General features: G+C 32.8%; 5 protein-coding genes and 1 long non-coding RNA gene across 6 annotated transcripts in view; 2 read left to right on the forward strand and 4 right to left on the reverse strand.

Moving 5' to 3' along the window:
* Positions 1–2,196: 2,196 nt before the first annotated feature.
* Positions 2,197–3,139, reverse strand: LOC116765495 (coiled-coil domain-containing protein 28A). The gene has a single exon (XM_032654953.2). The coding sequence runs from the start codon at positions 2,995–2,997 to the stop codon at positions 2,413–2,415; it is 585 nt and encodes a 194-aa protein (XP_032510844.1). The 5' UTR covers positions 2,998–3,139; the 3' UTR covers positions 2,197–2,412.
* Positions 3,140–3,835: 696 nt separating this feature from the next.
* On the forward strand, positions 3,836–11,347 carry LOC116765431 (RNA-binding protein RO60-like). Its single transcript, XM_032654868.2, has 12 exons — positions 3,836–3,915; positions 4,160–4,459; positions 4,651–4,825; positions 4,924–5,082; positions 5,700–5,911; positions 6,136–6,341; positions 6,451–6,587; positions 7,182–7,313; positions 7,572–7,736; positions 7,811–7,944; positions 8,115–8,365; positions 8,735–11,347. Exons 2-12 carry the CDS (start codon positions 4,262–4,264, stop codon positions 8,868–8,870), a joined length of 1,905 nt encoding a protein of 634 aa, XP_032510759.1. The 5' UTR covers positions 3,836–3,915; positions 4,160–4,261; the 3' UTR covers positions 8,871–11,347.
* An 813-nt stretch (positions 11,348–12,160) lies between these two features.
* Positions 12,161–14,709, forward strand: LOC116768901 (serine/threonine-protein phosphatase 6 catalytic subunit). Its single transcript, XM_061527058.1, has 7 exons — positions 12,161–12,314; positions 12,550–12,746; positions 12,990–13,135; positions 13,480–13,621; positions 13,740–13,894; positions 14,046–14,158; positions 14,246–14,709. The coding sequence occupies exons 2-7, from the start codon at positions 12,579–12,581 to the stop codon at positions 14,434–14,436; spliced, it is 915 nt and encodes a 304-aa protein (XP_061383042.1). The 5' UTR covers positions 12,161–12,314; positions 12,550–12,578; the 3' UTR covers positions 14,437–14,709.
* On the reverse strand, positions 14,699–16,880 carry LOC116767697 (eukaryotic translation initiation factor 3 subunit I). The gene is made up of 5 exons (XM_032658151.2): positions 16,721–16,880; positions 16,387–16,613; positions 16,113–16,245; positions 15,392–15,559; positions 14,699–15,300 (listed from the first exon to the last, which is right to left on the reverse strand). Exons 1-5 carry the CDS (start codon positions 16,721–16,723, stop codon positions 14,842–14,844), a joined length of 990 nt encoding a protein of 329 aa, XP_032514042.1. The 5' UTR covers positions 16,724–16,880; the 3' UTR covers positions 14,699–14,841.
* Positions 16,881–17,598: 718 nt separating this feature from the next.
* LOC116768173 (hormone receptor 4) lies at positions 17,599–46,742 on the reverse strand. The gene is given in 10 exon segments (XM_032658848.2): positions 17,599–21,968; positions 22,070–22,185; positions 24,390–24,582; positions 25,247–25,642; positions 25,719–25,936; positions 26,013–27,008; positions 27,011–27,109; positions 31,226–31,330; positions 35,848–36,101; positions 46,588–46,742. Coding segments are annotated over 9 exon segments (2,220 nt in total). The 5' UTR covers positions 35,864–36,101; positions 46,588–46,742; the 3' UTR covers positions 17,599–21,887.
* Positions 46,743–70,595: 23,853 nt separating this feature from the next.
* Positions 70,596–72,089, reverse strand: part of LOC133320100 (uncharacterized) — a 2,969-nt gene continuing 1,475 nt past the window's right edge. The window contains exons 2-3 of the long non-coding RNA XR_009753555.1: positions 70,744–70,823; positions 70,596–70,677 (exon numbers count right to left, since the gene is read on the reverse strand). This is a non-coding gene — a long non-coding RNA (uncharacterized LOC133320100). The remainder of the gene's footprint in view (positions 70,678–70,743; positions 70,824–72,089) is intronic.

Genomic DNA, 72,089 nt, shown 5'->3' on the forward strand with positions numbered 1-72,089 from the left:
TCTGAAATTATTGATAAAATACGCTTTCATTATATAAAGATTGTATATGAATTTGAGATTAAATAAATGATTAACAGTGAAAACCTACCAAAAAGAAACTAATTCGAACTAGCGAATTAAGGAAGGGTTGCTTTTGTTAATTAGGCTAATGAGGCTCTGACAAGAGTTCGTGATTTAAATACACTACACATTTTAACTAGCTTAAGTGTCAAAATAAATTCGCTTCAACTAAGTTTCATTCCTCAACAATTAAACTGAACATCTGCAAAGTGGTTAAAAATTCTAAAAGTGTATGAGAAATAACTGTCATAAAAAACTAAGATAAATCAAGTATTACTTATTTTTTAGAACTACCGAAGAATATTATTCCTATAATTATAATCAAGTGACTGAAGTGATTAAGAATATATGTAATAAAGCTTTTTGAAATTGATAATATAGCCACAAAAGACTGAATATTTTCCAAAGAGATTTTTCCTAGCTCCCGTACTAAACTCGTAGATTTTAAGTTTTATTAGATAGTGAAAACATTCTTACAGCCTGTACTTATACAATTTCTGAGACAGCTACGATTAAATATCGTTGTTTTACCTACAGATAATTAATGATTGACTGGAGCAATAGGATTTTTTTGTCAGTAAATATCAGATATTAAATAAACACTAATTTGGCACCCATTTACAGATATAATAAGAAATTAAACTCCTCTCATACCACCTACGAACGAAAATAATTTTTTGTATTAAGAAATTCTAGATTCAGAAAGAGAATTTCTTGAGCCTATTTTTGATAAATCGGATTTTAAAGCATGCAGAACTAATTAGATTTTACCTTTGGTCTGAAGCAATTTCGGATTCCGAACAGACATTTCAGTATTTTTTTTTAAACATGAATTTGTAAAAAGAAACGTTACTGAATGAAACAAAGTTATACCGAGGATAAAGTTTGAATATTAGCTAACAACTTGGTTGATTCATTCATATAGAGCTTATATAAATTAAAAATTAAATCTTTGACCATTACAAATACGACTATTCAATTTAAACAAAAACAGTTTAAGCAATACTTTGTTCAAATATTTAATAATATCGTCTTGATATCGATTTAAAATGAAAGGAAAGTTTAAATATTTTAGAATCAAATCAAAATAAATATGAAAATGGTAAGGAGAAAAAATGAATAAACCATTTAATGTCTGAATCGTGGTATGCCGGACACTAATAAATTGTGTTGGAATCAAACTTCATCCAAAATGTTTGCTAAAATAATAACACAATAACATCAAAGTGCAAGATTCACACTTTCCAGCCAAATCCATTAATAATGTTAAGTAAAAAGTAGATCATTAATAAGAAACATCGAAATTTAAGGTCTGTTAAAAAAAAAGGTCAATATCAATGTTGTAGTTAGCTGACTAACTCTTGTACATGGTTTTCTTTCTACAACTCAATTTATGTAAAAGATTTGATAAGCATATTACAATTTACAGTGCAACCTTAATATAACTTACCTCAATATAAGCACTTCCTCAATTTAACAAATTCTTCGTCATCCCCTTGAATTGTCCATAAGACTCGATCCAATGAAATATACCTTTACATTGCGAACAACCTCTTAATAATGAATTTTCAACTATCAAGAAAGAGTATACATACCTCTAATTAACGAATTTTGACATGTCAACACACGCTTTTGTTCTTAAAACAATTATTGTTGTTTGATGGAAAGTAATGTAAACATTTCTGCTCGTCACTATTGTTAAAGATTTAAGTTAAAAAAAAATGAAACCATTTCTTTAACTCTTTATAACAAATTTAAGCCCAAACTAACCTCAACATAACAAACCTCGGTTCAACGAATTATACTTCAAATAACAAATATGTTCTTGTTTCCCTCCAATTTGTTATATCGAGGTTGCACTGTATTTATTTTATTTTCTACACAAAAAGGAATTTTTTTTGAAAAGGTTTTTATAACTTACATTCAATTTTAGAATTTCAAATATTTATTTTTAATTATTATATAATTTAAAGATGAAAATTCTGATATCATATATCTACTTTTTTAAAGGCAGACCCTCCTAGACCTACTAGATGTATATATAAATATGAGTCTCCCAGCTAGTCTTTATATATATTTATCTGTGCCCTGTTACAGGAATTTGTATAGGTATTATAAATTTACAAAAACCATTACTTTAGGTGAATTGCCCATAATCCAACATTTATTAAAAATAACATTTTCAAGAGTTTTACAAAAACAAAGAAGTTTGGTATACAATAAAATATCTGTTGCTGGAATTCTTCCAAATATCACACAATATATATATATCAAATTTAACATTTGTGTTCAAATCAACATAAATAATTAGAAACCATTTACATACACCATATAAAAAATATAAAAATAAATTTATTCTTTGCTACTACTTGAATTTCCTGCCCCATTAGATTGGAGTAGCTCAATGGATGCTGACAATTGCTCCAAACTTTGCACCAGTTGACCCATTTTATCATTAGAACTATTTTCAAAACTGTCTTCAGTAGGTTTCTCAGCATCACCATACAAACTGAAATGAAGCCGTGCCAAATTCTCTTGCTGGTCTCTTATATTGATCATCTGCTCCATGCTACACCCGGTACCAAAAGCACTCAGCTTCCCTGTATGAAAATCGTCAAGTAATTCTAGAAGAGCTTTCTCCATATGCTTCACATCTGGCGTTTCTTTTGGAATGTGTTTTGGTTTTGTATTTGTCCGCATAAAGTCGCGATGTAATCTCTTTTCGTTAACATAGGACAATTTTGTAGAATCATTTACGCTACTGTTGCCTGCACTAGTGATGTTTTGAGGGTTTTTCGATGTGAGACTCGCGGCTCCACTTGACATCTTATTACTTGTAACTGGTGAAGTTGAGGGTTGAACTTTTTGTTCTTCCTCTTCTCCTTCATTTTGCATCAGTTGTTGTGTTTCGTTAGCTTCTTCTAAATCTAAACTCATGTAGATCAGTTGACTAAGGTAGTAAAACTGTATTTATTTCATTTCTAACTACATACGATATTTTTATTTTCACTTCAATTAGATATTTATTATTTATATATATTTACCAATTCTATTATAGTATGTATCAAACTGTTTTGTCACTTGTCAGTGTCAAAGTTCAAATATGCTCAATCCTGCCTTGGTACCTAGATACATACCACCTAGCCATTAATCTTAAATGATTTGTTTCATGTAGCATAGAAAAATATCAGTGTTATAGGTGGCTGAAATTATTTTACTTATACTTGTAAATCATTCATTTAAAAACTCACTTAATCTAATGAAATAATGAACTAAATTATTTTTGAAATTAAATAATATTACACATTTTTGCTAATAATGTTGTGTTAACATAATAAAAAAGCTTTAGTTATTATTCAATGCACAAAGTTCTGAGAAAATTCTCTTCGAAATTACACAAATTTTTACATATTTCCTAAATAATACATTATATCTTAATCTGTCATTTAATTTTTATTCCTTATATTATATTTATTAAATTATATTAACTATATAAAGTAAAAAACTTAAATTGTTATCTCCCCAAAAATTCAAAGAAATCTTTTATAAAATTTTAAATTATTTTGTAAAAAGTTTCGTTTCATTTACGATTACTACATAAATAGGTAAGTCGTAAATAATAATGCTGCGGGTTGAAAAATTTATTTCGTGAGAATTGTTTAATTTATTTTTAAATGGTTAGCATTCGTTTATTATTTTGTAATAGTAAACTGTTTACTGAAACTACCCTTTACCCCTTCCTAACATTTGTATATCTTCTAAGTTTTATTTATTTATGGCAATTTGGTTCTCTCGGTTGTCAAGTGATAAATGAGAGTCGACGAAGTATTAATATATTATTTTTAAAGATTTTCTGTAAGTAATAATTATTGACCATTAAAATATTGCTTAAATAAGCTTAAAAAATCAATCAGTTTTATGAACATTTATTACTCCTGCAATATGAATTCTTTATTTCTTTGTGTGTCACTCTCCATTGTCCGTTTTTTTCTGGCCACATCCTCAATAATTGTGGCACATGTTTCGCTCGACTACCGACAAAAAAACATACTTCATTCGTCGATTACTTTTACCTCATGCAATCTACTTTTTTTTCTAGGTGAGCCACCTCGTAAAATTCTTCTTTCGTAGCCGACTTTTGGATGCAACGACTGTGCTGTTTGCATGTTAGCATTTCGTGTAAACAACTAGCTTAACTAAAATGACAGCATCGTCAAATCTTGATCCGCAACTCCGAAACCAAATAACAAGATATTTGCACACTGGAAATGAGCTCCCAAAGTATTATCCGGGATGTTGGACATCTCATAAATATTTTGAAGTTGATAAACTTAAAGCAATTGAAGAAGCCCTACAGACTTCGCCAAATAATGTAGAAGTCGTTAATTTAATTTTGAAGGTAAGTAAATATTAGAATAAGACTGTTTGTATAAGTGTTTATTGATGGCTATTGCAAAATGCTCTAAGAAGTGACTTGTAGAAGTTTTTGTTTGTTATTATATATAATCTTCATTACCCTGTAATGAATACTAGATAAATATAACTAAAACACACAATTATAATAGTTAAAGTAAATAAATATATATTTAGGCTTATAAAGATGGATGGTACACAAGATTTGAAACTATCGCCTTTGCTCTGACCAAATGTCTCCTTGTTGGATCTGCTACTGTAAAAGAAGCCACTTATAAAGCTGTAACTGAAATATGTAATACCCCTGAGGAAATGATGCTCTTCAACAAATATACGAGGCTTTTGCAAACAGGTATTTACAATCCACAATTTCACCCTAAGTTAAATTTAAATTATAGTATTCACTCAAAATAATATGTATATAAAACTCATAAATGTTATGTTTACAAGGAAATGGCCGAGGTTGGTGTAAGAGCGTGAAGGAGTGGTATATAAAGAAGGATCCAATGGAATTAGCAAAAGAAATAAGCAGAGTACGAGCGAGGCATGGCCGCTCCCATAAAACATTGCTTCGGAAGTCGCACATGAAGGTTCCAGAAAATGATGCTAGTAAGGAAAAATTTTGCCTTTTGCTTTAGTTTTACTATAAATTTTATAACCAAACACATTTATAAACAAATAATATTTGTAATATTAATTGCACTTCTACAAGTCATGTGTCATATAAACAGTCACAGTTGTAACATATAAATCTATCTTTGCAGTCAATATGACTTGAGCTTCATAACATTTGTCATATTATTCTTTAGTTGTTTTAATTACTAGAATTATTGCAATTTTTATTGGTAATCCAAATTGAATAACAGCCCTTTCCCTTTTTCCACCCTTTCCTTTTTCCCACACTCTCTTCTCCCTCTTCCCTAAATAAGGGTGGCAACGCATCTGCAAAATTTTTGGCAGATGTCCATGGGTGACAGTATTACCTACATTAGGTAGGCCGTATGCTCTTTTGCCCACTTTGACATAAAAAAAATTGAAGAACATAAAAATATTATCAAATAATAAGGCATGTTTAAAAAATAAATAACTTTGTAATCAGAGCTCAAATATCTGTATAAGACCATTGCAAAGGATGTATCAAAATTAATTGCTTTTGTACAAATGGTAGTGTCTTATAACCATTATAATGTGTTTTCTTTATAGTAAGTGCATAATTACTTTTTTAGTGAGAGATGCAGTCATAAAATATGCTATATTCGGTCTCAAACGAGCTAAGCAGCTGGTGGGTAATGTTGAAGAAACTAAACCAATATTTGAATACATACAAAAAGTTGAAAACATGCGTCACTGTGAGGATCCTGAAGCCGCAGCCACTATTGCTGCTGAGAATCAGTTTACCCTTGATCATGTGCCTGGCCACTTGCTAACTGCTCAGGAAGTAAGAAGTGTTACTGCTACTTATGTAATAAAACTAGACCTAAGGTCATTTCTTAACTATTTAATACAAAATATAATGGTTGGTACATTAAAAAATATATAAAAACCTGCCTCGAAACTGTGCTTAACGAAATTCCTAACCAAATTAATCATTTAAGACAGAAATTTGAAACCTAATGGTTAGCTATAAATACCGAGTTACGATAAACATGTTTTTTTTTTCAGGTTTGGAATGCTATACTGCCCCAATTCTCAATGCAAGAATTGCTGTACAATATCCAACGCATTCACAACATGGGTTTCCTTACAGCTCACTCGACTACCACGGTCATACTTATCTCACTCCTTAACAATCAGGATCTCATTAAAAAATCGAAAATTACTCCGATCGAAGTCTACATTACAATGTGCAACTATAAAAAAAAGACGAGGTCAAATAAATATACTTTTAATTATAATTAGATATTAATATCTGCTTAGTGTTTGATTGATTTCTGCGTAATGCTTTCTCGTAATGATGAGTTGTTATCATAATTACAGACCATTAAAATTTGAAAAAGCTAAAGTGGCACTCGAGAAGCAGACGCGTCGTAGGACCCGTCAAATATTCGACGCTCAGAATGAGTTGTGGGAGTGGACGGTGACTCGGCGACATCCTAAAGAAATCAAGCATTGGGGTCAGTTAACATACAATTTACTATTTAAGTTAAGGTCTGTCTGTGCAAACATATGTACATATATCAATTGTAAGAATTTTTAATTTAGGATGATTGTTATAACATAATTTAGAAATAATTAATAAGTCTTTCTTGAACCATTTTATTACAATTGAAAAAAGGACAAATTAAAAAAAATATATATATATTCTTGGCCTATCCCAATAAAAGGTAAGAAACTTGAAAGAAATGAGAAAGAAGACAGATTATATTAATTTATTCCTAAGTTTTGTTAACTGCTATACAAATATATAAACTCCATAAAAGAATGGCCTTTAATGGGATCATGTATTCATTGACTTGATTCTCATCACGGTCAGATAAAGACATGACAGCATTGGCCCTTGTTTTTTTTATAATAAATTATTTAAAATAAATGATCATGCAATGTGATACTTAAAGTTACATGCATTACCAAAGAAAAAAATGTTAATTTTACTAAAATGAGTGTTTCAGCTATAGCATAGAATATATAAAATATTTTCTTTTTTGTATATGACACTTGTAGTCACTTAAATATGGAGCCAGTATCTACATACTGATATGTTTGTTCAGGTATTGACCAGCCTCCTAACCAACTGGTGCTCGCTGCTCTCAACAAGCTGATAGATCAAACATGGCTCCTCACACCGCCCACCAACAAACGCTATCTGATTACTTTGGATATGAGACACCATATGTTCAAAGGTTGGTTCGATTTGACCAATATCAAAAATCATTAAAACATAAGATTGATTTTCCGTAAGACATATTTTTTTGTTTAAATAAAGTTATTTGTATATTTTTGTGTATATTATTACTATTTACATGTTTAAAAAATTTTATCAAAAAAGTTTTCACACAAAAAAATAACTTTGCTGCATGTTAATTCCTTATATTTTCTTTGCACATGGTGAAAACAGAAAATTTTAAAACATCGTATATTATAAGATTGTTATTTGACAGGTCGTCATTTCTGCAAGAACTACGTAGTCCCCCGAAAGGGTAAAAAGACAACAGTTAAAAGTACACCGGGGGCGAGCGGTGACGTAGACACTGAGAAACAGGAAAGCAAGAAACATTTATACGCCGAGTGTTTCTATAATAAACACGTAACCCCTGGTCATGTTGGTAAGACATATTTTTATTGTACATAATGTTCAAATTATACTCCAAGTAAATAAATCGTAATTAAAAATTTGCAGCTATAATTATGGCCCTACAACTTCTGAAACGTGAGAAGAACGCTAAGTTGGCCGTGTTCACTGAAGACGGAATACAATTAGTGTCCATAGAACGAAACTTCAGTAACATTGAAGAGGCTGAATTTGTTTTGAGGGTAACAATCATTATTGGAAACTTAATACTTAATTTAATATTTGTAGATATATTTGAATTGATGATATAGTTGAAACACCCTGTATTAAAGACTACCGATGTTGGTCTAAATTTTAACAAAATCATGAATCAGGAGGAATTATTTTACATTGATAATAATAATTCCAACAGAAAGCCAACCTGGGCCGTGTACAGTTAGACGCTCCAATGGAATGGGCCAACAAAACCAAACAGAATTTCGACGTTTTCATCAATATGGTGGATCGCACCACTCGCTACATGGAGCTGGAGTTGGCTGCGCGCGGTGGTCGCGGTCCCGGGGGACGGTATGGACCACCGCCCTCACCAACCAAAGAGATAGTCGACCATTGTCCCATACGAGCACTAGAGAGATACAGAGCTCAAAACGTACAAGAGGCCAAGTTAGTATAGTTTGCTTATATAGTCCCATTTAAGCCAGCTTTATCTGAATTTCAGGAATTATCAACAGAAAACTATGTTAAGTGATATGCGACAGAGCCAGGGAGTATAATTTCCCTTTAAGATGTTTATTTTGCAAAAAGTATTATCTGCACCTTATGATTTGTTTGAAACATTTATTATCTGGGTATAATCCTACATACTGTAGATTGTATTAAATTTAATTTTAAAGTTAAATAATCAGAGTAGATTCTTTATGAAGAAAACTGAATATTATATAAGCACTTAATTGCTACCACTGGCTTACTTCTAATATCTATTAGTCTACATTAAAATTATTTGTGAATCAATATAATTATTAATAATTACAGGTTAATTGTAATGTCTCTGGCTTCACACCGAGTGGCCACCACAGACGGCACTCACGAAGGCGTTTTGGACATCATAGGCATTGATGAACACGTGCCCAAAGTTATTGATGCTTTCACACTCGGACAATTTCTGTAAACAATTATCATGAAGTAACTAGATTTAATATGATGAAAAAATTATATCTCATCTGTATATCGGTATAATGACAGTTAAAACCTCTCTGAATTTATTTAGTACAGTGAAAGTACTTATAAGTGAAATTCAATTAACTAACACTAAAAGGTTACTGTTGGATCTAGTTACTGTATAGTTTTGACATAAGTTATTTAAAAATGGTTGTATTCGGAAAGCAATTGAATTTTCCTCATACCTCAGTATTCGGTCTGTCAATGAAACACCATAATGTGTTCTAGGTCCATCAAAAATTGTTTAATTGTAATAAGTGTCAAAGTGAAATGTTTTTTTTTTTTTTTCTATAATTGTGCTTTGCTTAAGAAAGCTTTTTTCTTTTTGGGCTTAAGCTACGAACACACTAAGTTGTTTTAAGGCATACTTTTAAAATAACTGGTAATGATTTTGATTTGGTGCCTAATTGGGTAGGATAAATTTAACACCTTATTTATATATTTATTAATTATGCTTCCAATACACCCAAACTCTAAAACTTACAAATATTGACAATTCAAATATTTAAATATGTGGTAAGATATTTTTTATTCCAACGTCGAACATTAGATCTCTCTCAACCCCGAGTAAGGGAAAAGTCTTTGTTAAGAATTATTTTAACTAGCTGTATTTTTAAGATAGCATTCAAAATATATATTTGCTTCATAGTCAAGATTAAGTGTAATAGAAATCTACATTCAAATCGATTCGATTCAATATTTTATAATGACATCGAACTGACTCCTTTAAATGTTTCTTTTTTATTATTATTTATATCTTTGTTTGCTTAATATAGTTTTCATTAAATTAAGATAGAAGGAATAACGTATTTCTAGGTATCTAATCAAATCCTAACCTTAGACAGGTAATTTTATGTTGTTTTTTAGTGTTTTATGATATTAACAACTAAGGTTGGGATAGCGTATTATATAGCTTGATTTTTATAACAGGGTCTTTTTGGTCATTCGTAAATTTTGGCACCCGATGCACACTGTAATCACAAACATGTGTTCAATATTACAATAACGAATGGAACATGTAACAATAGTCAAAATTGCTTTTATTTATTATTCTTAAAATTAAAAAAAAAAAACACTATTTTGTAAAACTATTGTTCGCCAGTACTTTATAGTAGTTATTGTGTTTAAAAAAATTATTTATTACTGTTTTAATATTAAAATACGGCTAGTGCGGTTGTGTTAAACTTTCCTAATTGCCAAAGTAAAATATGCATTTTTTAATATTAACAAAGAAAAGTACTGGCGTTCAAACATTTATTTGTTAGCAATTAGTAATAGCATATCTCTCGTTTGTAGATTAAATAGAAGGTGAAACATGCTCATTACAATCTGCATTAATGTAGTCAAAATCATTTTCCTCTCTACTTTCTACTGTATTTCCAAAAAAACTTCCTCATTTTCCTTATATTTCCTTATCGTTTGAGATCTGTCCAATAAAAGTGTTACCCAACATAAGAAATATGTAAGTCAAATCATACATAATGCATACATACAAAATGGGCATGTATCAATTTTCTTAATGTTGTAGTATAAGAGACTCCGTTTCGATACATTGGTTACTTTTGTACTGATACGAACGGAAATTTCAGAATCTGTGATCACTTGGTACTCTCTCGAGTTTAAGTATTTTTTATATCTGAATGTTAAAAAAAAAAATCTCGTAAATTAAAACTCGAAATTGCTAGGTTTACGGTTTTTTTTATTACATAATATGTTGTTTTGTTGTAAAATGTTTTTAAGACACCAATTGTTTAATTCAAGTGACCGATGTCCTATTTATTTGTACATTTGTACAATTATTGTTTTTATTTTTTTACACAATACCTTGATAGTGTTTTTGACTTAACATGTCACTTGAATTATTGACACATATTGGAAGATTGTGTTTCAATAATAGCACTCTGTGATGAAATGATGCCTTGGCAACTCCAATTTGGTGATATAAAATTAGGCTGGACTTCTTTTTACTAAATTTAGTATCAAAAGATAAAAGGCAAATTAGAGAATATAGTATAGATAAAACAAGAAAATAACTTATCCATTTGATTGTTTTAATGTGATTTTAACGCAATTTAATATATTGTTGCTTGGGTTATATAGAAACGCTTCAATTTTTATTTAATACAAACATTTTATTGTAATTTTTTAATTTAATTTTTTTTTTTAATTCCTAAACATTCATATCGAATAATTTTAAGATTCGTTTTTCATAAACGCATACTTTTTTTAACAAACCAAATCCGTCCCATTTGATAACATTTCAGTTTTTCGGAAGAGCATACTCCTAAGTTTAAAAGTATGATATTTTTGTTTAACCATTCACAGCGGCATATCAGTGGCACTTTTAATATAAGTATAACAAATGTAATAACATTTCGAAAATGTAAACTTGCATGTTTGTTCTCATATTAAATTGAAACTTCCTTACTGTGACATTTCATTTATGAGAAACCTTAATAAGTCATAAAAAGTGGATTGAATGTTATTTGATTCATAAATTTAGGAACTGCAGAAAAGTACTATTTTCCAACATGAAAGAGTTTGATACAAAAGATTTAAATGTGTTTTCATTTATTTTATTGTTGCTATTATAAGGTGTAATTATAGCAGGATTCATAAAATTAAAAAATATTTTTTTATATACCCTCAAAAAAATTATCTGCAAATATATAATATATTCTGTAACCAACACTCGATATCAACGTCATACCAAATTGTGTCTGTACACATTAACGTCCCAGTAACTTAAAAATGTTTGAAATTTGTTAGGACCATAATCAATTTATATGAGAAGCCACTTCTCTTTTTGTGTGGGATTTAACTAATGCCTTAAGACGTTTTCACTTCTGCCTAATTTAAGAGGGGATAGACAAAATTATTGAATTCAATAATAATTAATATTAACTTACAATCTCTATATTTTATGAAATAGTTCAATGTGGAATCAATTGCCCTACGTTATTTGATTAACATTTTTAAAACGACAATATTATTACTAAATACTCTTTTCCGTTGTTAATGAATATGAGTATTGAGTGGTATCCGATAAGGAGGAATTGAAAGTTACAATTCATAAGAATAGGTTAGCAAAGACATTTATACATATAACGTTGCATAGCATTTCTGTTTTAAATTTTCAAGATTTTTTGGCTCTATCAATCGTGTTTACTGATTTTATATTTACAGCTACCTAGGTACCTGCTTATTTCGTACAATTATGACACTTGTCACTTAATGACAGTGGCTTTTACTGTCTACTGACGTTATAGAGCTAGTTCGGTATGTTGTAGTAAAATCATAATTTGCCTTTTGTATAAATATATGAATGACTTATGATATTCTTCTACCGACAAGGTGAAGGGACATAAACACTGTGTATAATAATTTAAAATAGGTAAGTATATTGGCTGAATTTTAGAAGGTTTATAAGATTAAAGTTTCAATTTACTGTTTACATCATTTTGGGCGTATTATAATAATCCTTTTAATGTAATCACCATGCAACACAAAAATCTAATATCTATAATCACGTCGGCGAATTACGTTATTCGTTAAACTTTTTACATTTATTCATTATTTTGTTGTTGTTAGGAATGTACTGAAACATATAAAAAACGTCTTTATTACAGTTTTGATTAAACTTTCAAAGTTAGTAATTATGACGGGAGATGTTGATAAGTGGATAGATATAGCAAAGAGGTGTAAATACTTGCCGGAAGATGATCTGAGAGAACTCTGTAATATAGTATGTGATTTATTACTAGAAGAACCGAATGTTCAACCAGTCCAAACACCAGTTACTGTTTGTGGTGATATTCATGGTCAGGTAAAATAAAATAAAATAAATATTTCAGTGATTTGTAATTATAAGTTATAATGAATAAAATTTTAATTGAACATTTGATATTTATAATTTATTCAGTGTCATTTTCTATTTGTCTCATTAATAAATAACGTAATATGTAGTAATTGTACTAGTAAAGATACAATAATATTGTTTTAATTTCCAATTTCGGAAAGCAATTCAAATTCTATTGTAAGCCAAGTTTTAATTATAATTTTATTTCAGTTCTATGACTTAGAAGAGCTATTCCATATAGGAGGACAAGTTCCTAGCACTCAGTATATATTTATGGGAGATTATGTCGATCGAGGGTACTACAGTCTTGAAACGTTGACACTCTTAATGGCTCTTAAAGCCAGGTACCCTGACAGGTAATTAGATATTTGATTTCACTCGATATATTTATAAAATTTACTGCTTTTATATTCTTTCCAAATAAAGTGCTCTGATTTGCTATTACTGTCACATGTTTAGAACATATTAATTTAGTGAACAAACTTATATGAAAGAGTGAGAGGTTTATATGCATTCAAACATTTGTTACTACAATATTCCTTATTTCATATTTAGACTTCACTGTTTATTTATTTATAAGAGTTTTCTAATTATGTTGTTTGAGTAGACTTAATTTTATTCTGATCCATGTAACAGCTTCAGTTTGAAAGTGTAATAAAGACACAATATTTGTATTTATATGAAATAAACAATATTTCAGGATAGTATTACTAAGAGGGAACCATGAGACCTGTCAAATAACCAAAGTTTATGGTTTCTATGATGAGTGTCTGAATAAATATGGAAATGCAAATGCATGGAAGGATTGTTGCAGGGTGTTTGACCTACTTACTGTAGCCGCGGTAATTCTTATAGTCTATGTATTTTGGGTTTGTCAAGGACTCTATCACTTACCAGATCATTTTTGAATTTTTATGTATTTAATCATAGCAATTTTTACAAATATTCCATGTATTATAGTTAATAGATGAGACAATTTTGTGTGTCCATGGAGGTCTGTCACCTGATATAGCAATGCTGGATCAAATCCGTTGTATTAATAGAAACCAACAGATTCCTCACAAAGGTGCCTTTTGTGACTTACTCTGGTCCGACCCAGCGGATGTCAAAACATGGTAACTTATCATTTTCTTTAATAAATTTGCAGTTACATTGAAATAGTCAGTACAAAAATATAAACAAAAGTTTTTTACTTGGCAATTTTTTTTTTTTAAGTTTATTTAATATATTTTTTGTTTTGTATGACTTAAATATTTTTCATTTTAGGGCTTTAAGTCCCAGAGGGGCTGGATGGTTGTTTGGCAGTTACGTCACAGATTTATTTATGAATTATAACAATTTAGAACTAATATGCAGGGCCCACCAACTTGTTAATGAAGGTATGCAAAGCTCTGTATACCATTTCAATACATATATAAATATATGTAAAGGGTTTATAGAGCTATATATATCATTAATTATTTCAGGCTACAAATACATGTTTGATAGAAAGTTGGTGACAGTGTGGTCGGCACCTAACTATTGCTACCGTTGTGGCAATGTCGCTTCTATTTTGGAGTTCAAAAGCGTGAACCAACGTGATTTCAAAATCTTCAATGCTGTGCCCGATAGCGAAAGAAAAGTCCCACCTCAGCATACAACACCATATTTCCTTTAATACTTAATGTATTATTTTTCACATTCATTTTTATAATTAATTGTTATGTATTGATTCACAGTTCTATTTACGGTAATTGTTATTATTTAAAAAAATCATCTTTGAGCTTTGTCCGGCGCTCCATTCTTGGACCAAAATGTATGATCTTGTGTGAGGTGCTACCCAATTTACATCAAATTATTTTGTAGCAGTTACTTTACGCTTTATTAAAAATATGAAATGAAACCTATACATCTATGATACATACAAATAAAAAAGCTGATTTACTATAAAGTAATTTATTTCTTTCCTGAAAAAATGAAGTCCCATTCATAGAAGTCCCAATATTTTAACAACTATGGTTTGGAATATAATATCTGATGAGAATGTGTCCAATGAATACTGATATATATTATTTTGAATAATTTAATCCCGGTTGTAATCAAATGTATAATCAAAGTAAGATTGATCAAAACTCTGTACACGAATATAACCATCTTCACCACCAGATGCAAAGCTTTTTCCATCGGGATGGAATGCCAAACTGTTGATGGGACCGAAATGACCTTTTACACGGCCAAATTCTTCTTCAAAGACAAGGTGGAAGAAACGAGCATCAAACTTGCCCTGTCTGGTGGAAGTTGTGGTTACTTCCATAGCATCTTGACCTCCACCAAGAACTACATGGTCTAGGATAGGGCTAAGAGCTGCCGAGTTGACAGGACGCTCAGTTTTGTATTCCTTAAGCAGTTCAAGTGAGGAGGTATCGAATAGTTTAGCAGTTTGATCCTTGGAAGCAGTAATGAACATGGTTCCATCTCTAGACAACTGCATGTCGTTAATTTGGTGTGTGTGCTCTTTGACAGAGTGCACTTTCTTTCCAGTCTGAAAAGTTGAAATTCATGAATACAAAAATTTTACTTTGTTAAACGTTCAGTATTAATGTAGGCATTGTTTTAAACACCTATTTACTTACCCTTAAATCCCACTGGATAAGGTCACCGGCTTCATGACCTGTGATAATGGTTTCATCTAAGGTTCCCCAGACCATAGATGTAACTTTTGAGTCTGTGATTTCCCATTTCAGGATTGGGGATTGAGTTGAAAGCGAGTCATCAATGGTCCTAGTATCTATCATGAACACCTGAAAAATATGAACAGCTAAAAATTTTGGTTTTAGGTCTGTAATATATGTAGTACGTTGAAAGGCTTTATTTTAGATATAATATAAAAAAATTCAATCATAAAAATACAACCATTTAACATGTCCAATTTATATTTTAATATTTTTGCAAGTTGAAAGATTCTGATGGTATTTTCGTTCAATATTTTGGCAAATTATTAAATACCAGGTATTTGTAGTGGTTTTAAGAACAATTTTCTATTATTCTACAGACTCATATCATACAATTCATGTCAAAAGCCAAGTTCTAATGATTACACTACTTAAACAATATAAGGCATAACATGCAATGAGGATATTAAGGAAGGAGGTTATTCACAAAATCACAAAAAATATTTTAAATTACTCTTAAAATACATTTCAAATTACCTTAGAAGGCATTATTTAGTGTAATAAAATAAATAACAAGAAAGGCTTCATTATGTTAAAACTGAGGCAATTTTAGATTTAAATTTAATAAAATAGGTTTCTAACTTATATAATTAGAAAGGAAAAAAGTATTTCAAACACTTACCTCACAAGGATGACCCATAGCCTTATCTGTAGTATATGCAGCCTGGTATGCACTAAAGCTAAAGTTGCATGTTCTTACAGAGGAATTGGTTTTTACGGTTGCTATATTCTTTCCAGTTTCCAAATCCCAAAGCCTATAATCAGTTTAATCATAAAAATGTTACTAAATTATATACATCAAGATTTTTATAAAGAACAAAAAAACTTTTTATTAATTGGTTTTCATGTTTAATTAAATACAGAAGAATTATGAGCTAATAATCTTATGATTGTACCTGCAGGAACTATCACCACCCCCGGTGATGAGGTTAATAGTCTGCCAATCGACGTCAAGGCACCATACTACTCCTCCGTGACCATTGAAAGTGCCTAACCTCTCTCCATTCAAAGACCACCACACATTGGGTTTCGAATCCTTGGCAGCAGAGAATAATAAATCTCCTTCGCGATTGTACTTGATTTGCGTGATGGCACGCTCATGCCCTTGCAGCATAAGAGGTTTCTGTAACGTTACGCCGATTTCATACATTGCATTCTCAGTCAATCCTTTCCAACTTTAAGAATAGAATTGATCAAGCTCTATTTACATATTTGTTATATATAACTTACCATTTTCTAAGTTTTGTGAACAATTCTATGAAAATTTAATATTTATAAAGTGACATGTGGCGTAAAGCTTCTTTGACATAAAAGTGAGCGAGAAGGCCGATCATCGTCAAAAGTGTATCTGTCATTCTTGCTTACAGATTCTATAATGACCAGGTTCGAAAATACGAATTTAGCCAACTGCTATTATTTACAATTCAACTCCGTTGTTTGGTGTTCTACATGTTCTAAAATATTTCATTTTTTTCTATGATAGCACGGATTTTTCTGTGATTTATCTTCTGCATGCATTTAAATTTATTTCGATCTTTTCTTATTCGTTTATATAATTTTCTGAAATTATCTATGTATTCAACACTATGTATACAGAATGATGTCTGTCGAAAATTGTTAAGAAGAGTAGATATCTTCGTAAAAGAGTTCCCGCTCCGATAACGAATTAAGAGTTTAGCCGGTTCTGAACATTACTTAAACGTTCCGGGCGAGTGTTTCTTTGATACTCTTTTATATCATAACATTAATTTGAAATATCATGATCATTTTATTACCTCCATACAATTTAGTTACCAATTTTGAAGACGAGAAGTCGAATTATGAAGGCTTCAGTTTTAGTAAGCTTAGGAGTTGTGGACCTCCAACCGTATTACTGTTTTTTCAGTCAGCGTTGCGTATACTAAGCGAAATATGGGATACTCAGGGTGGGATTCTAAGCAAAATATCAGTTTCTATTATTATGTTTTACCATCGTTACACGGTAAACGATTTAAAATAAAATGAGACAAGTACCAATCGTCTTAAAATGACAACCTCAACTGTTATATGTAGAATATGTGCGATTCGATGTCAAGATGTCTACGAACTAAAATAAAAAATAATAGACGTAATATTTCACATACATTTTATTTTCTTAAGTTATTAACCATTGATTTCCAAGAGTACAACTAAAAAACAAATTAAAGTACAAACACGTTATGCATCGCTAACTAAACACAACTGTAGGTAACTTCTCTTGGCAAACCAGTTCATATATTGACTAACACCCGGCGCACCACTCGAACGAGTAAATTGATACAAACGTCAACAATCATTGTATCCTAACTTGGTCAAATGTAACAACAGCCAACGTCCGTCGATCAACACAGCAATCACACTATCTGATTGACTACGTGTTATAGAAACTAATCGTATCTTATAATATGCTAGTCCTGAAAGTAAGTCTTGGTATTGAGCGAACCCAACTATTTATAATACATATATGAAATGCAGCACACTCAATCACTCTGAAATCTATCTATATATATATATATATTGGAATTGAGGCACTTTGTATGAGACTGCGTGGTTATGTGGCGTGTTTTATTCACTATAAACTTATAAAAATACAAATTTCAGTAAAAGCGACACGTGTTTGTGAATCGATTGATGTTTTATAACTTTCTGTGTGTATTAGAACATTATTTTAGTGAAAATAAAATATAAATTATCATTATCAAATATAAATGATACATGTAGTATATATAAAGTATCAATTTTATATACATGAAATACCAAATATTTATCTGTGACATGTAATTACGTACAACAAACACTCATCAACGTTTCCAAATATATATTCTCTTAAGGATGTACACACGTATTATTTGTTACTAATTATAACGTCCATTACACAGTTCACCCTCCTTTTAACCAAAGTACATGGAACTACTTTTTATACAACATAATACACATCTTATGCTAACAATAAGAATGTGAAAATATGTCTCACAATATCTTAGATATCGTCGTAGGGACTGTAAAGAAAGTGTGAAATGCATTAAGTTCTTGTTACACACTAACAAATATATTAAGATCATATAATATTATTAATATTATTATTATTATTACATATCAGTCAAAATATTACCGCGATGCCAAGCCGACTTCAGCTTCACTTGCATCATTGAATATTTTTTGAATGTGTATTTAGTATTTTAATATAATCAGTTCTTTAGATATAAAATAATATTATATTATCCTTAACAAGTAATTCAAAAGTCGTCTTGAATCTTATATTCGCGGCAGCAAGAACGTTTAGAACGACATTAATTATTATATTAAAAAATCAGTATAAGCATAAACAATTTTGCATCAATGCAATCATGAATCAGTTATCAGATAATATCAAAGGTTTAACGTTCAATTCAAAAGAAAAAATCCACAAGTTAACCAGTCCTGAAACAAGAGTAACCTTAGGGAATGGCTATTTTTAACTTTTTTTTTTTATATACAAGTATATGAAGCCTCTGTGGGCTTTAGTGTACTAGTCTAATTAGGTACTCGCCAGTAATGCGCCAATTCGATCGTTACTAACAACACTTCTTTGTACAACGCCAATAACATCTTACAAACTATTTCTCCTTTGATACTCTGCCGTTAATTTTCATCTTAACAATACGCTATGCTAATAACAAAATAAGTGTCATATTATTTACATTACTGTTAAAACATTATTAGAACGATGCACGAATCGCGTTTGTAATCACTTACGACTTCTGTTTACGATTAAAAATCTATAAAGGCATCTTTACCTCAGACTTTAGATTTAACACCCTCGTTAAGATGGTGTTTATATCAACTAATACATTATAATTTAAGTTAGATAAATCAATAAATAAATATATGTATAACCAATTGTCAATAACTACAGTAGCGAATGGGGCGATCGCGCTTTCAAAACTTATCTACTAGAACATTAAAACATAGTGCTGATTGTATCGTGAGACGCTTCAAACCAATTAAACTATCACTGTTCAATTATCACAATTAACTAATAATTTCAAGAATGTCAATTAAATTAATAAAAAATACATACAACAAAACTATTTTAATATCTATTTAGGCATTTGATGGCAGTGTTGTAACTGGTTGTTTCTTTTCCCAACTAATTACAATGTACAAAACGCTTTACGCTATTACTTATCTAATGGTAACACAATGAGGAACCGACGTATGTCGCTCATTCAGGTAACAGGATTTTTCTACAATAGTCCTATTTCTTAGTATGGACATCGTTTCTGATAAGAATCAGCCGTCGCGAGAACTATCGGAGCTTACAAAGCAATCATTAAATCACGACGTTTCTCATACGCAGTTGTATATTTCGGTAAACTTAGATAATACGATATTATGAAAAATATTCATGTATCACAAGCTACCCTTCCGATATATTTTAAGTCACTGGAAAAACATTAAGTAGTAATCATTAATTAGTGGTTGAAATGTTTTTTTTTTTTAATTTTTTTGTTTACAGAAATAACCATCTCTGATCTAGGCTTGTATATTTATTAAACTAGAACCTAAGTCCTTAAAATGAACTTTTTGGTTGTAATTACTTAAACTTTTAAAGTAACGGTATGTCGCACCTACACTAATGGTAACTGTTCACCGTTGCTGGAACGTTTATTACATAACATTAACGAGTAAAGGCTTATATAAACATCTCAGATTTCTACCTCATAACAAAATTTTCCGATATGAAAATACCAAAATTCATTGAATTTAAAAACTATAAGTTATAATTTATTCAAAAGAACTACACCTACCGTTTCTTTAACGTAGTGATAAAAATTTTGCTTCGCTTGTAAAATCTAGTCACATATAATACGACGACTATCTAATTGAACGGAAAATAAAGTTAGTACGGCAGTGATTGTTGACAGTGACGGTAGAAAATCTAAGTCTTTATTTAATACTAAATTAAGCTACGTTTGCAGCTAAAAGATGGTTAAATGATTTTATGTGATTTTCAATGACGATGTTAATGATATAGTTTGGTCTAGACTGTGGAAGTCAACGATAAGTGAAATATATATAAACGTTAGACATATGTTATAAAGATAAATAAATTGGTTCAAGAATCGATATGGTAAATACGATTTTAATAACAAGTCTTTATATTTGTGGCACGCTGTTTTGTTAAGGTCACCCGAGTTCCCCGAGCTCCCCGTTCGGATCCAGTTGGATACGTGCGGTTTTTAATGTCAATAAATCACTTTCATCCCTGAGTAATACGATAGGTTCGAAATCAAAATGACCACGCAGTCTTCCAATCAACAAAATTGCATAAAAACATAAATTTGACATATATATTGTTTTTTAAATAGTGCCTTTTGGTATGATAATGTAGACGGTTGATGAAAATTAATGATATTGAGCATAAATTACACTTGAACACAATAAAGGAAGCTAGGTATGTGATGCGTAAATAATTGGAGCACTGCCAGTCGTGGCGCGCTTCAATAACTTACAACCAACAAACCGACGTTTTGTTGACGTGGTCACTTATAACTATTTAGACCAGAGTAAAGTAAATTTAGAATAATATGTGCACAGTATTGTGCAATATTGGCAGTAAAATGCATAAGTTGTGACTACAGAAACAGCGCTGCGGCGCTACGTGTTAGCGTAAAAAACAGTACAGTATACAAGCAGTCTTGGTAAACACTGAGAGTAGGTACTTAGTGCTACTTATAATAAGTCATATAAAATTAAAAAGAAAGTTCACGATAATTCACACCCAGCGATAAATCTACCGGTTTTATTATTTTTTTTTTTAACACTATACGATATAAAATGCAAACTAAAACAGCAATATTACATTTACAAGAAACAATTCTGTCTATAAACAACGCTTAATTAATTTTGTATAAACTAATTATATTCTATATTTACATAAATAATATATTATGCGATTCTCCGATTGACGAATTTAAATATTAACATTATTATATATTTTACTCTATTTAACACTAAGTAGTGTACACTACCACGTATAAAACACGCATCCAAGTCCCTGGTACTTAAATAAAAGCATTTTATAATCATAAATCAGTCTGTCGTTTGGGACGTTTTAATTCCTCTACTAAACAATAAGCCATAACACACATCTACAAAGGTACACTCGCACTTCGGTCACTTAAGTAATCCGCGAACTGTTTGAGTCCACTCCCCGCGAGATGGCTCTGTTTGTTCGTGATCAATCATTCATTCAGTTATTGTCGATGTCCGGCGTACAATCCTACGATGAACACAGATGTGGTGGAGGTCATACTATGATGACGGTGAGGCGAGGGTCTGGCTGGTTTCGGGGCTTCTCGTACATCGAGAACTACACGCCCTGCTGTGCCATATACTATCTGATCTCGGCCGAGTTCAACACGAACGGTACGTAGAACATCTTACTCTCGAGTAACAGATTCGCTGCTGCTTGAATCTGAAAGGCAAAGAGGAACCTTAATACATTATAACTATGATCATGGAAATGGAAAAACTATTTATTAATAGAAATTAAGTCGTGTTAAAGTGAGTTCTTACCTCAGGTATCCGAGCGAACAACTCTTGCAGTCTTCCGGGATGGTGGGGTGCGGCGTGTTCCAAGTAACTACGTAGAACCTGCACGTACCTATCTTGAATACTTTCTAGCTCGACTTCTGGAAGTAATAAAATAATTTCCATTGAAAAATTATATAAAAAAAATATGTTTAGTTCTTCTATTGCATACTAGATGGCGTTGTAAGGCCACTTTCCAGCAATGCCACTGAGCGCGCGTTGCGGCGGTGACGTCACCCGCTCAGTAGGTCACTCCGATAGCGGGGCAACGACCGCGGCTAGCCGTTGACCTCCGCTCGAGCGAGCTCGCGTCCTCAAGCATTATTGCCGTCTCGCTCGCACGCGACGAACGATACTGTACGCGTTACGTGTAAGTATTTATTCTGTTACATGTATCTGTTCTTGGCAATATATCCTAGTATTTTATAATTACCGAACTTAATATCGTGAACCAGCTTCATTACTTATAACGTTACCGTCGTATCGCCAGAGATAGTCTTCCGTTGGATGCCTATATATAATAGTCTATATTAATAATTTATTAAAATAACTCAACGTTATGTAAGAACGAGCGAAACTAGTCATCTAGTAAGCCTCGTCTTTTCGCCGCAAGCGCGCGGCAAAAGAGAAAGTTAGCTTCCGCTTGGCTTTTCGCTGAGAGTGAAATGCTGTCCCGTTCGAAGTGACGTAACGCTGTTACTGTATTGTGCTGCTCTCCGTTACGCCTACAAATCTACTATTAACCACGCACTTTGTTCTTTTAAACACTCCACGGTCCGTGGCTTTGTTGTCGTTTGTGTTTCTTCGAGCGGTTCAACCGAAAATAATATTGCGGTTTTGACAATTGTTTGAAACAAAATTTTTATTAGTGAACTTTTTATTACTCCTTATTCTTTTATATTCCTATACTTTTTAATTTTTATTGTTTCGATGCCGTCCTATATTTGATGAAATTAAATTATATATGAGTCAATTCCTAAACCAAAAGTTAACTAGCGCTGGTATCTTCCAACACACACACACACACACACACACACACACAAACACAGCCGTACGCAACACACTCAAATCCGACCACGGAACCGTTGCGCAAGCGCTTTCCATTTCAATGCAGCGATCTCTCACAGCTATCTCACTCGTCTTTACAACTTTTGATCTCATATTAACATCAATTATAACATATTTTATAGTTTTATACTTATAGAGAACTATCGTCACTAGCCCGCCGCTACAACAATGTATTTACTGACGCATCCAAGTTTCATAAATATCGTATTATAATGCGAAGTGAAAATTATTTTCAAACGTTATGCGTGCACGACCTAGTTAAAGTATCGATAACGCAGATGTCATTTTTCCTGCACTAGTTCCACGTCTGACGCACTCGCAAAGCATATTTTCCAGTTATTTTAAACGCAACGCTGTATCTAGGTACAAGGATCGTTTTGTTACGATCATTATGTTTTTATATAAAGCTAAGAAATAAATGTTCCGTATATTTATGGTTAGATTTTATTTGTTATTCATCCGCATGTCCGGTACGTAACGTACGTAACGTAAGCGGGAATATATGATATATTCAAATTTTAACAAGCAAGATGTCATCTCTAATCAATTTCACAAGTCTCTGCAAGTGGGTTATATGTACCATAAATCATAATAACATTAACTGACGTTCAACGCAAGAGACAGAGTTATAAATGAATTAAATGTATATATTTATATTTATATATTTATATTTATATATTTATATATATATATAAATATATACATTTAATTATATATTATATATATTATTATATTATATTCTCATTTTTGTTTCACCTCATATACATTTATATATTGAATACGTATAATTAATTATAACGGTTTGCATTATGCAAGACTTTTTGACTAATATGCGGAAACAATTTTTTTTATATATATTTTTATAAATCAAAGCCTAAAAACAAAAGTACACTGAAAATATATGAAGGAGTCAGGTCGACAACCAGGGTTATATAATTATATATCGTGACCTAGATGCGGTGTGGAGCGATGCACCCTCGTCTATAAGTGGATTTCAAACGTGTCGTCAAGCGAAATCAATCGATCTCAACGTATCTATAATTCTATAATATATTATGAAACAGCTGAACAATAGAGTGAAAGGGTTTTTCTATAGCATTTCTTTAGTGCAATCTTAATAAGTTTCTGTTCTGGATTTATACGTGTTCGATGGTCTGCTTGTGCTACCCGCAAGTCCCTCGGCATCCGTTTTGTATTATAATATACTGAATACAATCTTGATCATCGATTTTCGTACCTTGATTGAGAAGTATGTATACTTTCAAGCAGACATACTCTTCCATCCTGAGCTGTATTCTGCGGAACACGCAGGTTATCTGGGTCATTTTCTCCACCACCAGCCCCACGTCCAGTCGAAGCTGCTCCAACGTGATGGGTCTACCCATGAGCGATGTCAAGCAACTCTGCAGCGTCCTCAGGTTTGCGTTCACCTGTCACAAATACATAATTCTGATGTCATTTCGATTTATACAAATAAAATCGCTTACAATTCTAAATTAACATTATGTATGAACTCCTTTTGAAATAAATTATTTAGGTTTATGAAGACATTTTTGAATATAAATCGATATTAACGTAATAATGTAATTTATATTCGTTAACGGGGAAATGCACTAGACAATGAAAAAACATTTTACGCAACTGCCGGCATCATGGATTAGCTTAGGTAATGCTACGCATAATTTAAAAGAAAATTAATTATTAATTTATTTTTTATTATAAATTTTATAGTGATAAATCATTTTAAGTTTATCATTAGAGCGCAGGGAACATAGAGCGGATAGTGTAAAGTTATTGCTCTCGGTTTCAGTATAGCTACATTAATATTAATTCTGTGCGCTAGGTAATAGAAACCATTGCATTTTACGATTCTAATAGCTAGCTGTGTAATGCAAACGTCCGAGTGCAGTTTGAGGTGACTTTCTATTGGTTGCGCAACGATGCAGATCACGTAACTGCGCTCGCGCATGCGGCGGAAGTCTCTGGAGCGAATGTGATCATTTGAGTACCTATAATTTAGGGCCGGCTAGCCATAATCTAGGTTGGTATGAAGTACCGAATAGCGGTGAAAGTTGATATTAATAATTTATTTACCTCTTGCATGAAATCGTGCTCGTGGTCTGACGAGGGCGGCGCGTGGGCAAGTTTTCCGTGCATTGCCTGATACGCTGCCGTCGTCAACACTGATATCTCGTGCCATTTCTCCATTAAGAGTTTCGAATGTATCTCCATCGGTATTTCCATGATGAAAGGTAACTTTTTCGTCCATGCGACCATTTTATGGACAATTGAGTCGCCTATTTTACATAGTTTATCGCCGATTTCGGAAGTGTCGTGGAGTAAGTCAGGCAAATGTCGGACGGTTGCAATGTCTTCCATGGCATCGCAGTCGATTAGAGCTCGGATCATATGTAACGCCCGCTCTAAAGGTACTGCACGATCTCGCGATGATGATACAGCACTTTCTAATCTCGCTCTTAAATGTACAACCTAAAAAATAACGTCGTATTACTATATTACCAACTAAGAGAGTGAATGTATCGTAATTAAAATTATGTATATTTACCTCGCTGGGATTTGTTAGGGCAGTCTTCAATATAGTGCCGTTAACTAGGTGGGGTGGGAGAGGAGGCACTGGTTCTTTAGGCTTTTCTGGTGGCGACGCTCGGCTCGTAGTTGTCGCAGCTTTTGTATTTGCTTTCTTATGCTTCTTATATTTGACCTTATATAGGTTATAGACGGCACCGCTGTTACGTCCTCCCGGCATACGATCTTCTCTTACAGCTGTCGGAGCAAAAAAATCGTAAAACCATAAGTCATACCTGATTACAAATATATACAATTTGAAAGCATTACTTACCTTGTAATACCATTCCTTGTTCTATACACTTTTTAAATCGACAGTACTGACATCTGTTGCGTTGAGCTTTCGTGATTTCACAGCCACCATCAGCTACGCACGTGTAAACCCGCCGATTCTGCACAGTTCTTTTAAAGAACCCCTTACAACCTTCACATGTTATAATTCCGTAGTGTAAACCTGTCGCTTTGTCTTCACAAATCATACATATCATAGGTTGTTCATCTTCATCCCTTTCAGTTTCAGGGGCATAAGTTCTAAGCTCTGGCCTCGGCACTAAAGAGCTCGCACTTGGGACGCCGGTTATTCCTGAAACGCTTCCCGCTGCTGCGCTTAAATTTAGCGCATGAATTTGTTGATGAGCTGGCAGCTGTGATACATCACCTGCCCATAATAATTCCATATTTAAGGGTGGTCCCTTTGGCCGTCTTAATTCACCACCAAGGTTTAACAGCAATCTTGCAGCGGATTCTTCACTGCACGTCGTGGGGTCTGGTGTAGGTGGAGTGGCCGTGTGAGAGGCACTTGCTGCTGGTTCATTACCGGCCGTTGGAGCTGGTAATGTCCAAAACATTGTTCTTACTCCACCCGATTCACCCATAATGACAGCTGGGGCTCCTCGCCACTGGTTTGAGCCTCGCATGCCTGCCTTTTGTTCCAGCGGTTGTGGGGGAAAATGACCGCCAATGAGTTCTGGCTTGACACCATTGATACATGCCGCTTGTGGCCAATGTCCCGGTGAAAGAGCTGGATGAGAACTTTGTTGAGGTTGTGCAATAGCACGAGGCCGGTAAGGGTGTGGCTCTGGTGGCGTAGCTTCGAGCTTAACGGAGGAGAGCTGCGGCGAAGGCGTCGATTCATGTTTATTAACAGTAGAGTTTTCTGATTTGACAGAAGACGTTCCTTCGAATTTGATGACTGAATACGGTGGTGCTGAACGGATTACGGTGGGATGGCATGAAGGCGAAGGTGAGGGTGAGCCGCCGCCGTCGAAACTGGCGGCGGATGAGGCGGCGTACTGCACCCCGCCTCGGCCATGCGCGGTGATGGCGGCCCCGGGTCTGGCGAAGACGTACTGGTGTCGGCTGCCGATTCGCCTGTGAAACACACAAAAACACGTTTATTAGCAGTGGTACCCTTCCGCCTTCTCGCAAAAGAATAGGCGGGATTTTAATAAGTCACAAATAGAAACTAGGTGAAATGTCAACGACCGAGCAGCGTGGTCGCAGTTAGAAGTGCGGGGTGCGGCGCAGGGACGCGACACTGCACTTCCCGCCACCGCCGACTAGATTAGCCGGTTGCGTCACAATGTGAGCGCGGCCCCGACCACATAGAAAAGTTATTTAATTCACGGAAGTAAATGATTTTATAAGAACCTTTTACAACTAAGACGATCACTCTGTTGCAATGCCGTGTCCTATTATGAAATAAATATGTTATGTATTATATTAATGAAAACGAATGGAAAATGTAGGAAGTGTAGTCACACGTAGTAAAGTGAACGCGAGATGCAGCGCTGCGATCGAGGAGAAAGTGAAAGCAGCGCGAGCGCAGATGCGGCGCCCGGAAGCGTTGTGCAGCGCGCTACAACATTACAAAGGACTCTAGCAACTAGTTACACGTACTTAAATATGTAGCTCTAGGCTATAAACGAATTTTCCTTTAATTACTATAGTTTGAAATTTTTATTTGCAAGCCAAAGGATTTTTTAAGCCACACTTTAAGTGTAGGATTAAAGATCGTATGCAATCGAACTCAATCTTCACGATAACAATTATTTTCACTTTATCAAATTTAAAAGTTTTCCAAAAATTATATAATATGTTAATGAAATACTTCACTTTACCGCAATATAAGAAATTATACCGACTTTTTATTACTAAATCCATATGTGTAGGTTACCCGCTTCAATGTCGATTTAGCCCAAATCACTAGGTCCATTGAACTTAAAACTTTTGACTGCATAACTTGCACACGAGCTTCGACAGATTTTAATAACGTTAGATACTCGCGAACCGATCAACGACAAATATATGGGGATCGTTATTTGGAATTGTTTTCGCGGTTTTGTTTACGCGGGGAAAAGTGACGAAGAAAGTTTTCCACTAGTCGGCGGGCGGCTGGCGGTAGGCACGCGCAGTGAGCCCGACCTACCGCACGAGCGGCAGCGCGGGCCGCTCCCCGCACCTTTCCCGGTCCCTCCCTCCAGCACTATTAGGTCACTCAGACGGCCGTGCGTGCGAACTGCAGCCGCACAATGACTTGCAACGCGTGCACCGCTCTCGCTTCGAGGACGATCTCTATTTCACTCAGCGTCCTTTACCACATCACTGGTGGGGACTGATCTTTCTAGCCGCGTGATGCAATCCACTGAGGTCCTAGACTAGTTTCTTAGATAAGTCCCAATTGAATGCGGCTCATTAAGTTGATTGATCGCCACGGTGTTTATATAAATTAAATGCGATTTGAGATTCGTGTAAATATTTCAGTATTGCGGTTCTGTATTAGATTGTTTGAAAGTTTGTTAGATTGTTGGGAAAATTCTTTTCATGTAAATGTTCCGGAAATGAGTTTCAACAAGGAAGTTCCTGACGTAACATGCCGTTCTTTCAACAGAGGTTCATTTTCGATCGGTGCAAGCGAAGGTCGGATGCGGTCACTGACCGAGAAAAACTGGGTCAACCCCTACTTTGTTTCCAACCCACTTGCCACCCGAGGCGCCGCAACGCCACGTGTCAATGCGCCGGCCCTCGGCTATTATTAAACGTATCCTTTAATTATCTGTATACTGTATAGATCAAATTATCTTTATTCTATACCCGACAGCGTAATGCGGCTTAAAAACATTATTTGCTCCTTGAGATAGGAGCATGTAATATCAGTTTTATTATTAAATATAAACGCTACCCATAAAGTGTTCATTAAATAATTGAATATTCACATTATTAAAAAAAAATCTATCTAAATTAACTGTTAAACTGCTTTACAGTCATGAAAAAATACCATTAGGTCAAGACGTTATAGAAGATTATCAGCGTGACTTTATTGGAAATTCAAACAAAATTTATATACAAAAATTATTTGTTTCCTATGAAACACGGGGAGTGGTGAATTTCAATAGTTGTAATCTTTCGAATGCATGCATGATTCATGACAGCGCACTGTACTGCACACCTCCACTCCGCGTCACACCCCCCGACGAGACTACACGTCATGAAAACGTTATCAACGTATACGCAAAACGTCCATAAAAAAAATAACGTGATTTGTACAATATTGCAATAGTGTTTATGATTTCTCTTTTAGTTCACTTTAGAGTTTATTTAACTATTTTATGTAAATATCTTTAACCAAGCCCTTAAAAATTTCTTAGGTTGACCGGTTGCAGAAATAATTAAAATGTTGTGTTTATGATACTTAAACAGAATTCTAAAAGTCAACAATTTTTTTAATTTTTTATAAGCAAAATACGACGAATCGAAAGCCTAGACAGTTTTTGGAGAGAATATGATTTGTTCTTTTTATTACCATAAAGTATTTTTTTTTTCCGCACTCTTCAAGATCATCCTAGTAATTCATTGAAGATATCCTATAATCTCTTTAGAATACACCTATTTAAACAGTGTTCGCAACCAAGACGATGTAATTATCGAACGATCCTTTGCTCTCCAAAACGATTTCTAGATTATTATCAATATTTTAAAAGCGTGAATGCAATTTTTCCTACCCACCATAAAAAGAAATTAATAAACAATATATTCATATATACTATGTAGTTTTCAATAGTGGATCAATATATTTAAAAGACAATGTAACCCTTAAAGCCTAGCTGATTGAAATCGTTACTCAGTGATAAAAATGTATTTCGTTTCACTATTTTTATCACTGAAAATTATTAATAATAAGATTAGTTCATAAACATAACCGCTATATTTAAAAACTCTAGTTAATATAATAATATAGAGGAATCCTTGAACCATTCTTTGTTAATGGATTTGTAAAAGAGAGATAAAAATGTATGTATTAACTATTTTTGTAAACCCATCTATGTTTTATTTATAGCACTACAAAGAGAGCTTACAAGTCAAACATAATCTAATATTTGACACTGTCAAAAACAGCTCTATAATATTATTTTGTCTTTATAAGAAATAATATTAAAAATGTACACGAATTTAAATTTCTAAAATAATGTTTAATCAGTCCGTAAGTAATAATTTAAATACAAAATATTTATGAAAAATACGATGGCTATTTTTATAAAAGAAATCGCTATTAAAACTTTCAACTGTCGTTAAGATAATCATCGTCCAAAGAAAGATTAAAAAGGCTCAAAAAGGCGCAGCTTACCAAATTAGAAGTATTTAAAAAACATGCACAAGTTGAAAGCGCCAAGATTTATATTATACGTTATTTCGAATGTAGATTTTGTATGTGAAATAATTTTGTTATAATTATAATTACAGCTATAAATAAAGCATGGCATTGGACTTGTCTAACCGGTATTTAATTTGGAGATTCGAGTGAAAGTGTATACTCTGTGGATTGTTTTTCACGTTTGATTACGAAACTTTCGACGGATGACGTCGTTTCAAAACGATTTTTTTTATATATATATATATTGCGTAATATTTTGATGTAAAAAAATAAATAAATACCCGCGCATTCCGATGGCAATATTAGTTTTATTGTAATTAAAAGTGATAAACTTATTTTATGTTCTATTGTAAAGGTAATCAATCTAGCGGCCTCTGCTTAATTTTCAATAAATGTTTTTTTTTTCCTAAGAATATATTCTGTAAGGGTGCTTGCTCTATTAAAAAATATTTACCAGATGTCCTTCATGGTGTTTTTGGAGAACAAAATAATATTTTAAAAGAAAACTCATCTCTCTCTAACCGAAACAGAATTACCGGGAACGAGTCGAATTCACTATCGCATTCGAAAGTGACAAGCGTTCCGTGAGTTGAGTTTCAAAGGCTGACTCGGTCGGAATAATAATTTACCGCTCATGACCTTACTCCTTACTGCCATGGTATATTATAACGATTTACTATTCAGATTTATTTGCCCTGCAGCATTACTAGTTATTTCCGTGTTTGGACATGAGTTATTATCAGATTCATTTGTTATAAATGTTGTTGATGAGTTTTTTGTTAACAATTAAGCTATTTTCTTATATATTTGTTCGGTTATGAGTATTTATTACTCACCATCACTGCTACATCGGGAGTCAACTTTCCGCCTCTTCAGTTTGAGGTCTTGGAACAGACTCATGTTGTCGAGGTCACACGGGCCGCGGCTGAGTGTCATTATTCCTGCGGACAAACAAATAATATATTAATAAAACATTAAAAATATCTATTTATTTATTGTAAACTTCTGGCATCGTTAGTTACGGTTGATTCACTTGTGATTGTAATAATATTATGCGGGTTATCATAATTCGTGAAAAATTATGATTTACTCACTGCATTCCGGGGACATGTCGGCCTGTGATACGTAAAATGGACCCTTCATTTCTGATGATCTGTCGTACTTTTTCTACACCACAAAAAATTATATTCAATGTATATTCAATCCTTTTATCAATTTATTACCAAATTTAATATTTGAAAAATTTATATTCACTGGTATGTTTCCTAGTAGCATTATAAATAGTATATCAATAGGTCCGACCGCTACGTACACTATCCGCGTAACTATAGAACTCATCTCGTGAAAGCATGTTTTATTCCTTTCATGCAATTGTATACGTAATTTTATGACATTGATAATTGAAATCTGCTGGACCATGAATACGTGCGTCCGTTGAAATATTTACTCATAAGTTATGACATGTGCCGCGTGAGAAATGTGTTTCTGTGACGTACACATACGTAAAAGTTACGTATTTTGATATGAGAATTGAGAATGGTCGTGGCCAATTAGTTCATGAACACAGACTAATTATATGGCTAGGATTGTTGCCAAAGGGCCGTATTTGAATTCAGATCTAAGAATAAATATATTATTAAGATTCACTATCAAAAGCAATTTTGATTATACAAATATACTATAAATATCAGAAATAGTTTAATAACATAATAATGTTTACGAAATCTTTTATATATTTTTTTTTTACGGAATTGCGTCGTTGCATTTGCGTCGTAAAAAGAACGACTGCTTCAATTCAAAAAACAATGTATTAATTGGTAGAAATGAAAATTTTAATTACCAAATAACTAAATAATATTATCACGTTTCTTGACATAGCGTAAATTGTTTAAAGTTATCGAAATTATTATGGAAATAAAGTTTATTTTCTGGACGGACCTAAATGAAGCAGCTTGTTCGTGTAAGAGATTTATGCGTGATTTTTTTTCCTATCAACAGTTCTTATATTTGTTCTGATATGACGTTTGTGTCGACAAAGATTATTTTTTAATGTACAAACGTCATCAGCTGTAGGTTTCCGTCATAGCGGCCAATGCACAAAGCTCCCTGACCTTGGTTGTTCTGTTGTCTTATATTGTAGTTGTGAACTTGAGACGTTTATAAATGTATGTCGTGCGGCGAATTAAAACGTTACACTTTATTTATGATGTGCTAAATGTTTTGAAAGTTTGTATCACCGAATAAACAAATGCCAAGTGAATTTTAACAGTTCATTATGTATTTAAATTGTTGCAAATTAAAAAGGTATCAATCTGAGACTACTAAAAAGTTTTTATATGTGAGTTTTAATGAAAAATTACAAAATCTAATAGATCAAATGGTCAGTTGACACGGTTGAGTGTCCATAATATAATGTTGACTCTTTATTGTGTATAATATTTTTTAAAACAATAGGAATCGACGTAAAATGACGCAGAATATTTTATCGAGTGCAATAAAAATATTACGTGTATTTGATAAGGAATTAGTTTATTTCAAAAGCAACTACATACACGTGGCCAAAACTAAAATACATATATATTTTTATTAAACACTCCGAATATTCAACCTTTAAATAAAACAGAGCATTAAGTGTCAGCTATAACAAATATAATTTTACAGAAATGTATAAACAAAAGTGCATCGCTCTATAATCCTATTCAGTTCTGGCAAACATTTTAAATTAACGCGTCAAAGACCTTGATAATGGTAACAAAATGTCAATGAAAATAAATAATTCGCGGGTCCGTATTTCACACGTTAATATTTAGAGGTCATAAAGCATCCGACTTCCTTAATCTTCTTGATGCGATACACAAAACTATTAGAATTTATCTAGCATTCTTATTCAAAATATAATTTGTTATTCCTTCTATTTCCTTGTAAATTTAAATGTGAACACTGCATGGTAATCAATAATTAAGAAACTTAATCTTTTCGTATTGTTTAATTTAAAATACAAAACTTTTGATCTGTAATTAACCTCGACAATGACAATAAATACAAGGATAAGGGGTGCGTGTTTGAACTTGGAACAAGTACAGGTTCTGCGAGGTGACACATAACACGGAAGGCTGTATACATTTTGTGATAATAATAAATGTATTATACTGATAGTGTTATTAAATTAATTGTGTGAAATAATATATTTAGTATGTGTTTAAATTCCATATATATTTTGAGACGAGGTAACATTCAGTACTTTCGATTCTCAAGTAAACGTGTTGAAGCGGAAAATGTGTGTAGCTGTCCTTTGACATGGTCACTGGCTTATCGCTCAGCGGATAACCGTTTCCCTCCTGTGCTCACTAACATGTTGGCTGACTGTGCTTTAGAACATTGATAGATAATTTGACATTGTAATGTATTATAGAAATAACTTCCGTTATATCACACACAAAGCGTGTTAACTCGTATGATATACACAAAAATTTGCTATTATGATTAATTATATTTTATTTTGTTATGATATAATTCACTTAATGATCGAACGCTGGTAGAATAAGTTATTAACACAGATCAGGAAGTGTTCAATGTTCCGTGACAAATTCGGTTTCGTTGCGAGGTCGACCGTCTGCCATCTTAGCACATGTGAAAATGAACTCATATAAGCGTTCCGATTATTTCTAATAATAAAATATTTATTGATATAAATTTTTTTATTTCATAAATTTTGTCTGTGGTACTTATATTGTCGGAAAATCAAAATGACAGCTTCTGTCAGTGTGACACGCTATTTTATAGTATAGATTAAATAAAAAATGGTTTTGTTATTAGAGATCTTAAACTATTGTAGGCACATAGCTTGATGATAATAAAAACAAATGCCTTGTTGAATCACTAACAACTATAGTTTTATGACATTGTGTTCATGACTTCATAGAATCGTTATTGGATAGGGCTTCCTTAATGTAGAGGTTGATTTAGATGTCAAATAACATTTTAAATTTCTGAGGATTCTTTGAAACTTAATTATTGTATAAAATAAAGCGAAATGTTTGAAAAAATATATGTGATTTTTATAATGTGTTTGTTTATCAGCAGGTATTTTGACTGCTGTGATTCAGCCTTCGGTTATACGCCTTGACATTCAACCGGCACGACTGAGCCGTTCCTTTTAAAAACCGTATTCACTTCCGATCTATTCACTTCCTTTTTATATATTATACGTTGATAAAGATTGTTAAGGTGTTTAAAAAACTTGAGATTATACTCTTCCGGATTTTTCATATATGATAGTTTATCAAACCGTCAGTATTAGTATTGAATGTTTAAAAATCAATACGACAACGAATATCTTTTAAAAATATTCGTCTTGTCATCCATATAAAAAATAAGATTAGTCGCTGTGGAGATAAACAATCGCTTTACAGATTAAAAATATGCGCAGCTATCTATTATTATTTGAATACAACGCCTCCCACTACAATGTTATGAAAGGAAGCAATGACATTCAGTACCTTTTCGCTTTCACCGCATTGGAAAGTGAGTGTAAAAAACGTTTTTTGGCAACGTCAAAATGGCGCGGGTACATCGACCCGAGTCATAGACCATAAACAAAGGGCAACTGAACACGAAAGTAAAAGTGCCCGTCATAGACTAATAATAATTCCAATGAAAGATTTATAGCACATCGTTATAATACTTTCATATTGCACACGTGGTAATTGTTTTGATCTAAATGGTTCGCTGCGTTTTAAAATTAACATTTAAATATTTTTATGTATTGTGCTTTATATTTGATGTTTATTTTTTTTAATATAAATTATGCTGTGGATACTGCAAATTAAGCTGCGGCTGCACAGACCTGAAGTCACGATTATGATTCACGAGACGATTTGGGAATGTCATGGTTAACACCGAACGGTACTGGCTTTTGTTTTGCAATGTATGCGGGCTTTATATTGAAATTATTTCAGAATAGATACGTTTGCACAATAAGACATTGAGAATATTGCACAATATAAGACATCATAGCTAACAAAAAAGTTATTTACATTTTTTTGAAGTAATTTATAGTTTTTTTTTTCTCAAAACACTTATAAACTTCCGGATATTTATTTTGAATTTTTTTGGCTACAATCAAAAAGGTTTTTTTTTGAGAAAAATAAATTTTTTGAGTGTAATATTTAAAAACCAGTCAGAATAATAAAAAAAGTATTCATTCAATTCGCCGAGAACAAGAAAATAAAAATAATAATTTCATTCTCATTGAATTGTAAGAAAAAATTAAAAAGAGGCATATTTGCATTATAAGGATATAACAAGATTTGCGCCAGCGTTGTAGCGCGTAGCTAATTGCTACGACGGGCTCTACGTTGATCACATTATTTGTGAGAAACGTATTGTTGGAATATTGTTATATTATTTTTATAAGTTTTTTTTATATGAATATTTTTACGTGGATATGTATATTTACCCATTGTGGATGTCATCGTCTGTAGCTGTAGTGCGTGTGCGGAGGCGTCCAGCGCCTCTGGTCCCAGCCTGTCGCTGGCCGACAGCTTGCCTACCACAACAGCCCGCACATCACCATAAAGTTCCACGGTTTTATAGAAAAATCACCGAAACACTATTTCAATTTACGTCTCCGAAAATTTTTCGTAACACAGACTCTCAGCATAGTTTTGGGTACCACCAGTCAGGTTCAGCATGCAAAGTACAGCGCACTCCCTGCGGAAAGGATGAAACGTACACATAAGGATCGCGCGGCCGGAGCTCGGTGTATCGTCGCGGCTGGCGCGGTCTCCGAACCTCTAGATTCGGCAAAATCACGATAACGACTGAACGCGAATGTCGTCATGCCGAAATTCGAAACACTTTCACCTAAATATTCCGCCTCCGTTTCGGCAGACGCGGGCGACGCTCTCGGCGCTCACGCACACACACCCGTCACTGTCAGCGCTCAATTACGTACATTGTAAAAAATTGCGTCAGTGTATTTCGTTGCCGACCTTACTTTAGTAACGTACACCGCCGAAATATAGTCATCTCTGTCTTATACTCATTGACTGTTACGTGGTTTGTTTTTTTGTTTCATTTTTTTTATCTGACAGCTCGGTTCGAGGACACGCGTGTGAGTGTGCGGATTTCGATAGCGGGGTCGATGAACCGCCGAAAGGGATTTTGTTAAAAGCAGCGAAGTCAGTGTTAGGATGGGTTGCAGTAATGGCTCTGGGTAGCGCGGTTGCGTGTGTGGCCCGATGGAGGGGAACTAGTCATCGCGGGCGCAAAACTGGGTCAGCCACATGCGCACGCGCAGTTCTTCATGACCGCGCAACAACTGCTATATACTAGTATATTAGAGCGTGATTTGCTAAATGAACTTTATGACACTAGGTTGAAACTATTAAGACTCAGTACAATCAAGTTGTTAAAAAATATTCAATTATTTTATTTTTTATTTTATACACAAATTGATATTGTAGTCATTTATAATATATGTTATTTATTATGTACACGCCGGTAGATAAGCGACCCGACAATTTTTTTTTGTCTAAAAGGTTAGCCGGGCCGATGGCACAATTCGGTGTTGGATTACATTAAAACAGAGTTCATTCGCATCGGCCTCTATTCGTGAAAATCTAGATTACTGATTCATTGTGTTAACAAAGAACAGTCAATATTCAACAGGTGTAGAAAGGAGGGCTTTTGTGTTTGAATTTATTTTTATTGTTATTTACTAAAAAAGAAATACGCTACTGGTGTTCGCTGAAATAATGATGAACATCAAAAGTAAATTTAATATAAGATGAATAAATAACAAGTCCGCAAATGGCGAGGTGAAGTCTCGAGCGCAGTCAGGTAGGAAGATATATTTAGCCAGGAGCGTTCCAATGAAACTGGGTTAACTATTCAACAACACGAAAACATACGTATTGGCCAACATGTCCCGTTTGAGAAAGTGAACCTGTGTAACCCCTTTCCAAAATATTGTCAGCAGGAAACGGTTCCCTTTTAATGTGTCATCTTGAACATCCGCGTTCATAATTCAAATATATTTTTACATCGCTGCCTCAATAAGTTCAATGTTTTTTTGATCGCCTTCTGGTTATTGTTTGATAACACATTGAGTGATCCAAATTGTTTTTATGAAATAAACTCTGACATGAAGATTTTTTTTATTAATAAAAAGTTTTCCGTATCACTATATCTGTATCTTCGCTAAAATAATATGTTACAGACACATTTTTATTAAAATAACTTTGACTTAAAAGAACATAAGTATTCGTAAATCCTTTTATACATTTTCTATTCATTAAAACAGTATTAAATCGATATAAATAAATATAATAAATAACTGATATGGTTTTGTTGCTGGGCAAAACGCACATGTCCCATAATATGTTATCATCGGTCACATCGATTGCTCGATAAGGGTTCAATAAACTAAAATAAATAGAAATTAATTTTTTCCCCAATTTGTTTATCGCTACAGTACTAAAGAAAATTTCACTCGATTCTGTCAGAGTATTCAGTCGGTTGAATGACCTCACATTGAAATTGATTACTAACAAATACCCAAAAAATAGGTGCGTTGTCTGATAAAACACTACGTTTGACGTGAATTGAATTGATGGGATTATAAATCTTTTGTTTTATTCAAATAAATAGCCGAAAGTTACATAGAATATATACATTTCTAGAAATTAAACACCGAAGTTGGATTGTCACTGACTTAAGATAATATTATATATGTTTTGTGTGTATTATTAGACTGTCACAATTAATAGCAGTAAAAATAAACTAGTGTTTACACTTATACTTTCATAGAGATTTTCCGTTGTCACGACTCTTGCCCCTGGTGATAATCCGAATTCGACGATAAAGATGTTAATGACCTTACAAATTATAAATTTTTGAGTAAGAAAATGTAAACAGATTATTCTATGATTTTTCACTCATAGACCATATATATTAGTAATTTATTTGCAAGATTTACAGTCTTAAAAAATGTTTTTTGCAGACCCAATCGTTAGCAGAGTATTCAATAAGTGGAACATATTTACACTGTTTAAGTTAATTTTGTAACTAATTCAAAACGCTATCTAAAGGGAGCGGTGAGTTAACCTATTGTGTCACTTGGAAAGTTGAAGAATGACCAATCAGATACAACAATAAACAATAGTTAGATGTCAATGACATACATCAGTCGGTATTGTGATCTAAGTCGTCACCAGTCCATTAACCAAAAATTTATGTTCATTAAATTAAATCAAAGAATCATTGATATCGTTACGATAGTTCATGAGATGCGCTTAGAAATAACAAGGCCGAGTCATTGAGATTCAAAATATAACCTTATGATTCATTATATTCTCAAAAATTGCATATTGTTTTTTTTTTAATAATTTTCCCTATTTTACTGATGAAAATATTACATACTGGATATATATATGTATGTTATATGTGACTACATGTTCAAGTCTACACGACACATGTTTCGTTATATAACACCCAACCGATGCGGCGGAGTGCGGTCCGCGTCATTCGCCTAGTTTCACAATGCTCATCTACCACAGCTTGTTTTCACTTTTTGGCTGTCAAGAACGTTGAACGACAAACAAACTCACATTTTATCCGCTACTCGCTTACAATGTGAGGACGTAAGGACAGCCGTCCGTCGGTGTATTATGATATCTATTCCATTGTTTTACAGTTCAAATTCTATTAACATCTATTTCTAAACTACAACTCCACTTGTGGATATGCCATCCATAGTTACAATCGGTCTAGAAGGCTGTCTATTCGCAAATGTTTTGATGCAAATTGAACCGTATTCAACTACAATAGTGATGGAATTAAATATTCAACATATTGTGTTAATGCTGTTATCATATACCAAGCGGTTGTAGAAACGCCGAGGCTGGTCATTGACCCTTTTTTGGCATATACGTTAACGAAACAAAAGACTATTTCAGAGACATTAGAACCAACCTTGGACTGATGTTGTTGCATATTGCAATTCAAGGGATGAAATGAAATATTTTATATTTTAATTAGAGACTCAATAAAATATTTAAAGCGTGTAAACTAAAAATATCTATTATATATCGAAACATCATTATTTTACTTTTTATTTAAGTGTAACCGTCATAAATTAGTCAAATTTAAAATATTACAGCTGCCAATCTAGTAGGATTAATGAGGAGGCACTTAATCTGTCCAACTCGTGAAAACTAAGGCATTGTTATGGCTTAAAATTGCTTACTTGTTAAAATCGCTATTGCAAAGCTAACATTGCCTCTCACTGCCGCACGTAACATATAGTTACGCAAAACCTTCTTTACCGTTGTTTATTTAGGACAAATTTATTAAGATGTTTTAATTTAGCGGCATTAGTTATTGAGTTGTGAGAAATGAAAGGCTACTAATATCTGTCTTCATGTAAAACCTGCTAATGAATAGCTTAGTTCATAAGCTTTTGGCCGATAGATACAATTCAGTTTACTTTTGCAATGCCAGCAGTGCTGACAATTAATTGATTAGCGTTCAAATAAATCAATTTAATTTCATAATAATCTTTTAATTTATTACATTTATATACATTCGGTGCTTTCATTTAAAATGTACAGACAACTTTAAATGCGCTATACGAAAAGTTACAAACTAATATGAGACCTCAAAATTAAAAACTTTCGCCAGAGGGCGTTGAATCCTTGCGTAAGAGTGGCAATGTCACAGTTATGTAAATGTCGACTTTTGACAACAAAATTAAAAAAAATTATCCTATTTCTTTACGTATCAGCTATAATTATAGTGACTCTTAATAACATTTTTTTGACATGATATTAAAAAAAAAAAACTAACTAATAAAGGGCTAATATTGAAACCGATGTTTATATTGGAATTATATTGAATAAAATATGTCCTGTCATATACATGCCATAATTAGTGGTATGTAAATGAAAGAAATATACGCTAATTCGGTCAGTCAGTCAACGTTTGCACGCGAAGGAAACGGGTCACGTTAAAATAATTATTTGCGTTAAAACATCGACTAACGAGCGTGAGGCGAATATAAAGACGTTATTTTTGCAATATACCAGAAAGCATACGTTTCATAATTATATACGTATTATGTAAATATATGCACAAACTTTAATAAAGTATATAACTTTCTCCAATAATGTTTATGAAAAATAATTACTTCTTTAAGCTCTTATAAGAAAGTTACCATTGGAAGATTCCCTTTTAGCACATGATCCGGAGAAACGCTAATAAAATTTCATGTACTAGCAATATATTACTGAATTGAGGTAAATGAAAGAAGTGTTAAATTCCTTTCTATTAACAGGCGAGAAAATCACGCGATATAGTTACAGTAACATAGTAAAGTAAAATTGAGGAAAACGCTTTCCGGGGTTAACGACCGCGTTGCGTAAAGCATTCGGTGGCGAAACATATGTATGTGCCGCTACCTCCGTTTGAGTTGGTGGTTCAGGTATGACTAATATTTTTTTATAGTCTCTGTTTATACCAATATGAAAAGAAAGAAATAATTTAAAAATGGAATTATATCTCTTAAACTATTTGAAGGAAATCAATGCTTCTGTTTTAAAGTAATATGACGTGTTTGATTTCGTCGCTCTGGATTTCTGATTAAATTTCTTATTTTATATTTTTATAATAATATATTAATTGAAAAGTGATAAATTAAAAAGAAATTTGTAAAGTTTGAAAGATGTTAAGGTGACAAATAGACTGTAATTGAGCCCACATACATTCACTCTTAATTTCGATAAAAATATTTTGAATGTTATAAAATTTACACTTTATATCATACATTGGAAAACAGCCAACGCATTCATCGGAATCAACAAATAAACACTTCAAAGTGCAAAATTAAACGCAAATGACGAAACCAAGTTTAATTCCTAGGTCAAGGTTCGGCTCCTCGAAATGGGAAAATTGCTACATATCGGCGACCTTAACTTGTGCCGGTGTCGCAATAATCTTGAATTCAACTATAGGAAATATTCTGAACACGTTTTGTATAGCGCCATGTATTATCTTACTTAATAGTGGCAAAGGCGAAACTGAAACCTGACTGTTACGTAGAAGCCAGCTGCTTATCTTGTTTGTTGCCATTCCTGAAGCTTAATACGAAATTATGAAAAAAAAAAATTGTTGATAAAAGCTCTTGTGATTCGCTAGTTTCTAATATAAATAAGATAACAATATTTTTACGAAATGCTTGAAGAAAATGGAAAGTTATGTTATACAACGTCCACCTGACAACCGTGAAAGGCACGCGCTTTAATGTCAGACGTCGTGGTCAAGGTTTTAGTTTTGACTTCTTGCCTCACGAGAGCTTGTTTTTGTTACAAGAATAACTACAGTGAATTTTGTTATCTAGAACCCGGTTTTCCTTACACTCTGCTTCCTTTAATATATATTTTTTTTATTAAATAATTTTGTCTGAAATTCATATTGAAAGCGCGAAAGCTCAGAAATATACATTATCGTACGTATTACGCATAAAATGTAAAAAATTAAGGAAAGTGGCGTGTCACTGAAAGAAAAGTACATTAAGTGTAACGCCGCAGTAATGATAAAAAGCTTTGAATGGAAAGCGAAAGTAACGACGGTCAGGCTGCGCAGGCGCAGGTGAGCGAACGAGACAGAGAATGAAGCGGTATTCTGTGTAGCGTTACGGTACCGCTTGTACACTCAGGTTGATTCTATATTCTATGACGCTTAAAACATCGCAAAAAAGAACATTCAACATTCAATTTCACGAATCGAACGGTTATATTAATTAAAAGATAGTATGTATTAAAATTTACATTGCATATTTTTAACATGTGCCATCGTTTTATTACTTTCTTATCGTTTTGTTTGAATTAATATTATAATTAAATGTTATATTTGATATAAATTACCTAATGGTCATAATTATATTTATAATTATATTAGCTTTTGTGTTTTATTAACAATCAAGCGGTTTTTTTTAATCTATATGACTTACACATTCATTAAATTTCATGACAAACATTGTAATAACTGTCATGCATACATTATAGAGTAAATAAAATTCTTAGTGCATTCCATGAAAAGCGACAGTAAATCAAAATGGTTACAAGTGGGTTTCAAGATTGCTGTTTACGATAAATTAGACGGGATTTATATTATTAATTTAACTCAGTTAAAATATGGTACACTTAAAATAAATATTATTAGAAAAACTTTTTGATTTAATAAAGGATATATTCAAATATATTCCGACCCTATTGAACAAGACATAGACATATATTTAGTATTTGATTGTAGGTGCGTTTGGATAGTAATAGCAGTACCTATTGTTGCGAAAAACATCGATACTAGATACATCACTAGCGGTCAGGCACCATAGAACTCTACTTTCTCTTTCGATTGACGGTGATTGTAACAACGCACACATGCACATGTGATACGTGTGTGTGTTACATCATATCCCACTGACGCTTTTATGAGCGAAAGGTTCTATCCATTGTTATCGATAATGACTTCCCATAATAACATTTCGCTTTTATAATCAATCACACAGAAATCAAACAGAAAATACATGAAATACCTTTTAGATTAACATATTTGTGAAACAAAATTTATACATTCAATAGGAATGATATATGGAATAATTTAATTCTAAAGCTATGTTTATAAAATAATGCCGCTATGAACATTAGATCCTTGTTAAGAGGAAAATCATTTATAACGGATTAAAATTGTCCATGACTTCGGTATCATTGTCGTAAAGGTTCAGTTACAAGGCCGTTATCGCTCCGTGAGAAACCCATTGCCCTTATGAACACGACTCTAGCGAAAATATGTTTGAAAAGTAGTTTAGAATCTAGACTTAATAATCAATTTTTGATTTCAACAAGAACAGTATACAAGCCATGAATAATAACATAGATATAATAAGTTCTAAAATTATATATATCCTCCTTGCTACTAAAATTAAACGTTGGCTGTTAGAAACTAAACCGATTTTTGTTTATTTATAATAAATCAACCTTATCTATCAATCAATTCGAGGAAATCTAAGGCTGAGGTCAATATTAAATCATTAGATTTACATATAACATACATATTTTACATAGTATAAATAACATTATTTACATTATTTTAAGTGCATCATACAAATTTTTAGGCTTACCTAATTTCGTATATATACAAATTGTACTTTTGAGTTTTGTTGTGTATGTTTATGAAAACGTCATGATGTATGTTTGGTGCCATTTTAGTGACATTATCTTAATTGACCCTAATTTTAACGAACTATCTTGCACCCGATATCTAGCTAGGTTTATTTTCATGGATATATTTACTTATTCCTGACGATTGAAATCGAGTAAGGTTTTTTTTTTTTTTGTTGAGGATAAAGAGTTTTAATTGAAATGTATGAGATCTCTTTGGTTAGTAATATTTATAGACTTATATTTAAAATTCTAAAGGGACAGATATGTTTTGTATGTCGAATGTGGGGCGTTCTGTCGTTCCACAAGCGTGCGTTACGGAATATAACAAGCGGATTTAAGAGGGTGCCGACTTCGTATTTTTTATTTTAGGGTTAACCGTGATTAATACATGGATTCGAAATTTAAATTTGGTGAAAACCGACGATTAATGTCAGGAACTTGTTCAAGTAGATATTATTATAAAACATAATGTCTCGTCTATAAAAATGTGAATATTAAAGTTTTATCTACAAAAAAATTCAACGATGTAATGTTTTAATTAATAGCGAATAAATTTTAATTCGACAGCTTCCAATTAAAATTTAATTTTATTGGAAAAAAAAAAAGTCTAAGAACGCATCATGTATCCGTTACGTTCATTAATATAATGAATTTTTCAACGTACGAAGCTGTTACGAGTCCATCGTCAATTGTATTACAATAATCAATTCCTAGTGACAATGCGTCACCTTGCGAGCGTTCGTTGACGCATCTACGTTTTGTCTAAGTGACCTTATGGTTATTGCGTGTTGGACTAACTAATAACTAACATCTAGTGGCAGTGTTCTCTCTCACTCCAATAGCTAATACAGCAAGCGTGACCGAGATGGCAGATGGGTTAATTTTGTCTGTGTGTGTTCACCTTCATAAAGGTAAAATACTGATGGCGCTAACAAAAATGAAGGGCTTATTTACTTGAAGCGCTATAACGCAGATACATAGATTGCTAATGTATCAACGCAAGTTTATTTAAACTGTACATCAAATACGAATCAATGCGGTCTTTGAATTTCATTGTAAGTAATGATACCTTAAAATCCTAAGGGGTTTCTCTGGTAAATATTATGATAATGCAGGCTATATTGCAACGCGGGTCCTTTAAAACATTCTGTAGATCTTACGGAGCGCGATACAACGCGGTCGTGACGTCACTCCGCTTTGCATATCCTTTCTCTAACTTTCACTGTCCTTGAGTGCAACTGAACCGACTATTCCATAAGAAATATATTTTTATCTTCATTTCTATACTAAAATTTATTTGATAATTTTAATATTTTACATATATAAACCTTATATAAAATATTCGTTAAAATGATTATGACAATTGAGTGAGCTAAGAACACTATGTTGTTTAAGATCATTCATTTCAATTGGTTTCATTGATAAAGCGTCAGATGCGTGAGAGTTACGGATGACCTAATTCTGAATTTCTTAAATAATAATAATAAATAAATCGAGGAATCCGATAAATAATATTTTGGTAGATGTTTACATTCAATTTTATCTATAGAAACAGTGCAGGAGACAGGTTGCCCGGCAGATAACCTAAACTAAAACGCGAACGGTGATATGATAAGGCAAGGCGCTACGTACTATGGTACAATCGCTAGATAAACATATGGGTCACTGAACCGACCCAGTTTCAAACCACACGACCAACCAGTGAGCACGCTCAGCCGAAAATCCACGAAAAATCGACGCGCTTACGCACACTAACGAACTCGTGTATTATTAGAGCTGTACTGAAAACTAATTCAATGTAATGGATTTACTTGGGAGTTATAATTATAGGCTCCGGTGTTTCAAAATAGCTGACGCGGTAATCGAACTTTTTGACACGTTATTTTATTTACTGTTGTTATTTTAAAGTAAAAAATTTATTTGTTGTTCTTTTGTTACGAGTTCGAATGCAAAGCGGACTTACTTACTTATGTTTGTTTTTTATTTAGCAACGGTTTATAATTTTAACATGTGTTATTCATGCATATTTTCATTTTTTTTTTATATATTTCAAAATCGAAAGCAAAGAATATCAGTATGCTTGTCGCTTTCAAGGAGTAAATATATAAATTTCTTTAAAACTGTCAAAAAAAGAAATTAGGAAAAAAATTAAGAAATGAGTTACTTATATGACAAAATATGTCTATGAGCTCATCATTCAACTTCGAACATATCTCGCCCACATGTCATCTGTTAAGGAGATTTAACTCTTATAAAAATGACATAAATTAGTCTCGCCTCAATCACGTATTTATATATTCGTTTAAAAAGTACGATATATATTTTAAAATGAATGAAAACATATTATTAATTTTTTTCTTCAGCATTCGATAAACGCGTTATACTATGATTATTGAGAAGTGAACGAGTGCTATGTTTCAAATAAACTACCATTAGATGGCGCCACTAGATTCAATATGGCCGCTGATTGTACTTCACAGCATTTGTGATTATAGTTAATGATAATTAATAATTTTAAATAACATTACTCAAAATTTAATTTATTCAATTTGAGTTGATAGCAATATAATCAATAGTAAACTCAAAACAATTTAGAAAGAAATCTTCTATTATTAAAGAGGAAGTCCATTTAAAATCGTACCAGAAATGAAAAATGCATTGATTCAATAAAAAAAAAAATAACAACTTGACGTATCAATATATAAAATATATTTTTGATATCTTTTGAAATTTGTTTGTAACAACAATAAACAATTATAAAATCAAATAATCTGCAAAAGTTATGGAAAGTATTTTTTTTTTGTTTTTAAATAACCATAAGTAATTAAAAAAAATAAGAATATCGTTTTAAAAACAAACATCAGTGTGGGGGTGTGTGCCTGGCGCTTTAATGAAGATATTAAAAAAAACCAAGACAAGTGCATGCCGACGTGAACAATAACATAAAGCTTTACAAGGTGTACACATCATCTCACCGTAAAACATTTTGCAAAGCCCCAGTTGACTTCGGTATTAAAACGGTCCATTCAGAGACGTATGCGTGTATATATTTAAATAGTCCGTCACTGTCATACGTGCTTCTACCGCTGTATTGGCGGTTAAACGGCGGGAGCAGCGCTCGCGGTTGGCGCCCGCACGGAAGTAGGTTACTAACTAAACTCTTGTTTGAGTGAGGCTGCGACGCGGTGCACTCCGCCAGCTAACCGCGTCGCCCGTCGTCGTCCGCCGCCATTCCCTTCGCTCTTCACATTCATCATAGCATCATACAATGTTTTACACCGCCCGCCCTAAGTCTTACAAACGTTTACTTCACCCACTACTTTATAATTTAAATATTTATACCAATACTGAGGATTAATTTCAAACTTTTGTATTTTAAATTAAGCATATGTTAGTGTTTTTGTATATAATTAACAATTTATACGATGACTTATACAGCTTTTATATGGAAAGGTCTCGTTACAGCATTGTTTTAGATCTATGTTTCTGTACTTATGATTGGGACTTCATATTTTAAAATAGACAGTAAAGCTGAATTAATCATGAATGTGTTTGTAAAATGGCTATAATAAGGCAGTACAGTATTAAGGTAATTGAGGCTCTCAGTCACATCGAAATGTCAAACATAATTCGCATACTAACACTAGGCTAACTCATAGATGTTATTGCTTCACGTTTTATTATAATTATTTCTGTCACCCATCAGGCCCTAGACTCAGCGGACGGTGATAGCTATTTTTTTTGCGATTTTCGACATAGCCGTTAGTATAACTGAATGCATTGCGCTTGGCTTCATCACACGCATTCGCGGAGTGCTCATTGTCGATGGTTATGTAAGGCGGAGGCCGCGTCGATGCTTGGAGTCAACGTACGGCATTGACATGCCGCCGCCGCCCCGCCCCGGTCTTCGCCCCCCGCGGCTTCCCGCGCTGCTGAAACCAGCAGCTGTGAAATTGGGTCACGAGTTACAACGCCTCGCGTCTTTACCGACCATTCGGTGTGGACCTCCGTGTTCTTGCTTGGTACATCACTAGTGACCGTGTCTTGTGAAAATGGACGGACGTAGACCAAATAATGTGTTATATTTTGGTACGGTATCAAACAAGTACTTGTTTTGAATATAAGTTGATTATAATTTTCCTATTACATATATTGTTAATTATTTTTCTATATATTACACAGAATTCATAAGTCATAATAAAACATAGACAATGGTTACTATAATATTATAAAACAGACAAAATAGTTTCTAATATCAATGCATGAAAACGGAGAAGGAAAACAGCAATGCGCCGGCATCGAACGCTCGAGTCAACGAACGTCATTGAAGCCTCCGTCGACCTTTAATAGACTTTATTTGTTTGGTATAGAGTTTAAAGTCGTTCACTCGGATCGTATAAATTAGCCTTGGCTCCTACTGGCCTGGCTGACTTAGACATTCTATCTACTTTTACGAGTACATGGGCGAAGGCTCAGTTCTTGGTACTTAGGACTCTGTACGTCGTAGATGCAACTAGAATATTGCACACTAAGGGCTTACGTAATGTCATAATTTACAAGGTAATTTTTAGTCTATGATGACTCTATACGAAAAATTCTATACTTTATAGTTGCAAAATCGATTAGCAATTTATAAGTAATAATTAATAAATATGTGATTAATTATTTCATATATCATAATTAAATATTCTGTTTAAGTTATAAGGAAGATATCGGAGTTTTATTGACATTAAACTTAATTGCTAATTGTTAACACTCAATAATAATCGAAAGCTAACAATAATACATGACTACTAAGAAAACAGGTGTAAACCGTTGTTAGTAAATAACTCAATTAAAATTTCAATTGTTTAAATTCAATTAAACATAAGTTACGTAAAATTATCACACAGTATTTCATAAAATAATTTAATTAATATAGAATTTCATCTCCATTAAAAAGTAACAGCATCTTTGTAAACGTCACTAATTATAACAGAACAAAATGAAACTATTTACAATCGTGAGATTTAAAAAACAATGGCTTTAAAAAGGATTTCATTAATTACGATTCAATCATTATATTGCTATGCACCGCTGTACATAAAAAAAATCACTAATGAATTAGTGCAAGTGATCTAAAAGAAAAAATGTTAAAGTATTTGAAATTAAAAAAGGGGTGAACCACCAATAGTTGGAGGGTGTAAGCGTCCTAGTTTCAGGGTGCGCCTGCATGGGGTGAACGAACGTCATTGACCTACCTAGTGCCTGATAAATAAAATGGCACGGGAAATATGGCATTGAACGGTGTGATAACTAAATAACTATTGACATAACTCCGTGTTGACTTTAACATTATCTATATACATCGATGCTATATTTATTTTAGTTGAATTAATCGATGTTTAACAATTAATCTCTGTATGAATACAGATTTAGTTTCATTAATGTTATTTGTCATGTTAATTTATATATTAATTCTATATTTATATTGTAATGTTATGTACAAAAGGTTTCCACGTGCGGGGTGCAGTGTGAATGACCGTCATTGACCTACCTCCGAGGCCTACTTACGTTAACAACCCCATGATAACGCTCCAATGTTTGTCCGTTTACTTTTTTTATCGATATTTTTATGATATCGCAACAGATTCACGCCGTTCTATTTATAAATTTACTTTATTTATGTTTCGATCCTTTGCCAATAATTTAATTCAATTTTCGTTTGATTGTGTTAGTAATGATAAATATATAATTATATTTTCGGACAAATCAACTGGCCTCACTAAAGCGTTTGAACCTTGGTCTAACTCTAGTTCAACAGTGTTTTCCTTCTAGTCTACTATTTTGTGTCAATGTCAAGTGTAACTGGATTATAGTAATTAATTGCGTGAATTAAGATATTCTTAAAAGTATAAATATCTTTGACTTAGTTACTTCAAACAAGCTTGTGTCAAACGGTTGTTAATGAACTCTCGAAATCTTCATTCACCTCTAATAGTCCGCATAGAATATTTTTTTATCAATTCATATCATAATTCTAAAGCAAAGATTTCCGTATAAAATCAGAATATTGATAAACATTCGTTTAGTTTCAGCTACTTATTTAGTACTAAACGTAAAACATTCTTATTTAATTAAATAAATATATATACCGATGAAGCTGTATTAAGCAACGTCGAAGCTGTCGATATTAAGTGCATGAGCTTTCTGAAGCAGATGTCGTATTTTATAAGTGTTTATGAACGCCTAGGTGCGCTGCACCGCACTTCCCCTAGCGATCAATACAAGCCGGGGAACGAACCCCTGACCTCCGGCCATAAGTGGGACACCGCGCAAGCGCCGCGTCATACTCGGTGCATCCGTTGCCATTTTGAATTGCTAATTTTTTATTTTGCCGGTAATCACGCTTGCATCATCTTTTTTATATTTCAAACGTCCTATGCTAGACCTTATTTGAATTAAGTTTTTTTTTTTTATTGATCCTGCATACGACATACATCCTGCCATTTATATAGATTATATATTAATAACCAGATTTATAGCTGTCCTTAAAAAAAATAAAATCACTGTAACATAATTGAAACGTGAGATAGCGAGCAGACCCATAAAATTATTGCACTGCAAAACCACTGAAATATTTTTAAAATTGTCGTAAAAAATTCAAAGTTATTTTAAATTAAGATGTCTGTGAAAAAATATACAATACAGACATCGGATACAGTTAAGAATTCTTTTAAGAAATTCTTTATTTTATAATGCGTTGAAGCAAATGAAATATTGTTACTGATGCGAAGCGATCGCAAATTGCTTGAAATAAAATGTTGAAAAAACAATAGTAAAAATAAACGTTCAACACATAAAGGCGAAGGTAAAGGTCGTCCGAATGTAATCACGAACTAATTATATCAAAATGGGGTACATATGTATTAAGGTATTCAACGCAATGCCAAGGCGATTGCCAAAAAGTTTGTATACGAAACTCAATGTCAGGGGATCGAGCTATGTATATTTGAATTGGTCATATGTGTGTAATATTAATTACGATTTAAATTAAGATCTAAATATTTTAATGATTTTTTTTATTACCATTAAAGTATTATAATTTATTAAATCCTAAAAAGGAAGTGAACAAAATATTTCAAGTTTCAAGTCAGCCAAGACGTAGCATATTGAAAATAAAATTTAATAATTTTTTTGGATTTTCGACATTTTTTATGTAAAGTTTGGTTGATATAATTTTTAAAAGTAGGTTCTTGTGGCCGCCTGTTTAGTATAAAATTAAATAAATTTTATTCTAAGAAATTTAATTTTTCTTTATTTAATATTTGAAATTTAAATTTCCTGAGCGATAGTTCAATTTCACATTTTGTCTAATAAAACAAACTTAAATGTGTGGTTGACTGCACATGAAATCATTTTATGCATATATAAAATGACTAAGTCCATTCATTTGTTCCCGACATCACCTGTATAACACTAGTGTATGTAAAAAAAAAAACAATTGCTAGTGAAAGAAAGATAAGATAACGAAGGGAAATTGGATATAAGCAAAGTGTAGCTTGGCAATGGTGACAGTGACAACGGCCGACCCCCTTACGACCTAATTTCGAGACCCATCCAGAGGGTCTCGGCTAGTGACGCACAATATACAGATACGTATAGCACAGATATATACATATTAAAATTAAAATTATCATAACACTGACATTTGAATGTTTTTTTTTACCTTGACACGTCTTACGCTACGAATGAGTTTATATTACTAATTCTAACTCACACACTAACTGCGAGTATAATTTGTCCATAAATATAACAACGCACGTGGTAATAATTTTTACATGTGCAAGAATATTTATAGTCATATATGAAAATGAGATCCTTTTCGGAATGCCTTAGTTTCCGTCTGTGCGATGCTCCGACGATGAGTACGTACGTTTGAATTATTTTAAGTGTATATTATAAAAACTGATCGTTAGTCACCAAATATGTTATTCAGGATAATTCGGAAATAATATATACGTTACACATGAAAAAATCGTTCGAAAGTAATAATCGTTCGGATATGTTAAAAAATAATAATGGCTATCTGTGCCTGTTCGATTTTAACCGATTAATCATATCTATTGCATTTAATATTTTTTTATTTATATTCAAAAACCAACTTTAACCATCGTTATTCTAACCACTCCATGGTTTAAAACTAATGTCATATTGAAACTCTTTCAAATAAACCTTAAATGTTAAAAAAACAAAATCTGCAACTGCACGTCGTACAAAGCACTTTAATCATACATCGCATTAAAATTTGATATAAAAAAATTGTTACATATATAAGTTCTACATATTTTTGTTATAAACACGCCGCCATGTTGAGGCGTCAGAGGCTCGTTGCTATGACAACGCTGCATTTAACGCACCGACCTAGTTCCGCCCGCCCAAATGTTAATGACCTCCAAAACCCAGGTCGAAGTTCACGTTACACGAGTAAGAGATTATCTACATCCACCCCTATAGATGACTTCACGGGTCACCCGGTATTGATCCGCAGTATTACTGGAAAGGTTTCTGGGTTATATCGGTTCCCGCCTGGTCAAGTTGTCCTTGAAGGATTTTATCGATACATTTATTGCGTCACTTACAATTTATCCTTACCTTTAAAAATACATATAGTTTTTTTTATTTTTAGACCAGCTCATATTAACGAAAAGTAATGGATTCATTCAAAGCCATTAAAATGATTAGAAACTATATCTATTTTATACTCTTTGGATGTTATATATAGACCTCTTATGCTAATAGCTCGTTAACTCTTTATATAAATAAATTACTAAATTATATAAATATGACATCGTGAAATAAAAACCATAAAATGATTTTAATATTTTAAACGTCTCAAACTTTCACTGCGTGACCTTAACAACATAAGTCATGTGGTTTTAGTTATGTCCTAACACCAAACATTCTAGATTCAAATGTTTGTCAAAACGACTTGTAGCATTCATCTATTGCATTAACGAAGTGATGCGACTGCACATTAGCTTGAACATTATTAACGGCTTTATGTTTTAATGAAACACACACAATTACAACAGCTTGCATCCAACAAAAACGAATTTTCAGTTATTTTTAGTCTGTAGTCAACTGCGGTTAAGTATGTGTGCGTGTGTGCATACAGATCTACGCGCAAACACTCGTAGTTAACTAGTGACGGGACGCACACATATGCACATGTATTTGAAGGACTACGTCGCATGGCTGAGAGCGGGGCATGCCAGAGATGACCATAGACCTAGAATTGTATATTAGAAATATATTTTCAATATACGAAACCGAATGTTTCAAAATCTTTACTATGGAACTTTTTAAATTCTTTAAGTCATTTCTGTTCTACTTTTAATATATATTTTTTGTATTTCCATGAAGCTTATTTTAAATTATTTTCACAAATTTAATAAATTATTATATGTAAAAACTGTGGGAAATATAAATTTAATATGAAATAGCTCATTGTGTCGTTCAACCTAGGTCAGTGAAGGAAATCGATAAGTACTAACCGTTTTTCAAGTATTCGATACTTGAATTGATATCCTTGACGAGGAATATTTCAATGTAACTAATATGTATTTCGTTGTTTATGAATTGACTGGAAACAAAATGTATGACCTTGATCCAATGCTTAGTTGTCACGAACAACTAAATTGAATACGTCAATGACTGAAGACGTCAATAAGAAAAAAGCTTAAATTATTATAATAGTAGTCTTATTAATATTAAAGGATATATTTGAAACATATCATATAATGATAATTTAAAACCTAGAATACTTATATGGCTTCATGGTACATACCGACGAATAGTAAAAAAAAATACAATTTAATAGATTATTAATTTAAATCTATTTGAAAACCAATTAATTGCGTTATAAAAAGTATTATAAAATATAAGTTAAAGTTAATTATTAATTACAAATATCTTGAGTTAAATAAAATTATTTATTAAAAAAAAATGCACATGGCATCATATTTTAATATTCCTTATTCAAACAAAAATGTATAAATTTACACAATTGTAACTATATTTCAAAAATAGTTTTTTTTAATTTCTGTAGATGGCGAGTGTTTTTAACATTATCGTTGTTTTCATTATAAAACAATTTAAAGATTCCGAGTTAATTTTAATGTTTCGTTACGAAAACTTTTCTTAACATAAACCACTCACATTCCGAGCCACATTATAAATCCAATTACAAAGCGTTTTAAAGAGAATTCCTATATTTACAGATTTTTTTTTATGGCCGCACTTAAATTTTCCGTTTTGAAATATTTTATAATGTATTTATCAAACCTCTTCCACAAGCTCGAACAGGAGACATATCAAAGGGTTCACATTGTTTGTGTGTGCGTTTATGTGTGTATGTGTATGTGTTCGTATTGGGTTGTGTTGTGTGTGTGTGTCCTTTAAACAGACGGTTTGTGCACGGCGCGGGGGACGGCGCCTATTCCTAGAGCGAAACTAGGCCGGCCGCCGACACCGGCCGATGTGTTGATGTACAAGCGAAAAGCGTTTCATTCAGCTAAATGATAAATATTTTAAAGAATAGATTGAAAATGAGAGTTTAACAAAAGAATCATTGATGTATTAAATAATAATTAATGTATTCGCCAAATATCCATTTCGTTATTTACCGAATAGTACATAATGTTTTATTTGTAAAATGCATTTTCAAGGCTTTTTTATGAATGAAACACGTAGAGGTCTAATGATTTCATTCAGAATGTTTCTTTCATACTACGAAAGACACAACGCTCACTGTTAAACAGCTATAACCGCTACTTGAGACTTGAATACTGAAATCAAATAACTCCAAGACGATCGGTAATCACAATAAATGTTTAGAAACAGTTAGATAAGGAATATACAAAATTTAAATCTAACTTATGGTTTGGACTACACAATTTCTTCGACTCCGGACACATGACCGTGCCAAAAGAAAAATTGCTTCTTAGAACAAAGGTTTTAACACGTACCTACGAACGGTCCTGTATTTCGACTTTGAATAGAATGTTTTGAAGAAATTGTTTATTCTATCCACCAGTCTCATGTTAAATCCGATTTCAAAGCTGCTCTACTTATTTAAGGCAAACATTTATGATACAAAAAAAAACATATACGTTATAAAACGTGATCGTTTGGATCTGTTTTACAATACAACATATACGAATTATGCAATTAAAAGAATAATTGGCGTACGTCAAAAAACTAATATTATAATGATACGTTATGAAAGTGAAATGAGTGTTACGAAGATATTTAACATCAATTCAATTAGATCCGATCTCCCGTCTCATCTCACGTACAAGTTCGTTACACAACATCCGCATTCGTTATTTCAGTACGTTCAATTCACGATCAAAAGCCGCGGGCGATATCCGACGAACCACATTTCGCTTGCACTTTAGAAAGTAACTCATTGTTTTCACTTCATAGCGGTAATTTTAATAATGAGGAGAGATCATTGTACCCAGATATATATTTTTTAAATTGCTCGACTAAAGACCGAATCACCGTATTTGGATAGATTCCAAGTTTCTTTTTTTTTTTTTTCGGCAATTTTACGAAGCCACAAATCGTGTTTCTAATTGACGACGGCGTTCGCATTAAACACGCTTTATGTTTACGCATCCATTCTGTGGCAACACGAATGCAGGTGATAAAGCCTTGACTATCGCAATGCACTTTCACTTAAAGGCAGCCCAACGTCGTATTGAACGTTCTACGTAGGTAAACACAGAGAGACAAAGATAATAGACAATTATAAGTCAGTAGGAAATTGTTTGTTACAATTTTGTGCCACGTTATCGTGAAATCCTTCAAATTTTTATGTCAATGTATATCACAAACGAAGTCACGGCCGGTTGTCGATCTCCTAAAATTATGGTCACGTACTTATCATTGTTTCATACGCTATCGTCTGCGATAATTTAATTCTAGAGTACAAGGCGGCAAAACAATATTTAGAGGACAAAACTGATGCGCAATAAAGGAAAATAAAATATAAATAAATACAACTCTATAAAAAAACACTATCAAATGAGCATCGTTTTCATAAATATATATATATTTATTATGTTATTTCGTCAAGCCGAGAAGTTGGTTTGAATCATTATATAAGCTAACCCCTGACCTCAGGATCGATTAACGCAATAGATACTACCGAATTTTAGGAACCTTCGGTGAATTAGCACGTAGGCCAGGGTCGGGAGACGGGGACCCGAACTTGCCTGAATTTTCTTACAAGTTCAAAGAAGCGAGCGATGTTCCCCGCGACAGCGATCAGAGTTGAACATTAATATAATAGAAACTTACGTTTAGTAAATTTCTTTATAAATTTTTATCTAACAGTCATTCGCGATATCCTTCACATCTCGGCTCATCTAATAATATAACTTCAGACTAACAGTCAAAGCATAATGTTCATGAAGCATGAACATAACTATATCTATTATGACTTACGGCAGGTCCGTAAATAAATGTTGAAATTCTATAACGGTTTAAATAAAGCGAACTGAAGACATCGTCATTTCAGGGAGGCATTCAGCGCTCCCATTAACCTATTTCTATGCATCGTTCTGAAGAGTGCATTTGACATTTTCATGTTGAAAACTGCACGGTTCATAGAGGTGGTTGCGTGGGGCGGGACTGCCGTAACCTACATACCGGTCAACACTCCGGCACAGTCAACATTCGCTACAGGGACATTAGGAGTGTTTACTACGTTACAGCACTCGATCGAGTTACTGTAATAACAATAAACCTCTGAAACTTGTTCCACTCGCATGTTTACATTTCCAAATCTAAGATTATCTTGTCTCACCTGCATGGAAAAATCCCTTTTAGGTTGAAAAGTCACTCACCTGAAACAAAATTTAAAAGTTTAGGAACGTCATGTAAAACGATATTGAAATAAATTTTTATTATATACTTTTTCATCACATTCTCTGGCAACAAACAGTTTATTTCGTTAATTGGTTCTCTTTAAATATGTTGGTGAATATAAAAAAATATATCATCGTTATGTTGTACTTTTTTTATTTATTCATAATTTAAGTAAGCATTTATTTTCAAAAATATATCCGCCTCACATCTGTTTACACACGTATGTATGCATCCTATCCATATTGTGACCTAGAAAGTTTACACTCTAATAATATAAATATTGGCCAAGTGCGAATCGAAGTCGTGCACAAAAAACCGCGAGCTAGTTATTAATTTCAGCAACGTCCATGTGCTGTCAGATCTCGCCATTACTGTTCCAAATTCAAACGTTCTTGAACTTTATGAACGTTTTATCCTATTTAATTTTTTTTATAAAATAATGATAATATCCTAACCTATATCTTTATTTTTTATTGTAATGAACAGTTAACGGATTTCAGCACGAACGAGTCGCCGTTCTAGTTACTTGAAACAAATATTGGATGTAAACAGACTAACACCAGCATTAGATGCAACTAGACAAGGCCACAGCTATCAGTGAAATGTCGAGTAGGAGAGAGAGGGCTACATAAACTAATTATCGCACACATAACAACACAAGAGCAATTCACGCACACATGTATATTTTCTATTTCTATTACCCAGCCTAGGGTTACACTTGTGTTAATAACAATAAGTATTAGCGCGAAATGTTATAAAGAAAATTATTGTCTGCCGCTATTTGACAAACAAAGTCAGTTACGTTCCAAGCGGAAGCTTTAGATTACAATTTATTTCACTTGTACCCTTGTTACTTGAAGGAAATAAAATATATATGTATTCAAACTGAGCGGTTGTTAATAAAAACTATGAAAGCCTAAAAGGATAAAATCGAAACCTTATCAAAACTATCTGCAGACTATTTAGGTAATCAGGAAAAGACTTATCTTGTCTGATTAAGTGTACCGAAACTGGGTGAGTTTAAAATGAGCGTTTTGATAACAAACGGCGAACTTGTGGCCTAGAACTTGCTGAACCCAAGTACCCTAAATTTTTTTATAGACGAATAAAAAAAGAGATCCCACTGATTATGTATTTGGATTGAATACATTCTGTGTGAATAATCGATTCTTATTAAAATATTCCATTTGTGTGAACGCCAAAGTGTTTCAGCGTATTTATAAAGATTTTTTTTACTAATTAACGCTATAAGCTGTATAGCTAAAATAGTTTCATCACATTCACTTTTCACTTTTGTTTGCAACAAATGCCTCGCGTTTTTGACGGGTCTTGGGAAATGTTTGTTCTGTCGCTTGTTTTGGATTCTAGAGCAGTGTGCTCCTCAGTGTTTCCCATGCAGAATTAGGTTATCTTGATGTATTGCCACTTGCAACACCTCGGGAACTTGATAACGTAGGCAGGTGGAATACGGAACATACATTACGTTACACAGTTCAGTTCACATTTTGAACAAATATATTTATTATACATTTGTTTTATAAGTTAATGAACTATATTCTTCTATGCTTTATTATTCAAGAAGACTTTAACATTTTACAGATTCGATTAATACTCCTATTAGATTAGTTAACAGCGATTGACATCTGATCCAAGTATACCCTGTAATAGAGCTTTTCAATTTTTTACGGTCGTCGGTCGCCCTATTTCTATGCTTTAACTGGCACGTTGCCCAGATAATAATTAGTCATCTTCCTTTGACATGTAAATCTAGGATAGACCACGTCGTAAAAGTACCATACTAACAGTTGCCGGTTGTCGGTTTACTGATCATTAAATATACCACTTTGAACATTATGCTTATTATATAATAAATATATCATTATTTTGTTGTTTTTTTTTTTGTCAATGTGTTATTTTATACACGTAAACACTAAATGGAATATTTATAGAGTGGCATCAGTGTGTCAAGTACACATCACGTCACAATAGAATAATTAATCAAAAGGCAAAATAATAATCATTAAATCATAATTTAAATAATGACATTTTATGGTTTTGTTATGAAAATTTTGATGCACAAGTTTTCACAATGCCATCTGCTAGCAGTAAGGCGAAACAAAAGTTGCATCCGCTCGCCGCTAGAGGGCACAAAAATAATAAGTAAGAAAAATAATCTTCAATTACTACTGTGATTGATGTACAAGTTCGAGTTGTCAAGTAATTCACCATTATTAAGTTAAACATTATATAAAACACTACAGTTTATAAATTCTAAAATTAAATAATAGGTACATATATAATTTAAACAAATGCTGTCTAGCTCAAGACCCATCTAAATAATTTACTTAATGTGATTATATCTTCAATACCACAACATTAACTAAAAGTAGAAATAATTAAAATATAAGATGCTCTAAAATAACAAGAAAATTGTATTCGAATTAATTAATAAATTGTACTATGTCAAATTATAATACCAGTAAAAGGTCAAAACAGACAAAATCCACTTAAGTATTTCTAAATTTCACACCTTTAGGGAAATCAATGTGATCAGATTTCATATTATGATACCAATTTAGACCAGACGTCCCAAGGCTATGCAAAATATTGATATATACTTCCGTCTGAACCAGGAGAATCTATCGATATATAGCCCTTCGATAGCAAACGAGCGCTCCACCCTCCAGCATAACAAATGCACGGCTGTGTGGGTTAGTGCTTGTGTGGACGCACTAACACAAGTCTAGATATGCAACGCTCGGGTTCGTTGGGGTAGGTCGTGTTTTATAGGTGACTTGATTAAATCGATTAAGAGTGATTCGATTTCCTATCGAAAATATCTAGATTGATAGGATTATATAGGTAACGTGATAGTTAAAAAGGTTTGAAATTATTTAAAACACGGAAACTTGATTTTTATCTTTTAAAGTATTAAAAACTCATTATTAATATCATTAAAGAATAAAAAAACTAAATTTATATTTCTTTAATGAACACGTTAATCTGTGTAATATATTTTTAATCACATTACAAACACAAGCAAACAAACGTCACGATTCATCAATAACGTTCCACAGTGAGGATAAAGAATCCGTGATACTTTATCAATTATTCCTCACAAGCGCACCTCTCACACACACATACACACACGAGCACACACACACGGCCACGTCGCTGTGTATCGCCAGACGTCTATCTAGACGTCTAGATATCTAGATAGGGTGCATTGGTGCAATGTTGGCGTAGGTCGCGGGGGGCAGGTCGGTGCCTCATCCCTCTTACAACACGGAAAGATATGCTTTTTTTTACAGTTCCGGCTTGTTTACAAGACTTGTTTGTTTTTTTTTATATCTACATTATTTTATGCCAGTTTTTATGGTAAGTGTAAAATATTTTACTAACGAGGACTTATGACGTCGATCTTTGTTCGGACTTTGTTTTAAATTATTAACTGTCATTGCAATGACAGTTCCATGACACTTACATTCCTATTGATGTGGTTCGGCCAATATACAAAGAATAAGAAATCCTATATTCAATATCAATTAATCAAGAGATTAATGTTACTTAAACTTTAATAAGTTATTTTAAACGAGGCTTTGTGTGTTAGATTCTTTGAAAAGATGTAATGCAATTCTTAGAATAACTAGAACTTAAGATCAAGTCACTCCTAGTGTCAAGTAGCCTCTTGCCTTTGTTCCTGCACGCCACTATTATCCATTGTTACTTTACACCGTAGGAATTTAAATTAAGCCTATAAATTAAAATCTATTTAGAGGATTGTGTAGGAAACAATTATAGTAAAATATAGATATGTATATTGCTTATATTGAACATTAATTAAATTGCGTTTGAATATTTTATGTTTTTCTAATCCAATTACGGAATAACGATTTAAAATTTAAAACATGTCAGATAACGGAGTTAAATTTAATTGAAGCAGCTGCAACCTGCGGGGACACGGCGAATTCAAATTGCACAAGTCCGCCGTCCCTGTACCGTACACGTACAATCTTTACTTATAATCATCACGTAATTTGGTAATGTTTTGTGAGACTCTGCATAGACATTATCGAAATGATGTTATGTAAGGATGACATCTTACGATATCCAGACTATGACGGCCTCCGATGAAAAACATTCGATGGATTCATTATGTAATATCTATACCAATGTTTATTTACTAATACGTATGTTGTTCCGGTCGTTGACCCCGACAGTCGGTCGGTGAAATTCGACATTGTCCGCACTTTAGAGGAGGACGGCGTTATGCGGAAGCCTGAGGGAACGAGCGTGTGCTAGCAGAGGGTAGAGACCTTGAGCAGGCAAAATCAAGGGTAAGGCTGTTTGATTGTGTGCGTACACTCAATAATATTCGATGTTTGTCGCAGATGTGTGTGTGAGTTGATGTAATTCGAGAAATTTTCTTAGCGGTTAAAAGAAATGAGAAAGCGGATCCCGTGCGATGCCCTGCGACATATATTTCGTTCGCAAAACCCGTTTCATACAATGAGTTCGATATTAATATCCTTATATTGTAGTGGAGAGTCACATTAATACATCAAGTGTCAATTCTTCAAATTAGTAATTTATCGCAAGTCAACTATGACATGATGCAATTAAATGACCGTGCCGCTATAAAAATAAAAACGCGTGTCAACAAGCAACAACCACGTGCTACACCGAAAATAGACATGCACGCACACATGCACCGCATCACCCACACACACGTACACCACGCGGCCGCGAGCCTCGCAGAAAAATCAATATTTTGAGCAAAACTACTTCCCTTAACGGCGCAGTGTGCGTTTGAGAAGTTCTAGCAATAAAATAACCTACAAGCATACATCGCGCAAGCTAAATCAAACGCTATCTATAACAGAATAAGGTCTTATATTCGTTATATGTTAGAGGGGTAGTTGTTCTGTAAGGGTTTTGAGTTATATTCCCGTCTCGCTCCAATCAATCGGACGTCTCTGTCTCACGGCCGCGTGGCGCCGGCCATCGACCCCAGGCCGGTCGTTACCCCGTACTTGCACCCTGCTACCCCGTGCCCGAGCTCACCCCTCTACCGAATCTTGGACCTGAGTCTCAACGCTGACATTGACTCAACGCGAGTTCAACGATCTGCTTTATGCTTCCGTTTTCCGTTGTGACCTAGCGTAGTTTAATTAAAAGACATATATAAAAAACCCTAACCATAGGTTCAAATCAATTATACAGCAACAAATTTTTGTATATATATCATTTGTACATGTTTAAAATACGATAATTTGATTTTCACTTTATAAAAAATAGAAATAAGTTTCCAAAGATATATTGTTTTTTCCATGTAAAAGGCGTAGGAAATTCTCTAAAAGCGTAGTTAGACTCTTGAAGTTTAGGAAATGTTGTTTTTGGCAAACGTAATTCATTAACATGCGTCGAGATGCGAGCTGAGCCCCTCCATTAAAACGTTACTAAGTGGTCTCCAGGGACACTCACGAAACCCCTTAGCAGTTAAAAGAAAATAATTATTCTCTTAACGCCTCTAAAAAAGCATTTAAGACGCCATATAAAAATGTAACAGAAATAAATTAAGAAGACAATGTGACTTGTCGTCAGAACCGCAATAGTTTATGTTCACAATAAAACGTTAATATTAAAAATTTTACTTAAATATAATGTAATTTGTTTACGGCGTACTAAATCTGTTCTTATGTTTGTAAATGATAACGCTGTAAAATTTAAAAGCTTTTTGGTAAAATTTTTAATTTATTTCATTAATCAATTATTAATTCCAATTTATAACCTCCTTGCTATAAAATTGGCTGTACAGCTTTCGGTCTTAGCCAAATACAAAATACCCTTAATAAAAAAAAAAACTAAAATAAAAATTTGTTAGATAGAGTTTTTTAAAATGACATTAAAGGTTTCAGAACGTTATGAATTATGTTTCAACATTTTATCCAGTCATTACGTAAACGCGGTTATGTTTGACCCAATTCCTTTTTGTCATTGAAAGTTTAACTTTGTTTTTTACGAGGACCTGAACGTGGGAATATATTTGTCGACCGCAACAAATGGGTACATCTTGCTTATTTTAATTGGCTGTAAAGTGCGGTAAATCCATCCTCTGATTACGATTAGCTAAAAGACATTTTCATGTGACTTTATTACCGTTATATACCTTCTTTCACCCAATTAATGAGAATTATTTACATTGACTTTATTTACAGATCGTTTTAATCTTAACCTTAGCGTCAGTCTTAATTTAAATGTTTTGTTACATTTTGTAACTGAACTTAATAAAATGATAATATATTTCTAAACAAGGAAATATGGAAAAGTGAAAATATTATTACAATTTCCTTGATATAAAATATAGATGATAAAAGAGAATGTTCAAGATGTTTAAGATCAACATAAAATAAAGTAAAATATTCGGAAGACTACATATGTACATATTATTTACTAAAGTTTAACCGTGTGGGCTTTTAAAGATATTTTTTAAATAATTTGAGTTCCTTGTTATCATTAAATACGTGAAAAAAAAAATAAACGCTATTATAATTCAGTCACTCACTACAAAAATCCTCACTTGTAGAAATCCAGAGCTGAACGAGATATTAAATTATAAAATAGGAAAATGTATTACTTCGAGTATACTTAAAAAAAAATCTAAATCGAAGAACCGACTATCATTAAAAGAAATGCATAAAAAAAACAGCCAATTAGTAAAAATTTACTATAACGTGACCGGCAAGGGAACCGAATTGTCGAAATTAACGATAAATATAAGGCTATAACCGTCTAGGCCTCCTATAAATAAATTGTAGATGCGCCGCTAGTTTCAGTAACAGCTGTAGATTCAGGCGGAGGCCGGGGTTAATGCCCAACAGTATTTTCAACATGTGCGGACGTTTTCCGCGTTCCATGGAAAGCACTGCCTTGTCATCCCTTCGGCAATCTTCGGGGATAGTCGCCTTTCTTCGGTATCCTGCAGTCTTGTAATATATGCTATGGCATTATTTTTAGATTCTACTACGCTGTACTATGGCAGACGGTTGCATTATACCAATTTAGAGAGCCTTTGATGATTTTAAGTGCCCGCTTTCTTCAATTTTATAAGACTACGCGGAGAAAAATTACCGTTCAGTGATTTGATGTGATGATATTGCTGTAAATTTTTTTTTAATAGACTCGTTACTATAGTGCAAATGATTTTTTTTTATATTCACTATTATTTTTATATATAAAATGCATAGTGCAAGTATATTTAAATTCTCGTGTCCTTGGTCTTACAAGACAGAATGTAAAACTTTGATATGTAAATTTTCCAAACAGATTATACTTGAAGATTGTAATATCAGGTTTATTGTTCTAAATAAAATACGTGGCATTGAAGATAGCGGGAACCTTGGTAAGGAATGGCACTCGGACACGTTATGTCACTTACATATCCAAAATATCTCCGGATCAGACACGAACACTCTAGAAAAGCTTCAAATGTACCACAATATTCATGAAATTCAAAAATTATGATCTACTCGAATACATAATAGTTTATTTTGCATGCAATCACAAAAGAATCTTTAAAATGTGCATTCTCCTCGAATAACTGGCGAATACTTCGTCGTTTAATCTACGTCTCTACTGAAAGTACAGTTATCCGAGTATCATAATAAAAAAACTACTAAGACAGTTTCATATAAAGGAATGAGGTCTTTATACATTTTAATGTCAAATGTTACAGATCATAATCATCTTATTTTTGATACCTTGCTAGGTATGAATGATATGATTGTATCGAAATGCAACAACCTTTAGGCGATGTTTGTTGCATGCATGCATGGTGGGTGGGTGACGTCATCTGACCGTTACAGAGCAGGCATCGGATTGCAGATGCACTGTTTATGGTTTCGTAACGCGATGGTATGTGTGAGTCACGGCCGGCCAAGTTCATTGTCGCCGGTCCGAACTTGAACCCTCTAACACGGTAATTACACTACACAAGGATGCGCTATGCTATATTCAGCGTAAAGCGTACAGACGATCAGCTGATATATATATAACTAAAATAAAAAAAAATACTGAACAATTAACATATATTTGTTTGATTATAATATGAAATAATTTATATCACACATTAAATTTAAGTGAGAATAAAAAAAATACTTATAACCCCTTCATTTGATAACAATTTCCCATTTAAATATATATAAAAAAGAACAAATTAATGACGGCAACCTAAATAAAATTCTTTAAATTTACATATTTTATAGTTTCTAGGTAAGCATAGCTTTCTGTAGTATATCTTTTTGTGGTATACAACGTTAATATCATTATTGATAAGACAAACAATCAATATGTATTTGCGGTACAATGCTCCATCGGTCATTGATAACCGCCGATTACATTGTTTACACCTTAATGAGTGTATTTCACGATTGGGTTGGATCTTATACTTCTTTTGTTTCATATAAAACATAAACTTGTTGTTCACATTCAAATGTCACATATTTCTAAACGTTAAATTCTAATAAGCGGCTATTACTTCCCAATTTTTAACAGAACATAATTTTTTTTTTTTTTAAATGTGCATTCACTCGTATTTTTTTTATAACATCAACATTATGGTTTTATTAAATCAGTGTCTTTTGTACTTTATTGAAATAAATTTAAATTGTCTATGATTGTTATTTATTTGTCATTTATTGTCTATGGTTAATACTAATTTGGGCGAGAGAATGACATCGCGTGTGACGTCATCGGTTCAAAGACCCGTGACAGTACCTTGATATTGAAAATTGATATTGCCCGTTGGATTGTTGACTTTTAAAACAATTGTACTGTTATTATTATTGTTAAATGTGTGACAACATTTGGAATGAAGCCCTGACACCACAGTTAATAGACGATTTTGTTTGACATAACTCAAACAAAATATATTGCGGTTTAATTAGTAGCGGTGTAAATTAATAATAAATTGCTAAGACAATTAAAATTATGCTTTCTAACCAAAAAATAATAATAATAATTTAACATAATATTTAGCGTACTTAGAATTATATAGAAAACATAGTCACAGAAATGAACGTTTGGAATCAACAAGAAAATTGGTATTAAAGCGACCTTGAGACAAAAATAAATAAAAACAAACATACCAGCAATAGAAGGGCGTGCAGTCATAGGAACTATGGAATAAAAATCACGGAAGTCAAAACACCGTTTGAATTAATCTTGGAAACATCGGTGAGTACAGAGGCGAACAGTAAATAAACGCATACAATATATTATTCGGAGTTCACTTGCGGCTGCTTGGGGCAACGACCGTCCTTAGCATCGCTGCGGAACCGGCAGATGTATGTCTGTCTCACTCCAGCGGACATCGCGCTCCAAGCTGTTACCTTTGCACCAAATAATTATTACGTACTAATTTATAACGGTTCAGAAACCATATCATACATTTCTTCTTAGTTTTTTTTTAAATTTTCGTATTTAAATAGAGAATAAACTCGATCGTAAAATCCGCATCATCAGCGATCGCTTCGAGTGTGAACCGGTGCGTTCCGCTGAAAGCATTGTGCGATTATTGGATTGCGAAATTAAATTTGTCCGTCATAAATCAATAAACGTGCGGGAAAACAAATAGTGTTGTCGATTACATCTATAGCTGTGTACGTGGTGGCGCCTCGCGACTTTGATTGCGATATGGTGTGCGGACAAAACATTACAAATTGAAATCCGACAGCCATCTCCTAAAGAGCAATAAATTATGAGGGAACGATTTTAATAATTATTTACTGGTAAAGAAGCCGTTTGCCAAATTGAGTACCAACAAGGAAATCACACACATAAAGAGGTCTTAAAACGAACACGACGTCATCTAATTAGTTTTCGGAATCGTGACGAAAAAAATCAGCGCGAGTAGGAAGTGTGCACCTGAGGCATTGAACTCCCGTGACGTCATGACACAGCCACAGTCTGACTGCATTATCTCCGCAAACAGTATACTCATTGTTATATAACTGACACTATTACACTATGTCGAACAGATTATTGAAACTCTCAATGATACTATTATGAACGTACTTTTGTAATTATATATACCTTTTTTTATAATAAGAGTAAACTTAAAACAATTATTCTTCTATTGAAATAATATACAAAGTGTAAAATTAAAGAACCTTTTTCAGATGAATAGAATTACTTGTATTGTGTATCAATTCCTATATTATATAAAAAGAAGTAATCTTGGGAGCTCATTCTGAATGAAGGCTGTAGGGTTGTCGACGCGTGATGCATTTTAAGACAGACACTAAAGCCGTCGAGGTTTAAGATGAATTTAATAATATCAGCCCTAACGAGGGTGGAGCGAATGTGACTTAAAAATATATATATTTTTTGTTGTAATCAGAAATTGTATTAATAAATTTGTTTTATGTTAAAAAGCAAACTGCGTTCAGTTAAACTGCCTGTTGCCATATTTGGCATTTTAGTCATGAACTGCTTCTATGTGACCAATTTATATTGTACATATTAGTTGATACTTTAAAAAATATAGTTAAAAAACACAGATAATAGTAAGTATATAATATTTTTAGTCGAATGCATCGTATTATATACAATTGTTAAATATTACATTCAAACTATAGTCTCTTAATAAAACTCATGTTATTTATGATCCAAACTTTTCTTATGCTTTTAACTATAACTTTTCTTTATATATTCCAATTTTTATTTCTGTTCTATATAAAAATCTCTATTTTCATATAAATAACATGACATATCTTTAACGCCTTATATGGTGTATCTGAGGAAGCGGTCGTGTCCGCATAGTTCATACCTCCAAGTAGTGTACGTCAAGGAAGTTATATCATATGCATGTATTATTTTATAGTTATTTTACTACCAAATAGCGAATTAGTACCATAAAATAACAACCGATATGAGTGCCGTTTAGAAATCTCAAAACTATTAGCGTTTTCAACAAAGTATTGATTCTTGTAAACCGAGAATTAGATTTTTAAAATAACGTATGCTTGGAAAAATACAAGTACCTAAGCTTAAGTTATAAATAATTAATGAAGTCACTCAAGACATCTCAGCTTTCTATTTGAGATCAGCACATTCAAGAGTCAAGTTCAGATGGACCTTGAGTGACCTTTACGTTATATAAGGTCTCAGCTCCCAAGAAGAGGAGAAAGTGCAACAGCTCAGAGAAACCTCTTCATTTATCTGTATATACCTATTTGTATATATATACAGAGGGTATAGAATATATGTATGTGTGTGTGTACACATATATATTATAAACTAATAAATGAAAGTATCCTTAAGGACAGACAGATATAGTTTCAGCGAGTCTCACATGCGATATTTTTTTGCTTAGTACATTTTAGCGGAAATACAAGATGGCGCATAAAAATTAAAACTTATAATATGACACGTACACCATGGAATTTCCATTTGCATAATTATAAATAACTATAAAACAAACTAGAGTCAAATAATTATGAAGAGCCACCAACGATTTTAAAGAACGTATAGCAGTGAGCGTTTTCTATGTCAGATACAAAAGTAAAAGTGACGTGTATAAAATCCACGAGATAAAATGTTATTAAAGCTGTCTAGGATTTAATTATACTATCAAGAAGATAGGGATCTTCATCTGAACATAAGTTCAGCGTGAGAGTGGATAGACTTCTATTCAATATTGGGACATATTATACAAATATAAACGTTGGTCGTAGTTGCCGAGTAGATCGAGAGATAACTATTAATTAGGTCGCAAACAAAACAATTGATCAATAATATATATTTCATAACAAATTCGTATGCATCATATAATTTTATAAATAAATTTTTACATTTATATTACCTTAATTACTGGTTAATTACTCGCTGTTTTCATTCTTAACCTAAATAGAGATAACTGAGCTATGATGTATGGTGTTGTAAGTGCTTAGTGCACGGCTCGTCGCGAAATGCAGTTACGTATAAGCACCAGCTAATAGCTTCCGCGTCAGAGCAGGAAGCGCACACTTTCCCTTTTGCCCGTGCGCAGCAGCCGACTGCACTATGCATCACTATAACCCGACCAGATAGAAACGACCCCGTCCAATACTAAACAACACGCAGTTCAAGCCGTCCCGCACATATCCGCGTTATATTGCAGTTAAACAAATGAGGTTAAGTATTCGCTGTTCATTGATGCGTGGTAACTGAGTTTAAATAAGGATAACTTTCGAAGGTTCAAAGTATAGGAAGGAATACCTATCAAGGCAGCTTTGATTACCGCGGCTCCAGACGTGAAAGAAAGGTATCAAATGTTGGCTACATTCATATTCGCTAGTACAAGGGCTGTCAATCAGTGACTTGAAACCGTTAAATTTTTTGGTTTTTGATTTGCATAAAACGAACGAATCCAACCCTTTCGCGTGTGATATATAAATTATGATAATGAATAACCGGTTACTTTGATATTGTGCTGTAAAAGTAATAAAAGAATGGGAACAGAGCGCTGAATGGCAGCCAGTTTTGGGGTTTTCTCTGAAATTTCAAGTGATTTTAAAAGCACAATACAGACGCGGAGGCGCCTTCAGTTGACCTATATACCATTCACGGACATTGAGTTGATGGAACCGGGCCGGGGGTTTCGCTACAATCAAATCATTAGCGCCTTTGCACCTTTCGACCTTTATGTACTCTGCTATTTATTAAAATTTAAGTTTCCCAATTTGTGACCCTGCATTAATAAGGTACGCATGATATTAGAATATTTTTTATAATCATGATTTATAATTTTTATGTTAAAGCACATATATTAAACCGTCTTATTGATGTTGAATTTTGAATTTACATCACTAAAAAAAAAAGTATATAGTTTTAAACTCGTCAGTAATATAATTTTTTTTAATTTGTAATACTTTATATAGGGTTATTTGTTTCATAAAAATGTCGTAGCGGAAAATTAATGAAAATGTAGAACGTGAAAGCTGTAAATTAGAGTAACTTACGATAATGTTACAATGAATAGAGTATTGAGGACGCGAGACCTTACACATTAACGTACAAGGAAATCGTTAACCTAGTAATTCTCTCATTTCATTGTTAGTTTAAGTTTATATTCTTTTTTAATAGGTAAATAACAATAAGTAGGAAATAACTTCCAATTTCTAAAATAACCGTACTACAAGACGTTATGGTCTATTTACTGTAGGCTAGTATTTGACAATTTTCTTTTTCCTCGTGAGAAAGAAACAAGTCGTCACAACAAGCAAATTTTTAACCCTAACATTACAATCTTAGTTGTTCCAAAATGTTTTACACATGCACATTAGATGTTCGTACAATGTTAAGTCAAACGAAAAATTATTATCTACAATTTGTTTAGCGTTTGCAACTCGCGGGAAACATTGCTAATCTAACTGACCTATATAATGTAGGTGAAAGACCTCGTAAACTACAGCCGCCAGTGCATTATTCCCGCTACAATACATTTGACGCGGGACTACAGCCTCTGGCGCCTTTCGAAAAAGACTTAAAATCGCTTGTACTAAACCACCAACTAAATACTTTTCACTTCATTTCGTTAAACTCATTTATAGCAGCAATAATATGTCAAATGAAACCACTCCATTGCATCAATGTGTATACAATTTCACTCTTACATAACGCACAGATAATATTCATAATGGAAAGGTTCACAATAGACGCTAGTTTACTAAATATAGCTGATCATATCAGAATTCATACCATTTACAATTTTATGATGGATTTATTTAAAAACGTTATATTTTTTGTACTAAGAAAATGTATAAATTTGTTTGACATTGTCTTCTCCAAGATTTCAGAGTAGAGTGGTGAAAATTTTAAATTTTTCTAAATATTTAATGAAATTTTAATTTCTTGTGAAACATTATACAAAAACCAATAAAATCCATTGAAGGTATTGTTAAAGGAAACACTAGAAATTTGATAAAATCCGAAATATTTACTGATAAATAATAATGTTATACAAAAAAATAAATCTTAGCATATAAATATTCCGTAAAGCAAAATGTTCCACGTTAAAAAAAGTTTCTATTTCTATAATAATGAGACCATTCTTGGGGTATTGCCCGCTTTCACAATGAGGAGGCGGGTGTCATTACACTTGTTACCTAAAAATTTTGCGACGTATGTATAATTTTAGATGATAGAATATATTTATAAAAAAAATTACTCACATTTTTATTTGTGAACGCCTTCCTTTCAGCCTTTTTCCTTCATGTCTGCAGCGATGTGGCGATTTATGGAGGTCTTGCAACTGTTAAATGACAATTAAATCATATACATGAAAATGTATGTGAAATTTAATTAAAAATAATTCTATGAAATGTAAAAGTTAAAAACAAACTCAACAGATTACAATACAAAGTCTGCCTAAAAAAACCGAGGCCACTTTTATGAGTCTACGATTTTTTTGTAGTCTAAATAAAATAACAACCATTTTATTAAAAAACATGTGAAGATGACATGTATGAAACGAGAGACATTACTGATTTTCAGTTAATTAACCTTAAAAAAAAGTGTTTATTTTTAAAAACAAAAGCCGTACTAAAATTGACCTTGGCCTTATTTAAGTAGCATGAATTTTTTTTAATTAAACTTTTTTTTTATATCGGCACGGTTTAAGTATGAATTTTTATTATGTGCCTGACAATATGTACATTGTAAAAATAAGGTTTTACTTTCCGAGAAGAATTTTTTTTGTTTTATTAAGAACTAAAATAAATAATATGGTTTAAGCTTCATAATAATTATTAAATTACGTACAAGAAGCGAAAGTTGTGAGGATTAACAGTTTCCAGAAACATGTATTAAAAAAACTTATTAAATAAGTTGATGTATAATTTAAATATAAGCTGATTTTATTTAAAAAAAAAAACGAATATACGTTAAAAATTATTGATGCAAAATACGTGCTTAATCATATTTTATCAAAAACCGTCGCTACAGCGCAGTTAAATTTATTTTGAGGATAATTTTGAAAAAGCACCCGGACTAATTTACCTTAACCGTTGTTTTTGGGTTTGAACGAATAGAATAATGTAATGATATTTAAAATGTTACCACTAGCGAGGAAGTGATAGAATGTTTTCCAACGAAATGTTATGTAACTATTATGCAGACTTGCGGAAACTATTGAGTATTGACCTAACCTGACGAGCGAACTGCTAGCGTTGTTGTAACCACAAAAATTATACTCCGACATTATAACCACATTTATGATCTTAACACATAATTTTTTTTTAAATTAATTTCAAATATTTTTAAACGCTCTTCCTAAGCATATGTACAGTAAACAGAATACCTTACATATTAATCGAACATTGCACCGCTGTAAGGAACGATTGACTCGCCTTATTTATTTTGTGTTGATTACGTTTGTGATTTTTATTTTGTTTCCCTACATTCTCACTCTACAACCTTTGTATTGAAATAAACGTGTGGTAATTATGGCTAAGAGTGGGAATATTATGAAAAGAAAACTATAAAATCCCAAACTAATACATATATCGACTGTTTGTGT

Source organism: Danaus plexippus (genome assembly GCF_018135715.1).
Source record: "Danaus plexippus chromosome 3 unlocalized genomic scaffold, MEX_DaPlex mxdp_34, whole genome shotgun sequence".
In the NCBI taxonomy this organism is placed as follows: Eukaryota; Metazoa; Arthropoda; class Insecta; order Lepidoptera; family Nymphalidae; genus Danaus; species Danaus plexippus.

Excerpts from the sequence above, each read along its gene's own strand:
- LOC116765495 (XM_032654953.2), bottom strand. The coding sequence starts at position 2,997 with ATGAGTTTAGATTTAGAAGAAGCTAACGAAACACAACAACTGATGCAA.
- LOC116767697 (XM_032658151.2), bottom strand. Across the intron at positions 16,246-16,386 it reads GGTGGTGATAGTTCCTGCAG|GCTTTGGGATTTGGAAACTG; the intron begins GTACAATCATAA and ends AACTGATTATAG. Across the intron at positions 15,560-16,112 it reads CTATGGGTCATCCTTGTGAG|GTGTTCATGATAGATACTAG; the intron begins GTAAGTGTTTGA and ends CATATTTTTCAG.
- LOC116765431 (XM_032654868.2), top strand. The coding sequence starts at position 4,262 with ATGACAGCATCGTCAAATCTTGATCCGCAACTCCGAAACCAAATAACA. Across the intron at positions 4,826-4,923 it reads TACGAGGCTTTTGCAAACAG|GAAATGGCCGAGGTTGGTGT; the intron begins GTATTTACAATC and ends TATGTTTACAAG. Across the intron at positions 7,945-8,114 it reads AGGCTGAATTTGTTTTGAGG|AAAGCCAACCTGGGCCGTGT; the intron begins GTAACAATCATT and ends TAATTCCAACAG.
- LOC116768901 (XM_061527058.1), top strand. The coding sequence starts at position 12,579 with ATGACGGGAGATGTTGATAAGTGGATAGATATAGCAAAGAGGTGTAAA. Across the intron at positions 12,747-12,989 it reads GTGGTGATATTCATGGTCAG|TTCTATGACTTAGAAGAGCT; the intron begins GTAAAATAAAAT and ends ATTTTATTTCAG. Across the intron at positions 13,895-14,045 it reads CCAGCGGATGTCAAAACATG|GGCTTTAAGTCCCAGAGGGG; the intron begins GTAACTTATCAT and ends TTTTCATTTTAG.